Below are 72,089 nucleotides of genomic sequence, written 5' to 3' on the forward strand. Positions count from 1 at the left end.
TTGCCCCATGTTGTATATCAGGTTATTAGGGAACCAAAATAGGAACCAGACCCAAGTACAGTGTTCTATATACTATTGTGAGTGAATGAATGGGTCAATAGTTGTGATGATGATGATCATTATATTAATAATTAGCATGATAGAAGAAAATTATTATTTACTATATGCCAGACATTCTTCTGAAGATGGTTCTTTGTGTTAATTTATCTAATTATAGCAAGAAACTTAAAAGCTAGGTATAATACTTACTTTAGAAACATGGTAGCAATATGACAGCGGTTCCCTGAGGATGCACAGCTATTAAGTGAAAAAAATGAATGACTCTGTGTGTGTGTGTGTGTGTGTGTGTGTGTGTGTGTGTGTGTGTTTGCATGTTTGGGGGAGGTATATCATAAGTTACATAAAGCTAATATAAGAGATTCATTATATCAACAAATTTTAATCATAAGATTAAAAAAATAATTGTGCTTTTATAACATGTACCTGGTGCTACCAGATATTAAAATTTTTGACATAAATGTACCAGACAATTTTTTAAATAAGCCACTTAGAAACATTATGGTAAGTTCATTTACTTAATCAATATAAAGGATATGATACTCTTAAGTTAGCCCCTGTATCACTGAGAATAAAATGTTTTAGTGTACTGCTTCTATTTGAGGATATACTTAGGATAGGGTCAGTTTCAACAAAACTTCATCTAATTTAGATTAATTGTGTTTGTGAAAGTCTACTGAGAATTTGAACTCTGTGTACATTTATAACAATGTACTGTAACAAAATGTGAAAATGGTCTCTTTCTCAAAATATCTTCTTGAACTGTATTTCTTCTTCTTATTGTGATGATGTGATATGATAAAATGCCTAAGTGTTGAGATGAAATGAAGTGAATGATGTAGGCATTGCAATGTAATATTAGGCCACTATTGACCTTTTTTTTCAAATTAATATTTTAATATACTGTTATTCAATATACTGTGCAATACTGGGGCACCTGGGTGGCTCAGTCAAACATCTGACTCTTGATTTCAGCTCAGGTTATGATCTCACAGTTCTTGGGTTCAAGCCCTGCATCAGGCTCTGTGCTGGCAGTGTGGAGCCTGTTTTTGGATTCTCTCTCTCCCTCTGACCCTCCCCTACTCGCTCACGTGTTCTATCTCAAATAAATAAACTTTTTAAAAATGTATATATGTATGTGTACATGTGTGTGTGTGTGTGTGTGTGTGTGTACACTGTGCGGTATTGGTTTCAGAAGTAGAATTCAGTGATTCATCACTTACATACAATACCTAGAGCTCATCACAAGTGACCTTCTGACCACAAATCAGAAGAATTATCTGCTTCCAGCAGTGGTTGACCACAGGTAACTGAAACTGCAGAAAGAAAAACCACAGATAAGGAGGGAGTATTGCGAGATCATTTTAGTGTTCAAACTACAATTGCCACTCTAATTTCACTGGAATGTTCTAGCAGTGCTTAGCAGAATAAAATTTTTTAATGACTCTTGGACAAGCTTAATTTCATTTTTTATAGCTGAAAAAACAGAATAAATTATTTTGAGTATTTTTCCCAGAGGATTTTCCCATAACTTGGATTTTATAACAAGCTAACACAAAATTTCTCCATATTCAGTGTGACAGATACTGAGAATTGCCTGTTGAATTGCCATCTTCCCTTTCTTCTTCACTAAGAGAACTTAAGCAACGTGTCCTACTGAAAAACCATTTCCTAGCTGCCCTTGCAAACAGGAATAGTCAATTACATGTAAAGGAAATGTACTGAATGGGGAACCCCTTTTTGCCTTCCCTCTTATTTCTGCTTCTGCCTTGAACTCAGTTGTGAAGTCTGGATTTCCAGAAACCACTTGGGTTATAAGGAACCCTTGGGTTGAAAATTATGTGCTTACTAAAGAAAACAGAAATCTTGAGGCATCTGGGTAGTTCAGTCCGTTAAGCATCCGACTTCGCCTCAGGTCATGATCTCGTGGTCTGTGAGTTCGAGCCCCGCGTCGAGCTCTGTGCTGACAGCTCAGAGCCTGGAGCCTGCTTCGGATTCTGTGTCTCCCTCTCTCTCTGCCCCTCCACCCGCTTATGCTCTGTCTCTCTCTCTCTCTCTCTCTCTGTCAAAAATAAAATAAAACATTAAAAAAAAGTTAAAAAAAGAAAACAGAAATCTTAAAAGGGGTAGAGCCTCTGATAATAGTGAACCTATCTCATAAAATTTGGACTGTGTCTGTTTTATGTTAGAGTTTTGAAAACTTTGTTTAAGCCAGTGTTATCTTGTGTATCTACCTCTAAGAGCCAAATGAAATTTCTAACACATTCAGTGTTACAAAATCTTGACAACCAAGTCACAAAAATCAAATACAACAATGATGGAAAGCAATGTGAAAATTATATAAATTGTGCACATTTATCATCTTTTACAAGTGATGAAACTGAAGTATGTTTATTAAATTATAAATTTTAAAAATAAAAATAAAATTTAAATCGTTTTACTTCAGAGAGACACAGCACCCGTGTGCATGTGCTTGAGTGGGGAGGGGCAAAGGGCAAGAGAGAGAACTCCAAGCAGGCTCCATGCTCAACCCAGAGCCCGATGCAGGGCTCTACCTCATGACTGTGAGAACATGACCTGAGCCAAAAGCAAGGGTCGGATGCTTAACCAACTGAACTACCCAAGTGCCCCTAAAATAAATTTTTTTTAAAAAATCTAAAATATCTAAATTATCTCAAGAAAAAGCTGAAATGTAAAGAGACCAAAAAATTAAAAAGATGAGAAAAGTTATCAAATAATTCACTCCAAAAAAATGTAGGGCTCAGAAATATTTACAGAGAAGTTTCTTCAGGTTTTCAATAAACAGACTATCCCCATTCTATATGAATGATTCACAAAATATAGAAATAAATGAGATGCCATCAAATTCATTCACTATAAAGCTAGTGTTGTGCTGTGCCAAACCATATATATACATATATATATATATATATGTATATATATATATTTACTGTTTATTTTTGAGAGAGAGAGCACGAGTGGGAGAGGGTCAGAGAGAGAGGGAGGCACAGAATCTGAAACAGGCTCTAGGCTCTGAGCTGTCAGCACAGACCCCGATGCGGGGCTCAAACCCATGAACAGCGAGATCATGACCTGAGGGGAAGTTGGACTCTCAACCGACTGAGCCACCCAGGCTCCTCTAAAAAAATATTTTTTAAAACATATATGAATATATTTTGAATAAACCAATGAATCTATCACTATGCAAGGGCTCAGAGCTTTAGCCACTGAACATAGACTGAGGGTCCAGTGGTCAGGTTGAGCTTACCCATCAAAGGTTATCAAAGCAGGAGAATAAGTGGAATTGACCTTTTCTAAACCAAGGCCGTCTTCAAATTCACTCACTACTGGTACCCCATAGTATGTATCTCTTAGCAAACAAAATGTTTTAATGGCCGGTCAAAGAAGGTATTTTGAAAATAGTAACCCAGACACTATTATAAATTGAGTCTAGTTGTATTAGGGGGAAAAATTCTACCTCAGACAACAAAGAACCTAACAAGGCTTAAGTCTATTAAGACTTTTATTTGCTTTTTGTTGCTGCTGCTATTGTTGTTGTTGTAGTTGTTGTTCTGTTTTTCTCTTTTAGGAAATTCAGAAGGCAAACAGTCCAGAACTGGTACCATGAAGGTAATTCACTTCACTCTGTTTTTGGTATGGATTTTGTCCTTATGGCTACAAACATTCCACCTCTAGGCATCTTGTTACATATTATATGCAGACAGAAGAAAAAAAGACAAAGCCCAAATCTCATGCCACCTGAATTTGTGCAGTTCCTAGGAACTCTATGAAGTGAGTTCTGCCTATCTCAACTTATATTCTATGCCCATGCCCTTACTGCAAGCAGATGGGAAAGTGCGAGCCGGACGTCTTACAGTTTCTATGATTGGAATTTTCTTCTACCAGCCAGGAATTAGGAGTTCGAAGAATGGTTAGGCAGCCATTAATGTATGCCACATTTGCCAATCATTCTATGTTGAACTAATAATGGAAAATCTTTCTTTCAATTTGTGGCCACATTTTTAGATTTTTCCCATCGTTCACTTCTTTTTGTTCATATAACTAGCAGCCTTGTCAAAGGGAAAAGAGAAGTCCTTTTAAATAAACACACTTTCATTCATGAACCTTACTATTCTCATTTTCCTAGGATGGGGAAAAGGTGGGCATGTGAAATGGGGCAACATTAATCTGTGAAGCTGAATGCAGCTTCATTGATGGGTCTTTGCAAGAGATAAGAGAAAAAAAATCCTCCCTACTAAATCCATAAATAGATCTTGTTTGAGTAAATAGTAATGCTTTAAAAAAAATAGAATTTATGGTTATTCTCCAATAACTGCCAATACTGTCTCCTTAGAAAAGTTCTGTTAAAACGGCTTTTAAGCTAGTCACATAGCCCTTCTGACAGCATCTCTGTAAACTGCTCATGAAAAAGAAGGATCCTGGGATCAGACAAGGCAAACAGAACCCTCCTCTGCCCTGTACCTTAGAAAGGGTATTCTTGGCACTGTGTTAGTCTAGAGGAAGCAAATGAAACATTTAAATATCTTTGACATTTAAAAGCTACTAAAAATGAATTAAATTATACTGGTAATAACTTATGTTTATGTAGCACTTTATGTGTTTCAAAATCTTTTTAACTACATAATCTCCCATTTGATAGAGCAGTCATCGATACTTAAAGTTACTTGCCCAAAGGCACACAGAAATTTGGTAAAGATCTCTTATAACAGAACCCCAAGATTCGCATTTACCTTCCTTCTCGCTAAATCTGATCTCACCAGAGGAAACCATTGCCACTAGCAGACAAATCCTGTATTAGCCTTGAGGGCAAGAGACTCCCATGGTAGGGCCTCACTGTCATTTTGCCAGCTAGGCTAGCCTATAACCAGAACTCTGACATTTGCAGGCCCCCTCAACTTCCATAAGACTCCTGCTCCCCGAGATCACAGAAGAGAGGACAGCATCCTCTCTACTGACAGCTGCTGCTTTGCTATAAACTTATCGGCCCTGTAATATCACTTTAAGATTGGCAAATAAAGCCATCACAATATAAGCACATAAATTATAAAGTAATTTTTTCTTCTTTGGGAACCATTACAAATGTGATCCATGTCATATGAAAAATTCTCATTTGTGATTACTAGCAAGTCATTTACTTTCCATGCCACACGCAATCACAGCAGAGTTTTAAAGTATTAGAAGATAAAGACACATAAATCTGTGTTTCTCAAAACTAATGCATTTCTTATACATTACAAGATGGTCCCTTTGTCATGAAGCCATATCTAAGTCTTTAGTTCAGATCTGACTCCAGTGTTTATATCAAAGTGCATCAAGGTCCGCCCCTAAATTACATTTTCTAGAAACAGCATTGTAAGAAATATTTCAAAACTCCCAAATGGTGTAGACCCATAAAAAGAAACCTATTTTTTTTTCATCTGGAACCTTGGAAATAAGCTGAGCCCCATTCTTGATCTATGCCAAAGCATTTGGCCTGGCTCTAACTTAGGTAAATTCAAGATAGCTTTTCTATAAGTTGTGAACATTTAAAAAGAGAGTATTAGTCGCTAAGAAAGGTCAGGAAAAAAATATGAACTACATTTCTCTAAAAGCTTTATTTAAGTAGAAGATATGCTCAATAATTTTTTCTATTTCACTTTTGCTAAGTTTAACTACTCAATATATAGATACAGCCATAGCTCCATTTCTCTGTGACCAGACTACAATATTTCTTTTAGAGCAATTTACTTTCCTTATAAATGGCTAAAAATTTCAATGCTCATACTATTGTAGCTTGAAGCAGACTTATAATTTTAATAATAGAGCAAAATGTTTTTGTAGTTCAACAAGTATCCTAGTGCTTATGTGATTAATAACTTTTTATTTAAGAGATGTGCTCATTAACAACCATAAAAAGCTGATTCCTATCGTATGTTTTGCAATTTAAAATGCATATATATGTGTATATATGTATGTGTATACACACACATCAACTCATCTAATCCTGCAAAATTTGAATTCGTTGGTCTAGATGAGTTTTCTCTTATATGGCCTCTCAGATTAAATGCTCACTTTAGGAAATCATGAATTCCCATGTATTAGTGATGCATAAGTTGTATAGTGAGGTTTGTCAAATGATGAGCATCTTGTATGAACAGAGGTGCTATAGTAATAACAGTAATTACTATTATTAATTGAGTTCTTTTTTAAGTGACAGGGTGCTTTTTACATGTATTGACTCATTTAATTATCTTAAAAATTCTATGGCATAGATATTAGTATCCTCATTTAACTTACAAGGAAGTCTAGGCTCAAAGAGTATGATGATTTCTCCAAGGTCACAGTCATAAAGTGGCAAAGAAATTCAGTCCAAATCCTTTTACACTAAAACCTATGCTCTTTTTCATTTCACCCTACTGCCTCTAATTTTAGAGCATAAACCAGTCCCCATTTAGAAAAACACGCTTTCAAATTAAATGAAATAGGAGAAAAGATGCAATGAACAGCTTGAGAATAAAATCATACATAACTTGAGAATAACCTCATAATTCACAAAACAAGTTTGCATCTGTTATTCTAATGTACCGCCTGTGTTATAATGGCATATTTTCATAATTTATTCATGCTGCTATATTATTTTTCTCAACATAAATCCAATGTATACCTCTTTTACTTAGTGAATGTTTTCTAGTAAATCTGACAGAAAGTTTCCTGCTAGCTGACACTGACTGGTAACAGACAATCAGAAAATCTCACTGCTGCCAACAGGTTAGACTGTTTTGCTCTTTTTTAAGAGCAGTGCCTCATTCCAGCTAGAAAAGACGCATTTCAGAAAACTCTGAAAAAGACACACAGTACTTGACATGTAGCAGGTCCTCAATGAATAGAAAGTAGGTGTGAATGCATGAGTGATTCACATTAGTATTTGACATTTCAGGTAGGTCAGTGGGGAGAGATTTCAGCATTCTGCAAATCACACTGTCCTGGGTTAGGTGCTCTGGACAGAGACTTGGAGACAGATTTCCTTAAAGGAAGTTTATTGGGAACCACTCTTAGAAGCACAGCACCGATGAGAGAGTGAACAAAGCAGGAAGCAGCAGAGGGAGAAGGGCAATGCAGTTGCGACAGAGGCAGCAATCAACCGCCCTGTGGGAGCTCTGGAGCCAGGACGGTCTTTAAAGATGTCCCCACTGAAGCAATGGGTCCAGGCCTTTGGACTCCTCATAAATTAGTCATTGAGCCTAGCTGTGATCAGTCAACAATCAAAGGTCCCAGCAACAGGCAGAATGAACACTTCAGCCACCAAGAAAGAATCTGTACAGTACATCACAGCATCTCCTACATACAGTCGCTTCTTTTATGGGTAGGAGCCAAGTGATCTTTTCACCACATTCCATAAAATAATAATTGCTGGTTTTTAAATCTGCTACGTACTTTGCAACATACATAAATTATTGTTTTATATAATCATCACAACAATACCACGTGGTGTACTCTTCTCAATCTCATTTTATAGATGACGAAAGAGAGATTCAGAAATGTTAGATAACGTGTCTGCAATCCGACAATTAATACACTTTTTCCCTTTAAGGATAACAGGCTGCTATCCTTTTGTGTTTGCCAAGGTGATAGGGTTTTATGGGAAGTCAATTCTTTATTTTAATGAAAGTATGATTGTTAAAATGGGGGAAATTCCAGGTGTATTTTCTTAAATTTCCTGTCTTGTGTTGTAATAACCATCCCTGATGTATTCCTTAAGGGACATGCAGGCTATATGATTCAGGTTAAATTCTTGATATTTTTACTTACAATTAAAAAGAAAAAGATGGGGGCGCCTGGGTGGCGCAGTCGGTTAAGCGTCCGACTTCAGCCAGGTCACGATCTCGCGGTCCGTGAGTTCGAGCCCCGCGTCAGGCTCTGGGCTGATGGCTCGGAGCCTGGAGCCTGTTTCCGTTTCTGTGTCTCCCTCTCTCTCTGCCCCTCCCCCATTCATGCTCTGTCTCTCTCTGTCCCAAAAATAAATAAAAAAAAAAAAAAAAAAAAAAAAAAAAAGAAAAAGATGAGATTTTTCTTTCTAGGGTTAATTCTCTTTTGCATCTTAAATAAATTGCTAAGGAATTGCATATCATTACGTATTTTCTGAAATTTCTTTGTTCCCATTAATTCAGGTCAGAAATGCAATATTTTTCAGATACAGTATTGAAATCAAAACAACAGAAATGTCACCAGCAGGGGTACTTTTGATTTGTTCCAGGAGGAAAGTGTAGATATTAAAAGTTAGTTTATTATAAATTATATAAAAGTAATCAAGAAAAAAAAATATTTTGTATTGGAAGAAAACGTTTTGTGAATAAAAGCAGAAATTAACAGAGCTCTTAAATGTAACTGTTTCAAAGGCATAATCATTTCTCCATCACTGAGAAAATAGCTAGGAAAATATGCTAATTCTAAGACATGTTTTTGAACAAATTGAACAGAAAGTTTTTTGAGATGAACAATTTGAGATGAACATGTTGACCACTTGCATCAGAATCTCCTCCTTCTGTTCCTGGAAAGCATACAAAGTCACATAGAAAATAAAGAAACCACACACACGAATTCCACATTCAATGAAATTAGGAGAAAGAAATATCCACCAAATCCAAAACATACGTTAGTCTCCCAGAAAGATCTGAGAACTGACAAAAGCCATGCGCACGATGCCATGGGGAAGGTCAAAGGCCTGAGCAATAGCAGATTTCTCCAATGGCACCCTCATCCTGAAGGTGAGGCACAATGCTGATGTCCTTTAGATTTTGTAATTAAAAGCTAAAATACTCTGGTGAATGAACCAGAGTTAGCTGGTTATTCTTCTGGTTTATAAGTGAGAGACTGACTCACAAATAATGCCTGTAGGGGTGGGATCAGAAATTTTCCTACTAAGTAGCTATGAAATGCTGCTATAGCATATTGACTTTCCTGTGCTTTGGACTTTCTTTTTTTTTTTTTAATTTTATTTCAATTCAAGTCAGTTAACATATAGCATAATAATGTTTTTAGGAGTAGAATTTAGTGGTTCATCACTTACATATAATACCTAGTGCTCATCCCAACAAGTGCCCTCCTTAATGCCCATCACACATTTAGCCCATCCCCCCACCAATACCCCCCCCAGCGGCCCTCAGTTTGTTCTCTGTATTTAAGAGCCTCTTATGTTTTGTCCCCCTCCCTGTTTTTATATTGTTTTTTCTTCCCTTCCTTTATGTTCATTTGTTTTTTTTTTAATTTTTTAAATTTACATCCAAATTAGTTAGCATATAGTGCAACAATGATTTCAGGAGTGGATTCCTTAGTGCCCCTTACCCCATTTAGCCCATCCCCCCTCTCACACCCCCTCCAGTAACCCTCAGTTTGTTCTCCATATTTATGAGTCTTTTCTGTTTTGTCCCCCTCCCTGTTTTTATATTATTTTTGTTTCCCTTCCCTTGAGTTCACCTGTTTTGTTTCTTAAAGTTCTCATATAGGTGAAGTCATATGATATTTGTCTTTCTCTGACTGAATAATTTCACTTAGCATAATACCCTCTAGTTCCATCCACGTAGTTGCAAATGGCAAGATTTCATTCTTTTTGATTGCCAAGTAATACTGCATTGTATATATATATATACCACATCTTCTTTATCCATTCATCCATCAGTGGATGTTTGGGCTCTTTCCATACTTTGGCTATTGTTGATAGTGCTGCTATAAACATAGGGATGCATGTGTCCCTTCGAAACAGCACACCTGTATCCCTTGGATAAATGCCTAGTAGTGCAATTCTTGGGTCATAGGGTAGTTCTATTTTTAGTTTTTTGAGGAACCTCCATACCGTTTTCCAGGGTGGCTGCACCAACTTGCATTGCCACCAACAATGCAAAAGAGATCCTCTTTCTCTGCATCCTTGCCAACATCTGGTGTTGCCTGAGTTGTTAATGTTAGCCATTGTGACAGGTGTAAGGTGGTATCTCATTGTGGTTTTGATTTGTATTTCCCTGATGATGAGTGATGTTGAAGCATTTTTTCATGTGTCAGTTGGCCATCTGGATGTCTTCTTTGGAGAAGTGTCTCTTCATGTCTTTTGCCCATTTCTTCACTGGATTATTTGTTTTTTGAGTGTTGAGTTTAATAAGTTCTTTATAGACTTTGGGTACTAACCCTTTATCTGATATGTCATCTGCAAATATCTTCTCCCATTCTGTCAGTTGCCTTTTAGTTTTTCTGATTGTTTCCTTCGCTATGCAGAAGCTTTTTATTTTGATGAGGTCCCAGTAGTTCATTTTTGCTTTTGTTTCCCTTGCCTCCAGAGAGGTGCTGAGTAAGAAGTTGCTGCGGCCAAGGTCAAAGAGGTTTTTGCCTGTTTTCTCCTCGAGGATTTTGATGGCTTCCTGTCTTATGTTTAGGTCTTTCATCCATTTTGAGCTTATTTTTGTGTATGGTGTAAGAAAGTTTTCCAGGTTCCTTCTTCTGCATGTCGCTGTCCAGTGTTCCCAGCACCACTTGCTGAAGAGACTGTCTTTATTCCATTGGATATTCTTTCCTGGTTTGTCAAAGATTAGTTGGCCATACATTTGTGGGTCCATTTCTGGGTTCTCTATTCTGTTCCATTGATCTGAGTGTCTGTTCTTGTGCCAGTACCATACTGTCTTGATGATTACAGCTTTGTAAGATAGCTTGAAGTCTGGGATTGTGATGCCTCCTGCTTTGGCTTTCTTTTTCAAGATTGCTTTAGATATTCAGGGTCTTTTCTGGTTTCATAAAAATTTTAGGATTATTTGTTCTAGCTCTCTGAAGAATGCTGGTGTCCAAATCGGCCAGGGGGAGGTCAAACTTTCACTCTTCACAGATGACATGATACTGTATATGGAAAACCCAAAAGATTTCACCAAAAAACTGCTAGAATCGATTCATGAATTCAGCAAAGTTGCAGGATATAAAATCAATGCACAGAAATTGGTTGCATTCCCATACACTAACAATGAAGCAACAGAAGGAGAAATCAAGGAATCGATCCCCTTTACAGTTGCACAACAAAATATAAAATACCTAGGAATAAATCTAACCAAAGAGGTGAAAAATCTATACACTTAAAACTATAGAAAGTTTATGAAAGAAATGGAAGAAGACACAAAAAAATGGAAAAAAAAATTCCATGCTCCTGGATAGGAAGAACAAATATTGTTAAAATGTCGATACTACCCAAAGTAATCTACATATTCAATGCAATCCTTATCAAAGTAACACCAGAATGCTTTGGAGTTTTTATCCTTTCATGTGAACAAATTTGGAATCTGATGTGCCAGTGAGATGGAAATTAAAGATCAGTTGCTTAGATTGGGGATGAGAAAGCCACATGTGCAATGAAAAAACAAATGTATCGGGAATCTAGAGACTGTGACTCTTTTCCTATCTATGCAACTCTTAAATGTTTAAAGAAATTATTTTAATTTCTTGTTTCTTTGCTCTCTTTGTAAATTGTGAAGGAATAAATGATAAAATGCTTTTTATCCTTTTCTTTATATTTTATTTTATTTTATTTTATTGTTATTGCTGCTGTGAAGGATGGGTTACATTGTTTATTCAGCATATTTATTTAGCACCTACTATATGCCATGAACTGTTCTAGTGAATAACCAGACAAAATCCCTATTCTCATGGACCTTACATTTTAGTCAGGGCTAGGGAAGAGAAAATAAACAACATTGTAAACAAATTCTATGGTATACTACAAGGTAAAAAGTATTTAATTTTTGTTCAAGTATAATTAACATATAGTGTTATATTAGTTTCAGGTGTAAAATATAATGATTCAACAATTCTATACATTCTCAGTGCTCATTGAGATAAGTGTATTCTTAACCCCACTCACCTATTTCATCCATTCCCCCACCATCTCCCCTCTGCTATTAGTTTGTTCTCTGTATTTAAGAGTCTAGGTTTCTGTTTGTTTGTCTTTTTTTTTCTGTATTTGTTTGTTTTGTTTCTTAAATTCCACATATGAGTGAAATCACATGACATTTGTCTTTCTCAGAGTGACTTATTTCACTTAGATTTACACCCTCTAAGTTCATCCAAACAGTTGTGAATAGAAAGATCTCACTCTTTTTTATGACTGAGTAATAGTCCATTATAGATGATAGATAGATAGATAGATAGATGATAGACAGAGACAGAGATCCATTCATCTATGAATTGGCACTTGGGTTCCTTCTCTATCTTGGTCATTGTAAATAATGCTGCAGTAAAGATAAAGGTGCATATATCTTTTCAAATTAGTGTTTTCATTTTCTTTGAGTAAATACCCACTATGGAGTTACTGGATCATATAGTAATTATATTTTTAATTTTTTGAGGAATCTCCATACGGTTTTCCACAGTGGCTGCACCAGTTTACATTCCCATCAATAATGTGAAAAAGGGTTCCTTTTTCTCCACATCATCACCAACAAGATGAGAAGTACCAAGGAAAAACTAGAACAGAGTAAGGGAGTATAAGAAGTGCTGAGGGAATTATTCTGTTTGTAAAGGCAATTCAGGATAACCCTCATTATTAGACATAATTAGACAAAAATTAATCATGTTTTTAAAAACAGAACACTTTTACCTTTTGAGATTGTCTAAAATAATTGTTTAAGTTATTCATTAATTTTGAAACAGTGAGAGAGTGTGTGCAAGCTGGGGAGAGGCAGAGAGAGAGGGAGGGAGACAGAGAGAATCCCAAGCAGTCTCTGCACTGAAAGCACAGGGCCCCCTGTGGGGCTCAAACTCATGAACCGTGAAATCATGACCTGAGCCAAAGTGTGTTGCTGAACCGACTAGGCCACCAAGGCGCCCTCTAAAATAATTTTCAAAGCCTACAAATTAACTTTCCTTTTTAAAAAATTGAACTATGTGTTGATTTTAAAAGTTATTTTGCTCTCCAAAGAATCGACCCATCATTTTTACCATCTCTTATTTTACTATACCAATATATTGATTCTGATTTTAGGTACCTTTGATCTTTTTATTTTCTCTCCTCAGATAAGATTTTTTATTCTTCTTCTAGACTCTTGTGCTAAAAGTTTTGTTGCTTTATTTTTATTATTTCTCATTTAACAATACAAGTTTTAAGACTGAATTTTTATCTGGGTAATTTTGGTTATATCTAATAAATTTTGATAAAGAATGTACTAATTATTCTTATTCTCTATTTTGTAATTGCAATTTTAATTTTTTATTATACCCAAGAGTCATTTAGATAGAGTTTCTTTAATTGTGTTTATCTGTTAGTTATTAATTTCTGGTTTATTGTATTATGGTCAGCAAAAGAGGTCCGGATAATTTTCTGTTTTGTTCTTATTGAATTTTTGTTCATTATTTAATACATAGCAAACTTTCATAACTGATACCTGGAAACTTGAAAATAAAACATATTCTAAAGACAAAACTGAAAGAAGTAAAAAGCGACTAAACACTAGGAAATACAGTAAGGGACATTGAGAAAGAATAAAATACAATAGAAAATTTTTAAATGTTTAAAGTACTAGCAATAAAATAATGGAAATATATACAGTCAAAAAAGAGCCAAAATTCACACATGGAATTTGAGTCTCTCCAAGGAAAACAAAATCAGTTGCATGTAAATGAAAGCACTCTAATAAGTTGGAGGCTCATACATACCAAATTAATGAAGACAGTCCTGGATTATGTCTATTTACCCTGTGTCTTCTGTGGTTATTGTTCTCTTCTCTGTCCAAAATGTATTGCTCCAGAAGTTATATTGCTAAATCACTCTATGTATAAAAGGAAAAGATAGGATGACTTCAGACTTCTCTGTAGCAACATTCAGTATCAGAATGTAATTCAGCAATATTTATAAAATATTCAAGTTAAAAGATTTGAGCCTAGAAACTGATATCCAGCCATACTCTACCTCTGTTATAAACACTACAGATAAATAATTTTGAACATGCAAAAACTCTGGTAATACTGTTCTCATGAGCTCTTCTTGAAGAAATTAGTAAATATCTAACTTTAGTTAACTAGAATACAACTATAGAAATTCAGCATAAAGACCAAAAATTGGGGCACCTGGGTGGCTCAGTCGGTTAAGCATCCAACTTCAGCTCAGGTCACGATCTCTCGGTCTGTGAGTTCGAGCCCCGCGTCGGGCTCTGGGCTGATGGCTCAGAGCCTGGAGCCTGCTTCTGACTCTGTGTCTCCCTCTCTCTCTGCCCCTCCCCTGTTCATGCTCTGTATCTCTCTGTCTCAAAAATAAATTTTAAAAAAGTTAAAAAAAATTTTTAAAAAGACCAAAAATGAACATCTAATATATTTAACTGAGTAAGACAAAAATTTTGGGAAAGGGGGAGTTAAAGATACAACATATTTTTTATGATTTCTACATAAAATGTGAATTTTAAAATTCTGAAAGCAGAAGGGAAAAGAATTGGGACATAGGATAAGATTGCTGTTTAATACAGTTTAAGAACTAAAAGGCAAGAAAAATATCATTTAAAATAAATTAAGTAATAAGAGTAGTAGCATATTTAAGAGCAAGAAAGGTAAACACTAAGAATAAGCTATTATACTATTAACTAAAATTGAATGATGGAAGGAAAGAAAGGAAGAGAGAGGGAAAATTAAAAAACTTCCTAACCATATAAGAATTACAAAAACAAACAATGAATGAAACAGCCTATAAAGTAGAAGATCTTTAAGAAAAAAAAAACATAAAAAGAGAAACTATCACATGATGGAATTAAAACCCAATATATATACTATAGGCTTGGGTGTAAATGAGCCTAACTCACTTATTAAAGAAAAACTTCAGATTCAATCCTAATCCAAACACCAAACACCAACTCTAGGATGTTTATAAGAGACACACATAAGATAAAGTGATTCTTTAAGGTTAAGAATAAAAGGATAGGCAACTGTAGACAAACAAAAATTAATATTACTATCTTAATATTAAACTATACGTATTTTAACACAAAAATATTAAATGTGGCAAAAAGAGTAATATAATCTATATGGTCAATATAAATGATGTATATCAATTACTAGAGAATACACCTTCCTTTTCAAATGCTCATAGCATACTGACAATCATTGACAATTGAGAAGGGTATAGACTATGATCACTAAGGTAGGTCTGACTATTATATACAAACTCTGGCCAATGAGACAAAACATTAATCAATATTTTTACAATTTTACATACATGAGATCTAGAATTGAATTTAAAAAGCAGACATGCCAATGGGGCACCTGGTGCCTGAATCTGTTGTGTCCAACTTCGGCTCAGGTCATGATCTCGCAATTTACAAGTTCAAGCCCGTGTCAGGCTCTGGGCTGACAGGTCAGAGCCTAGAGCTTGCTTCAAATTCTTTATCTCCCTCTCTCTCTGCCCTCCCCAACTCATGCTCTGTGTCTTTCTCTCTGCCTCTCTCTCTCTGTCTCAAAAATAAATAAAAATATATTTAAAAAAATATAAAACAGACATGCCAAGATACAGAACCCAATAACTTAAAAACAAAACAATCAAATAGTAACAGATCCAAAGATGATTGAAATATTGGAGTTTTTAGACATGGGCTATAAATAACTATAGTTAATGTATTTGAGTATGGGTGAAAAATGAAGAATTCTACCATAGAATTTTTATCAATATATAAAATCCAATAAATATTGTGGAAATTAAAAATCCTATCACTGAAATTAAGAATTAATTGATGTATTTAAAACTAGATTAGACATGGCATAAATTAGGATGATTATAGTTTTAAGATGGAAAATACTTACGTATAACAAATGGAGAAAGTCTTTGGAGTCCCAGAAGTAAAATTATGAGGCAGAAGCAATAAAGAATGCTAGCCAAGAATTTTCCAAAATTGATGAAAGACAACAAGCCACACTTTTCTAGAATTTTTTTCTTCAAGCAGAAAAAAAAAAAAAAAGGAAGAAGAAGAAGAAGGAAGTAACAAAGATAGAAATAAAAGAAAAAAATAACACAGCTAGCCACAAACTTTGAGAGATGGATTGGTGATATCTGGGAGGAAGCATAAGGGAAATGTCTGAGATACCATTAATATTCTACATCTTGATCCAGATGGTGGTTATACAGGTATTTTCACTGTGTCAAAAAAAATCATAAATTTAAGATTTGTGCATTTTACAGTATGTATACTACACTTCAATTTAAAAGTTTTAAAAAGTCTAAAAAGATGAGTTTCTTTTTCTTGTTTGGCAAGATACTCCCCTCGCTACACCATATCCTGGTTGCCACTGAACCTCATAGAAGGAGGCAGAGTGAATAACACTTTAGAAGAAAAGTGATGTATGTAACATATAGGATCGAAAATTAAATTCTGTCCCTTAAATCCTCTACGAGGAGGATTAATCACGTGATTAATACTAATATGGCAGGGGACAACTGTACTGCCAGGCTTCCTGTGCAAGAGACCCATAAGTTGTCACGAGCACCAGTGGTGGGTTATGGGAGAGGGGAAGGTGGCAGGGAATGTGTTCCAGCAAAGCAAGTAGAGGTCTCACGTTGGAACAAAGTGGCCGCTGTGTGGGATTTACTGTTCAGGGCACGAGCTTCTGCAGGAGATGCCAGTAGTCACTCCCCAAAGTCAGAAGGCATCAGCGGCATCCATCATACCTCAATACTTAGTAGTACAAAAAATACTAGTAAGCACTAGTACTTAGTACAAAATCAGTTACTCTCCAACAGAAATTTTTGAGTATCTAGGGAACAGGCAAAGATCTGAGGCCTCCTCCTGTCCTTTCCCTGTAAGGCCAAATAATTCCCCTAGATTTCCAGATTCCAGGAGGAAGAAGTTGGGTGCAACTATAAAAGACTAAGCATTTACCTAAAGACCTCGTCTGAGACTTTACTTAGGACTGAGCATTTCCTAAGACTTAGCATTTACCTAAGATAGAATAGTCTTAAAAAGCTAAATTAGTGCTAGTAAAGAATTTAACTTCAAATAGACTAAATATTTAGAAAGAGACACTGTATGAACTAGAACATGAAAAAGATCAGATAATCTTAGGAAATAAAGATAAGTACATATTTTTTGCCACATTAAAGCTTAGGTCATCAATTTATGACCCTACTACATCAAAGAAACCACTTAAATAGTATATACTATTTCATACCTTCTAAAATAACAGAAATCTAAAATAATGATAATTCCAAATGCTGGTTAAGTCATGGTAACATCATTGTACTTATATACTGACGACAGAATAATTAGAACATAATTTGGCAATAAAATGCATGAATTACAAGCTGGCTCATGATTTATAAGTAAATCTATGATAATATTCCTAAAGGAATATTTCATGAAAATCCAGTGCAGCATTACTTACAAAGAAAAATAATTGAGTAACTGAAATGGCCAATGATCAGAAAATAATTTAATAAGTTTTGTTATATCAACTCTGTGGAATATTAGACAGCCATTATGATGTAAAATTATTAAAAGCTACACTGGTATATGGAATTACTTAAGAGAAAAATAAAATACACAGAGTATAAAATGATATATTAAGCTTCCAAATATACAAAAATGCTGTATGCATTTGAATATAGTGTAGAATAACAATGGAGAGTGTGAACTTAAAGATGTATTTTTTCCTTTTAAAAAAAAAATATTTTTGCAATTCTATATTTATTTTGCAATTTTAAATTCAAAATAAGAGCCAATCACCTTTATTAAAAATCAGATTCTTACTTATTTCTGGGTTCCTCTAATTTGTTGCCCTCTTTCCAAGAACAACAAAGTAGAAAAGTTATGAGCCACGGAACCCCATTATTTGGGTTTGATTCTGGATTTCTCTACTCACTAGCCATGAGACCCCAGGCAAGTTCTTTAACCTCTCTTTGCCCCAGTTTTTCATCTATAAAGAGGATTATAGTAATATCAACCTAACAGCGTGGTGGAGAGGATTAGATAACTTTTACATTAAAGCACTCTATATTGTATTAAAACACTTTAGAAAAAGTCTCAGTAATTAGTAAGCATTCTGAGAGTTAATTGTTGTTGTTTTCTTATTGTTGTTGTGCTTTGATGTGAACAATACATCATGGTTCCTGAAAAAAGCATGTGGCAAATACTAAATGATTCTTGAATTGGCTTCTCAATCTAATAGAAGAGTCTCAGTACATCTGTCATTTCATTTTGTTTGTTTGAAGCATAGTTAATGTGTATGATCTCTTCTGTTGGTATTGAACGGGTAATTTTAGTAGCAAACAAATTGAGTTATTTAGAATTAGAATGTTCTTTCTTAGTAGCGTCTTAAAAGCAAAACAAATACTGAGTCCATGTAGCTGACTGATGATGTTCAGACAAAATGTTCAAGTATCTGAATTTTCCACTTCTCAACATATGTTTTAGTTGTTGTCAGGATGCAAACAGACTTGGTATGCTTTGCCTTCATTTACATTAGCTACATTTGCCAAACTGTCACAATCAGTGGTCTCTGAGTTTCCCCCAGAGGCATTTAAGACCATAATCAACCATTTCATGCTAAAACATGAGATTTTATAGGCTCTTTCACTCTCCAATCATCCTACAAGTGTACAGAAATAGAATAATATGGAATTTTACCTAAAATAAGCTTTTGTTCCTTTCTTTCTAAGTTCTTCTCTTTTTGTATATATATCTTGACAGTATGGATATATATATATATATATACAGAAAGAGAGAGAGAGGGAGTCTGAGTATATGGATGAGTGAATTGTTTGTGTTGGTTTTTGCCACAGACAGTGGATGAAATGGGACTGCATCAGTGAAGATTCAGTAACACAAACACCCCAATGTCGGTGACTTTAAATAGCAAGGCATATTTCTCATTCATGCTCATAGTCCATCCTCATCTAGCTGAGGCTCTGCCTCATGTAATCCTCAGTCTGGAAAACAGGCTAAGAGCAGCCATTGTCTGGAGTCACCATATCAGGGAGAAAGATGGAGGGACAATTACATATCGGCTCTTAAAACTGTCTTCCAGAAATTATCAATATCACTTCTTACATTTCACTGGTAAGGCAAGTCGTGTGACCACAGCTAGCTTCAAATGGCAAAAAATTGCCGTTCCACAGATTTTGAGGACAATCACAAATATTTGTGTGATAGTACTAAGGACTACTACAAAGACCAATCCAAAATTGGAGCTAGTGTGATTCCTTATAGCTGCTTACATAAGTAACAAAAGATGTGATCTCTTCTGGTATTTACCAAACATTTTAAGCTAATATTCATTCTGTTATTCATAATTAATTCTTATATAATTTTTTCTTTTACATTCTTTCTTATTCAAGAAAAATCACTTTATGAGATGACAAATCTATAGCTCCTTCAGACATCTTTAAAAAAAACTATTTTTGATTCTTCATGGCAAAAGACTTTAGCACCAGATTATGTTTGCATGGTGGTTGGTTTGTTAGTGTGGTGGATTGGTTTAAATACTTTTTTAATGTTTATTTATTTTTGAGAGAGAGAGAGAGAAAGCATGATCAGGGGGAGGGGAAAGAGACAGATGGAGACAGAATTTGAAGCAGGCTCCAGGCTCTGTGCTGTCAGCACAGAACCCAATGTGGGGCTCAAACCCACGAGCCATGAGATATGACCTGAGCCGATGTCGGACGCTTAAGCTAAGCAGGTGCCCCATGTGGTATGTTGGTTTAAAGGTTGATTATATTTGATTTAGGTAATGCTCCAAACTTAGGAAACCATAAAATAATGAAAGATGTTGTAAGAGATTTTTCTCTGGGAAGTCATAGGTATTTACTTAAGAGAGCTAAGTCAAGTCTAAAGGAAAATTTAGAGCTTTTATTCAATTACATGACCATTGGGAATAAAGTAATAAAAACTGTCCATTTGTTTGTTCTGATTTATCTGCATTAGAATTTTTCAGTAAGTGATGACACTGTTGTGTTCAGCATTGAAAACTACTGAAATAGATTTTGCATTCAGGTAGTTTCCTCCGGTAGTCCGATTTTGAGCATTCCCATGTTTGTTTTGTTTCTGAGATGAAAAGAGAGTTTGACTCTACACATAAATAAAGAAAACAGTTATTATCTAACTGAAAAATTATTAATTATTGGTTTATATTATCTCTTGGAGCATTCTAAACGGAGGGAATATTGTTTAAGCACTACCATTTATTTATTTCTACTTTCACCTCACTTTTACAACTTTTTACATGCCTGTAAGAACACTCTTCCCCAAAGATCTCAAATAAGTACTTGAATAAAACTACAATATAAGCATAGCTATAAAGAATGCATTTAATTTCAAGGGCTGCTATAAAGAATTTTACAAATGGCATGACAGGGTCCTTTTATTGTCCCTGATTTCATTACACAGCCTTCGTAACAACCCTCCTGAGAGCAAAGGTAGGATAGTGTCAATCCTTTTTATCAATTCGCTTGGTTACAAAAGAAGAACATTATCCTGACATTATGGGTATTGTTCCAGCTATTTGCAGTGTCCCCATTGTAACTTCCCTTGAAGTATAGTGCTGAACACAGAAGCAGTTTGGGAAGAACCTGCAAGTACTGTCGGCATTAATGGGATAAACTCAAATTTTGCCTAAGTAAGCTGAAAACAAAACACCTTGTTAGAGGGGCACCTGGGTGGTTCAGTCAGTTGAGCATCCAACTTCGCTCAGGTCATGATCTTACAGCTCATGAGCTCGAGGCCCATGTCAGGCCCTGTGCTGACAGCTCAGAGCCTGGAACCTGCTCTGGATTCTGTTTCCCTCTCTCTGCCCCTTCCCCAGCTTACACTCTGTCTCTCTCTGTCTGTCTCTCTCTCAAAAATAAATAAACATTAAAAAAAAATTTTAAAAACAAACAACTCATTAGCTAAAAAAACAAACGTCTTCCAGAATCAGCACCAGAGCCCAAACAAGTTAAGTGGTAAAAGAGAAGTTCCGCTTCTCCTCTTCTGAAATTCGCAATGAAAGCACTTCTGAACCAGCTATTACTCAGATATCTGTCAAGGCTTATATGATTAGGTACTAGAGAATTCCTCCTTTTAAATCAGGATATACCAAATTGGAGTCCACAGATTTTGGAGTTCCACAAACGATCTGTCAAAATTTTTAATTTTGTACTTTCGTGATGGTTATAGCCTAAAGCAAAACGAAACAAAAAGGTTAGGAAAATTGCACAATCAGACAGCACATGCTAGTCTGGGAATGCCAAATGCGATAAAGCAATGGCACTGGTCATCAGTCTGCACTCGTATTTTCAGTGGCAATCGCATCTTAACAAAAAGTGTTCATAACTATATTAAGGAGAGTTTTGAAGAGTCTCACAGATGATATACTAAGGAAAGAAGGAAGATATAAAAGAATATACATTGTATGATTCCATTAATGTAAAGAAAGCTAGATTCAAAATAGTGCCTACATCTGTGGCCAAGGGGTGGATGGTGGACAGTGGTATTGATTGAAAAAGGATATGTGGGAGTCCTTTGGGGAATTATGAATATTTTATATTTTGACTCATGAGGTCATAGTCAAGTGAATATACAAATAAATAATGTGTATGAATTTCATACAACTTGGGATTTGATTCATATACTTTCTTGTATGGATGTCCGTTGCACTTCAATAATACATTTTTAAATATCTATATTATTAGTTTGAAATTGTTTTATTTTGTTATATTGTTTTTGTATCTTTGTAAGTATTTTTGTTTCAAAACTCTATAAGAACTAAAACATAAAAAATCAGGGGGCACCTGGGTGGCTCAGTCAGTTAAGTCACTGACTTTGGCTCAGGTCATGATCTCATGGTTTGTGAGTTTGAGCCCCGCATTGGACTCTCTGCTGTCAGCACAGGGAACATTTTCCCTTGAAGAGGGTTTGTACAAGGACAGGTTTGGGATATACTTCTGCCTTGAGCTATGACATTTGTCACAAAATAATTCTTCTAAAACAAGAGGAAGCTAGAGATACAAGCCTACTGTCTCTGGGACATTGCTCCTGAGCCATAAATGGATCTCATTTGGGTCTAAGAAATGATTCATATTTCTTGCTGTGACCTAACAGGGCCTTCAGGATAGAGCCAGGGTCTTAGAGATTCAAGCATACAACATTTCTCTTCCCACTTTTGTGCCAGAATCAGACCACCTTCCAGTTCTCCATCTCATTCTGTGCTTCTGACTAGCTGGAAAACCGGATAAAGTGTTTCAAGTGATGGGAAGACTAAGGAGTGAGGCCTTGGGATTTAGGTCCAATGGCAGCTGGCTGACAAATGGTTTGACCTTGAGCAAATAATTTGATCTGTCTGAGCTTCAGTTTTCCTTCTTTCTACTTTGGAAAAACTACTCTAAGGGATTTTTGAGGCTTTTATGTAAAAATATGTAAAGCACTCAGTACAGTAACTGGCATAGTAGGTGCTCAAAAAGTAACTGTTACACAGTAATTAAATTAAAGACACTAAAACTGATTATAAAGGCCTAAAGCATAAAATGCATGGCTTTACCAAAGGCATTTTAAGGCTGCTTTTTAAAGTCCTCAGAAGGTCAGTTCCATCTTAACCTAAATTCTAGGCTGTTTCCATGACTGAGACATCAGAAGGCTTCAACGTGGGTGGCTTGTACTGTATTATATTCCTTATAGTTTGGGGGATACTCACTCTAATAAAACTGATCAGTGCACCTGGGTGCACCTGGTTAAGCATCCGACTTCGGCTCAGGTCATGATCTCACAGTTTGTGAGTTTGAGCCCCACGACAGGCTCTGTGCTGACAGCTCAGAGCCTGCAGTCTGCTTCAGATTCTGTGTTTCCCTCTCTCTGGGCACCCTGCTCATGCTCTTTCTCTCTCAAAAATAAACAAACATAAAAAAAGACCTGTTTGCTATGTAAGGCAGACAGCCTACTTAATGTGATTTCCAACTATTTAAATAATAAAACATAAAAATGTATTTTCAAATTTTATTTAAAAAATTGAGCTCCTCTATGTTGATGAGTAGGAAGACCTTACCAATTAATGGTTATCCTGATTTTATAACTTGAATTATGATATTTTGCATGATTTTTATTTCCTTATGTCCATTTTTATTTAGAAGTTAATTATAGCAAACCAGAATTATGCTGGAAGAAGCCAAAGGTGATTGTACAAATCCTAGGGAACAAAAAAAAGCTAATGAATAGTGAATAGGTTCTTTAAGCATCTTAAGTTCCAGATATCTTCACAAATATTTGACAGGACCTGGATCATAGGCCATTGGATATGATACAGAGGAGAGGATTTATTAGTTATCAAAATCCAAAAAGGATATCAGTCATATTTATTAATGTTTTGTGGAAGTCCAACAAGGAGGCATTACTTGCCAAACCTCCTGAAGAACTGAGTGAATTGACCTGTGGGATATATTTCAGAATGATCATTTTGTAGCTAAAACGTTATTTCTCATGAAGTTAAAATAGACCTGATTTTCAAGGTAATAACCAGACAGCATATCCTACTGTTCATTGCTTGACAAAAAATTGGGCAAAGGCAATATGGCCTCCTTTAAGTTATGGCCCATGCAGCACAATGCTAAAATCTGATAAAAGTTTTCAGTGAGTTCTAGGTGTTTTATTTTCAAAGTACCATCTGTCTAGATATGTAGAAAAATATAGATAATTTTTATGTTTTAATTCAGTTTTATTCAGTTTTATTCAAATGTTTGTGAACAAATCTTACTCATCAGAGTAAGTTATTGATATAACTTTGTCAATGCTTTCAATATGTTTAATTTAGTAGCTGTAACTTGCTTCAGACTATTTCTCCAGGGATGTTAAAATTATAGAACTTTAGAATGCATAAATAACCAAATATACCTCCAGAACAGAAATTTACCATAAAAACTCATAAGCACATGTAAATGTTTGACTACATTTCAAACATTTAACACAACCACCTTAAACTTAACCACGGATGGAAGTTCATGAAGTTCAAGTCAAAAATCCTTGTTCTTTATTATTGTTGATTATAATGAATTCCAAGCCAATAAATAATTCAACGATTTCATTGTTTACCTACTATATGTCAGAGCGGGGTCAAGCCCTGGTGATATTATACTACCAAGATCCAGTCCTTGATGTTTAAGAGGTCAAGTATTTTCAATTAACCAAAAAATGAAGTTCATCTGCAAACTTGCACCTCTGATTCATAATCCATAACTCTTAAAAATGGGAAAATTGTAGCTGCAGAACACCAAACATCCAGGCAAGTTGTTTGGTTTTTCTTTCCTTTAATGCCTTTTCAAATGCAGACCCATATAAGAAACTTCCAGTATGTTGCCTTTTGAATCTTTATTTCACCAGTCTTTAATTTGAATGTCTTCCATTGATTTTTAAAGTAGATATATAGATACACAGAAGTTTCTTATTAGTTAACCCAATTTGTAAAGATCAGCACTTTCTCTTCATATATCAATCTTAGCATTTATCTCCACCAATACTCTAAACCCAAATAGACTGCGATTCTTGGCAACAAATATCATGGGCTTTGCAAGTTTGATATCAATTATTTTTACACAATAAATATTGAAGGAATGAATAAGTGAATGAATATAAGAATGAAAAAATGCAGTGTAATTAAAATTTTGTGCATGTAGATCAAAATGGCATTAAAACAACCTAAGTGGAACAACAACAAAAAGAAATACTAAAATTAAGCAAATTTATTATTAAATTTGTGTTGCAATTTAGAGAGAAAAAACCTACTCCTGACAATAAAATAAAGGCAATTATCAATTTGTGAGTTAAAGATGAATAGAAGTGCAGATGTAGTATTCTATTACTGGAGGCGGTTGGCAAGGAATACCAATTCAGAAAGGTTCCTAAGTTGAATAGAAGGAATTTAAAAAAGTCTTGGTGCTTGTCTTCTCATTATTTATTTATTCTTCCTTTATAGGGGAAGATTTATCATAGGAAGAATTTTTTTAATTCATATGGTTTTCTTATGAAATGTTTTCAGAATGACAATTTTATTCATTACTATAATTCATATTTTAGAACCTATTATAAATCTTCTGCAAAATATTCACATATACCTAGCAAACACTATTATTTTTATTTTGCATTTAAAAAGAACTAACATTACACAGAACTCTAGCAATCAAATAATCAGATGTATCTTGGTAGATAGCACACTGAATAGCATTGAATCTAAAGGCTGGATAGCGTAACCTTTGTTTACGATGAATTTTGCCCTGAATTTAGAATTTTACAGAGGATAGAAAAGACAATGTCAAGAATCTAGCCTATGACCCAGCAATTCCACTTCTGGGTATTTATCCAAAGGCAATGAAATAACTATCTTGAAATATTCATTGAAATGTTCATTGCGAAAAAATCACACTGTCTTGGGTTTTGCAAGATGGCGGCTTAGGAGGACGCTGGGCTCACTGCTCGTCCTGCTGATCACTTAGATTCCATCTACACCTGCCTAAATAACCCAGAAAACCGCCAGAGGATTAGCAGAACGGAGTCGCCGGAGCCAAATGCAGACGAGAGGCCCACGGAAGAGGGTAGGAAGGGCGGCGAGGCGGTGCGCGCTCCACGGCCTGGCGGGAGGGAGCCGGGGCGGGGCGGCTCGCCGGCCAAGCAGAGCCCCCGAGTCTGGCTTGCAAAAGCGGAGGGGCCTGACGGACTGTGTTCCCACAACAAGCGAGACTTAGCGTCTGGGAGGTCATAAGTTAACAGCTCTGGTCGGAAAGCGGGAAGGCTGGAGGACAAAGGGAGGGAGAGCTGCTGAGCTCCCGGACAACAGAGCTCAGTTTGGTGGGGAACAAAGGCGCTCGCCAGCGCCATCTCCCCCGCCCATCCCCCAGCCAAAATCCCAAAGAAAACCAGTTCCTGCCAGGGAACTTGCTCGCTCCACGCAAACACCCAACTCTGCGCTTCTGCGGAGCCAAACCTCCGGCAGCGGATCTGACTCCCTCCCGCTGCCACAGGGCCCCTCCTGAAGTGGATCACCTAAGGAGAAGCGATCTAAGCCTGCCCCTCCTGCCCCCGTGCACCTTGCCTACCCACCCCAGCTAATACGCCAGATCCCCAGCATCACAAGCCTGGCAGGGTGCAAGTAGCCCAGACGAGCCACACCACCCCACAGTGAATCCCGCCCCTAGGAGAGGGGAAGAGAAGGCACACACCAGTCTGACTGTGGCCCCAGCGGTGGGCTGGGGGCAGACATCAGGTCTGACTGCGGCCCCGCCCACCAACTCCAGGTATACACCACAGCACAGGGGAAGTGCCCTGCAGGTCCTCACCACGCCAGGGACTATCCAAAATGACCAAGCGGAAGAATTCCCCTCAGAAGAATCTCCAGGAAATAACAACAGCTAATGAGCTGATCAAAAAGGATTTAAATAATATAACAGAAAGTGAATTTAGAATAATAGTCATAAAATTAATCGCTGGGCTTGAAAACAGTATACAGGACAGCAGAGAATCTCTTGCTACAGAGATCAAGGGACTAAGGAACAGTCACGAGGAGCTGAAAAACGCTTTAAACGAAATGCATAACAAAATGGAAACCACCACAGCTCGGCTTGAAGAGGCAGAGGAGAGAATAGGTGAACTAGAAGATAAAGTTATGGAAAAAGAGGAAGCTGAGAAAAAGAGAGAGAAAAAAATCCAGGAGTATGAGGGGAAAATTAGAGAACTAAGTGATACACTAAAAAGAAATAATATACGCATAATTGGTATCCCAGAGGAGGAAGAGAGAGGGAAAGGTGCTGAAGGGGTACTTGAAGAAATCATAGCTGAGAACTTCCCTGAACTGGGGAAGGAAAAAGGCATTGAAATCCAAGAGGCACAGAGAACTCCCTTCAGACGTAACTTGAATCGATCTTCTGCACGACATATCATAGTGAAACTGGCAAAATACAAGGATAAAGAGAAAATTCTGAAAGCAGCAAGGGGTAAACGTGCCCTCACATATAAAGGGAGACCTATAAGACTCGTGACTGATCTCTCTTTTGAAACTTGGCAGGCCAGAAAGAATTGGCAAGAGATTTTCAGGGTGCTAGACAGAAAAAATATGCAGCCAAGAATCCTTTATCCAGCAAGTCTGTCATTTAGAATAGAAGGAGAGATAAAGGTCTTCCCAAACAAACAAAAACTGAAGGAATTTGTCACCACTAAACCAGCCCTACAAGAGATCCTAAGGGGGACCCTGTGAGACAAAGTCCCAGAGACATCACTACAAGCATAAAACATACAGACATCACAATGACTCTAAACCCGTATCTTTCTATAATAACACTGAATGTAAATGGATTAAATGCACCAACCAAAAGACATAGGGTATCAGAATGGATAAAAAAACAAGACCCATCTATTTGCTGTCTACAAGAGACTCATTTTAGACCTGAGGACACCTTTAGATTGAGAGTGAGGGGATGGAGAACTATTTATCATGCGACTGGAAGCCAAAAGAAAGCTGGAGTAGCCATACTTATATCAGACAAACTAGACTTTAAATTAAAGGCTGTAACAAGAGATGAAGAAGGACATTATATAATAGTTACAGGGTCTATCCATCAGGAAGAGCTAACAATTATAAATGTCTATGCACCGAATACCGGAGCCCCCAAATATATAAAACAATTACTCATAAACATAAGCAACCTTATTGATAAGAATGTGGTAATTGCAGGGGACTTTAACACCCCACTTACAGAAATGGATAGATCATCTAGACACACGGTCAATAAAGAAACAAGGGCCCTGAATGAGACATTGGATCAGATGGACTTGACAGATATATTTAGAACTCTGCATCCCAAAGCAACAGAATATACTTTCTTCTCGAGTGCACATGGAACATTCTCCAAGATAGATCATATACTGGGTCACAAAATAGCCCTTCATAAGTTTACAAGAATTGAAATTATACCATGCTTACTTTCAGACCACAATGCTATGAAGCTTGAAATCAACCACAGAAAAAAGTCTGGAAAACCTCCAAAAGCATGGAGGTTAAAGAACACCCTACTAACGAATGAGTGGGTCAACCAGGCAATTAGAGAAGAAATTAAAAAATATATGGAAACAAACGAAAATGAAAATACAACAATCCAAACGCTTTGGGACGCAGCAAAGGCAGTCCTGAGAGGAAAATACATTGCAATCCAGGCCTATCTCAAGAAACAAGAAAAATCCCAAATACAAAATCTAACAGCACACCTAAAGGAACTAGAAGCAGAACAGCAAAGGCAGCCTAAACCCAGCAGAAGAAGAGAAATAATAAAGATCAGAGCAGAAATAAACAATATAGAATCTAAAAAAACTGTAGAGCAGATCAACGAAACCAAGAGTTGGTTTTTTGAAAAAATAAACAAAATTGACAAACCTCTAGCCAGGCTTCTCAAAAAGAAAAGGGAGATGACCCAAATAGATAAAATCATGAATGAAAATGGAATTATTACAACCAATCCCTCAGAGATACAAACAATTATCAGGGAATACTATGAAAAATTATATGCCAACAAATTGGACAACCTGGAAGAAATGGACAAATTCCTGAACACCCACACTCTTCCAAAACTCAATCAGGAGGAAATAGAAAGCTTGAACAGACCCATAACCAGCGAAGAAATTGAATCGGTTATCAAAAATCTCCCAACAAATAAGAGTCCAGGACCAGATGGCTTCCCAGGGGAGTTCTACCAGACGTTTAAAGCAGAGATAATACCTATCCTTCTCAAGCTATTCCAAGAAATAGAAAGGGAAGGAAAACTTCCAGACTCATTCTATGAAGCCAGTATTACTTTGATTCCTAAACCAGACAGAGACCCAGTAAAAAAAGAGAACTACAGGCCAATATCCCTGATGAATATGGATGCAAAAATTCTCAATAAGATACTAGCAAATCGAATTCAACGGCATATAAAAAGAATTATTCACCATGATCAAGTGGGATTCATTCCTGGGATGCAGGGCTGGTTCAACATTCGCAAATCAATCAACGTGATACATCACATTAACAAAAAAAAAGAGAAGAACCATATGATCCTGTCAATCGATGCAGAAAAGGCCTTCGACAAAATCCAGCACCCTTTCTTAATAAAAACCCTTGAGAAAGTCGGGATAGAAGGAACATACTTAAAGATCATAAAAGCCATTTATGAAAAGCCCACAGCTAACATCATCCTCAACGGGGAAAAACTGAGAGCTTTTTCCCTGAGATCAGGAACACGACAAGGATGCCCACTCTCACCGCTGCTGTTTAACATAGTGCTGGAAGTTCTAGCATCAGCAATCAGACAACAAAAGGAAATCAAAGGCATCCAAATTGGCAAAGATGAAGTCAAGCTTTCGCTTTTTGCAGATGACATGATATTATACATGGAAAATCCGATAGACTCCACCAAAAGTCTGCTAGAACTGATACATGAATTCAGCAAAGTTGCAGGATACAAAATCAATGTACAGAAATCAGTTGCATTCTTATACACTAACAATGAAGCAACAGAAAGACAAATAAAGAAACTGATCCCATTCACAATTGCACCAAGAAGCATAAAATACCTAGGAATAAATCTAACCAAAGATGTAAAGGATCTGTATGCTGAAAACTATAGAAAGCTTATGAAGGAAATTGAAGAAGATTTAAAGAAATGGAAAGACATTCCCTGCTCATGGATTGGAAAAATAAATATTGTCAAAATGTCAATACTACCCAAAGCTATCTACACATTCAATGCAATCCCAATCAAAATTGCACCAGCATTCTTCTCGAAACTAGAACAAGCAATCCTAAAATTCATATGGAACCACAAAAGGCCCCGAATAGCCAAAGGAATTTTGAAGAAGAAGACCAAAGCAGGAGGCATCACAATCCCAGACTTTAGCCTCTACTACAAAGCTGTCATCATCAAGACAGCATGGTATTGGCACCAAAACAGACACATAGACCAATGGAATAGAATAGAAACCCCAGAACTAGACCCACAAACGTATGGCCAACTCATCTTTGACAAAGCAGGAAAGAACATCCAATGGAAAAAAGACAGCCTCTTTAACAAATGGTGCTGGGAGAACTGGACAGCAACATGCAGAAGGTTGAAACTAGACCACTTTCTCACACCATTCACAAAAATAAACTCAAAATGGATAAAGGACCTAAGTGTGAGACAGGAAACCATCAAAACCTTAGAGGAGAAAGCAGGAAAAGACCTCTCTGACCTCTTACTCGACACATCCCCAAAGGCAAGGGAATTAAAAGCAAAAGTGAATTACTGGGACCTTATGAAGATCAAAAGCTTCTGCACAGCAAAGGAAACAACCAACAAAACTAAAAGGCAACCAACGGAATGGGAAAAGATATTCGCAAATGACATATCAGACAAAGGGCTAGTATCCAAAATCTATAAAGAGCTCACCAAACTCCACACCCGAAAAACAAATAACCCAGTGAAGAAATGGGTTATTTCCATTTCTATTCATGTTTTTCATTTTAACAATATGATTGTAAAGAAATTTGGTATAACAAACATGAATAGACACTTCTCTAAAGAAGACATCCGGATGGCCAACAGGCACATGAAAAGATGTTCAGCGTCGCTCCTCATCAGGGAAATACAAATCAAAACCACACTCAGGTATCACCTCACGCCAGTCAGAGTGGCCAAAATGAACAAATCAGGAGACTATAGATGCTGGAGAGGATGTGGAGAAACGGGAACCCTCTTGCACTGTTGGTGGGAATGCAAATTGGTGCAGCCGCTCTGGAAAGCAGTGTGGAGGTTCCTCAGAAAATTAAAAATAGACCTACCCTATGACCCAGCAATAGCACTGCTAGGAATTTACCCAAGGGATACAGGAGTACTGATGCATAGGGCCACTTGTACCCCAATGTTCATAGCAGCACTCTCAACAATAGCCAAATTATGGAAAGAGCCTAAATGTCCATCAACTGATGAATGGATAAAGAAATTGTGGTTTATATACACAATGGAATATTACGTGGCAATGAGAAAAAATGAAATATGGCCTTTTGTAGCAACGTGGATGGAACTGGAGAGTGTGATGCTAAGTGAAATAAGCCATACAGAGAAAGACAGATACCATATGGTTTCACTCTTATGTGGATCCTGAGAAACTTAACAGGAACCCATGGGGGAGGGGAAGGAAAAAAAAAAAAAAAAGAGGTTAGAATGGGAGAGAGCCAAAACATAAGAGACTGTTAAAAACTGAGAACAAACTGAGGGTTGATGGGGGGTGGGAGGGAGGAGAGGGTGGGTGATGGGTATTGAGGAGGGCACCTTTTGGGATGAGCACTGGGTGTTGTATGGAAACCAATTTGTCAATAAATTTCATAAAAAAAAAAAAAGAAATGTTCATTGCAACATTATTTGTGGTAGCCAAGTCATGGAAGCAACTTAAATATTCATTAACAGATTAATGGATAAAGAAAATATAGGTATGGGTAAATATAACTACAGAATATTATTCAGCCATTAAAAAGAAGAAACAACATGGATGGACCTTTAGGGCATCATGCTAAGTGAAATAAAACAGAGAAAGGCAAATACTGTATGATCTCCCTTATCTGTGGAAGCTTAAAAAAAAAAAAAACAAGCAAACCACGAGATAAATATATGGATTGGTGGTTGCCAGAAGTGGGGTGGAGGGGACAAAATGGGTGAAGATGATCAAAAAGTAGAAATTTCCAGTAATACAATAAATAAGTCCTAGGATGCAATATACAGCATGGAACATATGGATATCAGTAATGGATTGTACATTTGCAAGTTGATAAGAGACTGGATCTTAAAAGTTTTCACCTAAAAAAAAAATTTTGGTAACTCTGTCATGGTTGATAAGACCTAAACTTACCATGGTTATCATTTTGCAATACATCCATATATCAAATCAAGAGGTTGTACACCTAAAGCTAATACAATGTTATATGTCAATTATGTTTCAATAAAAATAAAAGAATCTAGTCTAAAACAAACAAACAATCAAACAAACAAACAGGAACCAGAATATGAGAAGTTTGAGTAAGATTTAGGGCAAGTATTATGAACTTGTCATCTCCCTTTGAGTTACATTTTGTTTTTACGTATGAAATAAAATTGTTATACCAAATTTCTTTACAATCATATTGTGAAAATTAAGTTAAGAAATAGTAACATATATGGCATTTAGATTTCTTGATAGGGTAAGTGGAAATATATGAGACAAAGGAGATTTTCATTAGAAGTCTGATATTTCTGCTTTGATTAATTCTTTTATTCAGCATGTATTTATTGACATCAGTCATGGTGTTAGATCACCAAATTATAATCTCCACAACAACCTAATGAAGTAGGTATTATCCTTTAAAATATACACTAAACTGTTTGGAATATGGTAGACACACAATGCATATTTACCAAATGAATGTACAAATGGAAAAATGTCTTCATAAAGAATACTAGGGTAACTGACCCCAAAACACTCACGACTTAATCCAGTTTGTTCTAGCTCCAGAATCTGTATCACTAATCAAGCGAGAGTCAAGAGAAGTAAATGGATATATAGGTAAGGGGAGCCTGGGTGGCTCAATCGGTTAAAAGTCCCACTTTTGCTCAGATTATGATCTCTGGGTTCATGAGTCCAAGCCCTGCTTTGGACTCTGTGCTGTCAGCGCAGCATCCATTTCAGATCCTTTGTCTCCTTCCCTCTCTGCCCCTCACGCATTCATTCTCTCCTCTCTCTCTCTCTCTCTCTCTCAAAACTAAACAAACACTTAAAAAATTTTTAAATAGATATACAGGTGCATATATTCATCACAGGAACTCCAATTTCCACACTCCCATCACAATCTCTAATACTGCTGAGAATTCTTCTCAGAGGCTCAGCCTCTCAGTCATCAGTAAAAGGAAAACCAATGCCAAATATCAGTTTCATCTTTTGATTCCCTTTTCTTGAAATCTTAACTTCTCTAATCCTTACTGCCTTGGTAGCTCTCCAGAGTTCAAACTGATATTTTACGTTTTATTCAGGTTTCTAGTTGTCCTCAAGTTACTTCATGATTACCTGAGTCAAAAATCAGGGCTGGGATTTTAACAGTAAAAAAGATTAGAATACTAAACACAAATCTTTAAAGTTATATAACAAATGTCCTGGTTGGTCTTTTCCCCATTAGTAAAAGTATTAAATCTAAAAACTCTGGTATAAATCCTTTGATTGATATATCACCAGTTACGATCTCCAGAGTTCCTACATGAGATATACTCAGGTATTTATAAAACATATGGTTTCTGAGCCCCGTTCCAAATGTACTGAATTAGAATAGTAGGGATGGAATAAGGAATTGTTATTTTTTATTTTTATTTATTTTAATTTCTTTTTATTTTAGAGAGAGAAAGAGTGCACAGGAGAGGTGGAGAGGGGCTGAAGGAGAGAGAGAATCTTAAGCAGGCTCCACACTCAGTGCAGAGCCTGACACAGAGCTTGATCCCACGACCTTGGGATCATGACCTGAGCCGAAATCAACAGTCAGATGCTCAACCAACTGAGCCACCCACGCACCCTGGGAATTTTTATTTTTAATTAACTTTCTAAAATATTCTTATTTTCATTGAAATTTAAGATTTACTATTGATCCTGTTGTGTGCAAAGAGATAACTTGACTACATAGGCATTTCCTTATCATTTGATGGATAAAAACCACAGGATTTTAAAATATATTTTCATAATATGAATTTCTTATAATCCGATATGTGCAACAGTATAATAGAGTTAAATAAAAACTCAAGCTTGTCAACTTTGTTTTAGACAGCTATTCTGAAAAACACACTTTCATTTTTATGTTCAAATAAAGATTTTAATCCTTAAAAAAATAAGGAAACCTATGCATTTATGATATTCCGAGTTTGCATAGTCTCATATTGTTATCATAATGATTATCGTCATTGTTTTCACTAAAGAGGAAGAGGAATTAAAACAAAATTTTAGAGATTGGAATTATTAATAAAAGTTTCAGAAAACAGGGACACCTGGGAGGCTCAGTCAGTTAGGCGTCAGACTCTTGATTTCAGCTCAGGTCATAATCTCACGTTTGGGGAGATTGAGCCCCTTGTTTGTCTCTGCGCTGATAGTGTAAAAGCCTGCTTGGGATTCTCTCTCCCTCTCTCTCTGACCCTCCCCACTAGTGCTCTCTCTCTCTCTTTCAAAATCAATAAATAAACATTAAAACCAGTCTCGGAAAATAAAGCCCGTGAGGCATATTGTGTGGTTTTAGACACTCCCATTGCCAAACTGCCATTTATTTTTTTCCTCAAAGTAAAAAGCTGCTGGGCTTAAACATTTTAGTGACAGATTTTAATTATAACTTTGGCTTCTAGACATTTTCTTTTTTTTTTAAGTTTATAAGTTTATTTATTTTCAGAGAGGGAGAGCAGGAGCAGGGAAGGGGTAGAGAGAGAAAGAGAGAGAGAGTGAGAGAATCCCAAGCAAGCTCTATGCTGTCACTACAGAGCCCAATTTGGGGCTTGATCCCATGAACTGTGAGATCATGACCTGAGCCAAAACCAAAGCCAGACACATAACCGACTGAGCCATCCAGGCACCTCAGCTTCCAGATATTTTCTTTTTTTTTTTAATAACTTTTTTCTTTTTTTAAAGTAGGCTCCGCACACAGCACAGAGCCCAAGGTAGGGCTTGAACTCACAACCCTGGGATCAAGACCTGAACTGAGATTAAGGGTCCTACACTCCACCGAATGAGCCACCCACATGCCCTCCCAACCAGTTATTTTCTAAATAGAAAATTTCAGAAGACATTTTACACCTCTTCAGGACTTCATAGCTACAGATTTATTAATAGTTCTTCAAGATGTAGAAAAGGCTGCTTTATCATTTATGCCTTTAGTAAATAGGTTTTGTTTTGAGGGAAGAGAGTTTGGTTGTTTGTTGTTTGCTTATTTTTTGTGAAGGCCAGACTAGTTCCAGCCACCAAGGACATTGAGAGCCACAATAAATTTAAATCGAAAATCAGAAGGATTTAAGTGTGAAATACAAACTTAATTCAGACAAGTGATATTAGCCTTGTAGGTAAAATACTGGAGCATCCAATCATGAAATAAGCTATGATAAAGTTTTAAAAATTAATTTAGAATGAAACTAGAACCTTGTAGCAAAGTATGCCATAAAACAGACGAATTATATTACCTGTAGAGTGTTCTCACTTACAAAGCCTGGAATGGTCTATCATCTCAACTTCTATGAGTATATTATTCATTTGCAGCAGTATTATAAGGTAGTGATGTATCCAAACTTTAGAGTTAAAGCCCAAGAGCAGCCGCTAACCAACTGAGATCTTGAGAAAGTTACTCTTTTAACTTCATATTCTTTATTTGTAAAATGGGAATAATAAAAGATCTAACTCACAGACACCACTGAGTGACTTAAGGAAGATAATATAAAATATTTGACATAATGCCTGGCACATAGAAAATGCTCCAAAAATGTTAAGTTCACATTTTTCCTTGTTTGTCTTATTTTCTTGAGTTTTTAATGGCATATTATACATTTTTTGAGTAATTCCATAAATAGTTAAAGTAGAAAAAATTGTCAATAGCTTAAAATCTCTTTTTAACAATTCATTATGGTTTTTGGGCATTTCTCTTTATTTTTATTCTTCCCATAAAATATCTACTCTCACTCTCTGATGCTCTCCACCCAATATATCTTCCACCCAAATTTACCTCCTTTTCTAAGCATAGAAAAATGTTCTTTTTTTCAGTGTCTTTCCAATGTGTCATTCCCTCATCAACTTCATCATAAAATATTGAAAGGTGATAAAGTTAACATATGTGACATTTGTACAAGTACATGTTCAAAACGCTTCCTTAGATAAAATGTCACCCTTAACTAGCTTCTTAACTGCCACCCAAATATCTCTCTCTCACCTTATTTTATCCCTGAATCTTCACTCTCTTGATGCTGTGTCTCCTTCCTCTCTGCCTATCAAAGCCCTCCTTATCTTTCTTTCTTTTTAAAAAACATTTATTTATTTATTTTGAAAGAGAGAGAGCATCCACACGCAAGGGCAAGCGGGGGAAGGGCAGAGAGAGAGAGAGAAAGAATCCCAAGAAGCTTCCCATGCTGTCAGCACAGAGCCTGACATGGGGCAGGATCTCACAAATCAAGAGTCGGATGCTTACCTGACTGAGCCATCCAGGCGCTCCAGCCCTCTCTTTATTTCAATACGCATTTCCAAACCTACTATCATGAACTTTTCCCTGACCATCCTCTTCAAAAGCTCCTATTTAGTCTTTGGATTGTTATCTGAACTTTTCAAATATGCATCTTGTCTTTAAATTGTTACCTAATTGTCATCAAACAATTTATTTGCTTACATCTTATTTTTCTTGGTACGGTTTACTGAATATAGGAAAATTGACTTTTTGCTAAAATATCTAAATATCAGTATCTCTTCAGTGTTAAGTGTTCAGTGTAGTAGGAGGGCATTAGTTTGAATCCTAATTTTTGGGCTTTCTATTTTATTTCAGACAAGTGAAAATACTCTGTATAAAATTAACAAGCTTATTTTGTAGTGTGTATGGAAATGCAAAGGACCAAGAATAATAAAAAAAACTACTGAAAAAAAAGTAATTGAAAAAATTTATATGACCAAACAGCAAGACTTATAAAGGAACTGTAGTTAAGACAGAATTCCATAGAACATGAATAGAAAAATAGAATAATGTAATAGAATAGCACATCCAGAAATAGATCTACATGCTTGTGAAAAACTAATTTATGAAAAAAATTGTCACTGCATCAACAGCAAAGAGAAGTTAGTCCTTTCAGTAGAAAGGCAATGAAACAATTACACATCCAAATGTTACAAATATCTGTATCTTCATTCTACCTCGTACCATTTGCAATAATTAATTTCATGCAGATTATAATCTAAATGTGAAAGATAAAACAATAAAACCTTGTATTTTTCAGTCAATATGTTTCAGAGATGCTGCAACAATACTTCCCAACCTCCATGCTCTCTTACAATCAAAGGAGGATAAATTGTATTGGGTATTACTATCTAAAATACTCATCATTCAAACATCTGGTTAGAGGGTGCAGAAAGGGCTCGCAAAGGAATTGACAGTTTGAGATTTGCTTTTGTATGTAAGATGTTGACAGGTGGAGAATAACATGTGAAAAATACATTGATGGGAACCTGCAAGGTATATTTGGGAATAGTCCACAGGCCTGCTTAGTTGTAGCAGAGTACAGCTAGATTAAATACAACGATTCAGAAAATGGATTAGAATAAAAGGAAACTGGAATTGCTTATTCATAATCCATATGAGGGTATTAAGTTCCTGCAAAATAATTTAGCAATGGAAATGGAAGGTTAGAGCCAAATTTAAGAGACATTATAAAAAGAAAATTACAGAAATTGGCAGCCAATTAGATATAGGCATGAATAGCAAACAGTCTAAGATGATGCCATGGTTTTAAATTTCAATGATTAGTGAAATAATGTGGTCATTAACAAAAATGGAAAATCCCACAATTTTGAAAGTTAAAGAAAATTTAAACATCAGTTGTTTGAGGACTTACTCTCCATCTGTGTATTATTATATGGTCCTACAAGAGGTTAAGATGAAGAGACTAGAGATAGAGTATTCAAATTTTAATCCTGGTTCTACTATTTAATAGCTGTGTCACCTTGGGCAAATTACATAAACTCTCTGTTTCAACACCCTCATTTATGAAATGAATAAAAATAACATGCCTTACTTCAAAAGACTATAAAGTTCACGGTCTGGCACACCTGCATAAGTCCTCACTAAGTGTTAGCTAGTATATTTATTACTATTTCAATGAACATTTACAATACATTGATAGATATTTGAGATACACATTCTGTAGACATGCATTGTAAAGGACTGCACTGCTGTTCCCCAAGGTAAATGTCCCACCTTTCATAAGAGACTGCCCTCACATTGAAGAAATATGGCAACTTACTATCAGGAAATTGTGGCCCACACAGATATATCAGCCAAAATGTTTAAAATGGCATGTGGAGGGGCGCCTGGGTGGCGCAGTCGGTTAAGCGTCCGACTTCAGCCAGGTCACGATCTCGCAGTCCGTGAGTTCGAGCCCCGCGTCGGGCTCTGGGCTGATGGCTCAGAGCCTGGAGCCTGTTTCTGATTCTGTGTCTCCCTCTCTCTCTGCCCCTCGCCCGTTCATGCTCTGTCTCTCTCTGTCCCAAAAATAAATAAACGTTGAAAAAAATAAAATAAAATGGCATGTGGAGAAGCAGGGATTGAATAGAAGTGTAATTAAATAGAAGAAATTTCAAGAGTAGAAGAAAGCAGTTTAAGAGGTATAGAGAAAAGACTTTCATCTCAATCAACCCATGTATTGGTCCTTCAAATCCTTTTGCTGAAAGTTGCTTCCAATTAAATATGCAGATCTGTGATTTTTTGGATTTGCATCAGAAGATTAACTTTTCCATTATGAACACTTACATCTTTTTTACACTTCTTGTTGATGGTCTATTTTATACTATACACTGAAGTGCTTTTCTGTCAATTGATCGTCCTCTAAGAATATCATCCATATTTTTTGTAGTTAAATATTATGTCAGTATGCTACTGACGGAGGAATGGTGCTGTTCCATACCATCAAGAATTTTGTATTATTGAGAAAGAATTCATTGATTTTTGTTGTTGTTGTTCATAATCAATTTCTTGTTGAATGGTCACATTTTCAAAGGCTATGGAATTGAAAATCCTTCCCTTTCCTGCTAAATGTACTATGCATCTCAAAGAAGATCATAGCTGCATGCTTTGTACTGATCTGTCAGACTATGAAGATACGGACACAATGAACACAATAACTCAGGATTAACTTTGCACCAACAGAATTCTGTCACTCAGCTGAAAACTTCATCAGTTTCTACTGAATTGTATGTATATTTCTCCTTAGGAGTCCAAATAAACACTTCTCCTTGTTGACCAATATGAACATCTGAAAAATTATGTGAGTGATGCATTTAATCTCTTTTAAGGACAAACAAAAGCCTTCAAATACACAAATATGATTATAATTTTATACATATGAAAATATAAATAAAAGCGTCATGCTCAGTACAAGCATCCAGCTAGACGCCACATTAACAACTTGTGATTTCGGGAGTGAGTACCAATGGATAGTTAGATTTCGGGAAAGATAATAAACACCATATTCTCAACTCATTAGGCACGTAAAAAGCAGTTTAGTCAAAGTCACTTGTCATCTCTTTCTGCAACTCGATTTTGAGCTAAGCAAATAAAAAAAGGTTGAAATCTGAGCTGTTTGTTTTTCTGTGAACTTGAACCATATAGGCAGTCAAAATGGATAACTGAGTGAAATAATTTAATTTTTCCCCACTATGGCCACACCTATTACCCTGAGCCCTCACTCCCTCCCGCAAACTATTCTGATTTATAATTATTCCCTCAATAATGCATGCATTTTTGCAAGCCGAATATGTACAAACACCCTTATTATCAGAAAGTCTAATAAGAAATAAATATCTTGGCAAGGAATTATGCACCTCTTTAGGCACATATTATGTTAAAGACAGAACAGAATTAGAGAAATATTTTATCGAAATAATTCTTTCACTTTGATTTGTTTGTTTCAGAGACCATAAATCCTTCATTAGACTAGACAGATATATCTAAATCATATACAAGTAAATTCAAATTACATTATGAAAACTTATCTACAACTCTGTATAAATTAAATAAATGAAAAAGTTAAAAACTGCTAAAACCATAAGTTGACTCTCTGTTACCTCTAAAGTGAACACTTTATTTGAAGGTCATACAGTTACCTTGTAAACCATAGGTGATTTCACTGGCTTGAAAGCTAAGAGGTCCTGTGTATGTGTACTATCTTGCTAGGCATGATAATGTTTTAGCCAATTTCCACTGAATTGTCATCTACTCTAGCAGGGATGATTCTTTTTCTGTAGGAAAGAGAGTATCCATTTATACTGTGCTTTTTAGTTCGAAAAGAGGGGAAGAGGTCAATAACCCGCCGTGTGTTATTGTGCCTGGGTACATGGGTGGTGTAACAGAGCTGCCAACACACATTACTGCAGGAATGTAATGTATGTTCCTTCATTCTCAAGCCTTGTATTAGAGGTATAAATGCATGTAGGCTCAGAAGAAGAAAAAATTCATCAAGATTTTATAAATTCAATCACTGCATGATGGAATGTCTTATCTTATTGGAATATAGTATCTACAAACATTTGTTTAATATTCATCTATTTGTAAGAAGATGAACTGTATAGACATTAAATACACGTAAGCAATGATGAACTTTTGTACATATAAAAAATATTTTTAAGTAATACATAACACATAATGCTATTCCAGGCATTTAATATGTGAAATTCACATATCTGTCTGTCAGGAACTCTGTAAATTAGATTAAATAATTTCATTTGCCCTGATTATTTCTATACAAGTTTTTTTATTAAAACTAAGGCTTGCTCTTGACTTTTAATGACCCTTACACTGGTTAATTAAGGATCTATTTGGAGTACATGTAAATATAATATATTTCTCCTTAATATTAATGGTGACTTGGACAATCCGATGGAATTTAAGACTCTGGTTGGAAAGCCCTCAAATGTATCCACGAGTGTAGGGTGCTATTAAATGTAATATTCTGCTCTCCCAAGACAGAAAGCAAGAAATATAAGAAATTTGCAGAACACTTCATACATCTTTCTTTCCTTATTGCCTTGCAGTATCATATTCTAGGCACACTGGTGACACTTCCTGAAGCTCATATTCCTCCAGATGAAAAAAGATTGCTAAGTGACAAATGATGATGAGCCACCCCCACCACCACCAACCTACAATATTGGATTTTCCAAAGATTCCTTCACACACATGAGCTCATGATGATCAAGAGAAATGAATCATTAGTAAAACTAAGTAATATGTCCAAAACGTCAAACCCAGACCTGCTTACTGGAAATCTGGAACTTTTGACCCCTTATGTAATTGAGAAAGTTGCACTGGGGCCTCTATTGGCCACACTATAGTCATTTTGGAATTTGATTTAAAGTTCTTGGTTTAAAATTGATTCTTATATCACCAAATCTTAGCTGTTTATCCCTTCTAGCAAAGTATTAAGGCTGTCCACTTTTTATATAAATGATTTTATAGATTTTAGCTTCCCCAAAAAAGGTTTTATTGCCACTAAGTGTTTTTCTGTCCTGAAATCATTTAATTTGTTATGGAAACTTCCTCTACAAAATAAGAGTCATGACAGTAAACAGCCTGTGCTCCCATAGATTGGTGCTTTATATACTAAAACTGTAATTTTCTTAGTCCATTATTTAACAAGATTTATTTTCTTTTTTATTTCTTATTTTAAAATCTTTATAATATAAAGTACCAGGAATCCAATAAATAATCTGACAAATGGCAAAGAGCATTTCTGGTGTAAGTCTTAGAGTTTACTCAGATTGAGACTCATTTTAAGGAAACTGATAAAAATAAATGATGACTCAGATATATGACAGAATCTTGCATTATCAACTAAGATTCTTATGCTCAGGAACTACGAAGTCAGGAATTTGATATTTTAAAACTTAGTGAAATGAAAAAGGAGAGCAAGGGAGCTCTCTGGGGTCTCTTTTAAAGGACATTAATCCCAATCATAAGGGTTCCATCCTTGTGACCTAATCACTTCCCAAAGCTCCCAATTCGAAATCACATTGGAGGCTAGGTTTCAATATATGTATCAGGGGGAGGGATGGCACATGTTTAGTCTATAACATTCTGTCCCTAGTCCCCTTCCAAATTCATGCCCTTCTCATATGCAAAATGCATTCATTCCACCCCAATAGTCCTTTAAGTCTTAACTCCTTTTAGCATCAACTTTGAAGGCTAAAGTCTCATCTAAATATCATCTTAATCAGATAAGAGTGAGACTCAAGGTATGATTCATTCTAAGGCAAAGTCTTCTCCCACTGTGAACTTGTGCAACCAACATATCAAGTGCTTCCAAACTACAATGCATAGGGTAAACAGGCATATAATAGACACTCCCATTCCAAAAGGGAGGAACAGGAAAGAAGAAAGGGCTAACAGGTTCCAAATAAGTCCAAATAAGTCCAAATAACTCCATGAGATCGTAAGGCTTAAGAGTAATGCTCTTTGGCCTGATGCTTTGCTTTCCAGACCCACTGGGGTGTGGCCCCAACTCTGAAGCTCATCAGAGCTGGAATCTTGAGCAGGGTGCTCTATTGTTTTGGAGTCTAGGGTGTAGCCTCACCCATACAGCTTATACAGTCTGCACACTAGAAGCTGTGGTGTCTTTGCCTTCTAGAGGAGTGACCACCACAGCCTGTACCACACACGGCCACTGAAGCCACTGGAGCCACACCTAAGCTGGCCAAGGAGTAAGGGAGCAGAGCCTGTGATGGGAACAGCACTAAAACTTGTCCCTAGATCTCACAGGCACCAGCTTCTTTGAAACCACTCCCAGCCTATGATGGGAGGTACACCATGATGATTTCTGAATTGTCTCCAGAGTTATTTTTCCACTGTCGTGAACTGTCAATCCTGGCTTCTGTTAAGATAGCTAGCTAAACTCCGTATTAAATAGTTGTTTGGGCACACCCTTAGTGTTCTCTTTCAATCATGCTTTCTCATTTTTTAAAATGGATAGGCTACGAATATTCCAATTATTTAACTTCTTTTTCCTTTTTAATTAACAATTTAACCTTTATATCAGTTACATCTTCTCAAATTTTACTCTAAGCAGTCAGGAGGAACGAGCCTACTCCTTCAACACTTTGCTTAGGAATAGATTCAGCTAAATACCCAATTCCATCCCTGAAAAACTTTACTTTCCACAAAACACTAAGACATGAACTCAATTCAGCCAAGGTCTTTGCCACTTTATAGCAGGATCATCTTTCCTCCAGTTTCCAAAATGTTCTTCATTTCCATCTAAGACCTTATCAGATGGCCATCAGTGTCCGTATTTACCAATATTCTGTTGAGGATTACTTAGGCATTCTCTGCAAAGACTGAGGCTTTCTCAATTCAGTTCTCTTTTTCAGAACTTTCTCTTTTCATCTCTCCTCCTTTCTTCCCAAAATCTTATCAGAATCACCCAGAATGGTCCATTCACAGCAATATAAGCTTTGCCAGAAAGAACTTCAAAACTAGCCTCTACCCATTATCTATTTCCAAAGCTACTAATGAATTTATAGGTATTTGTTATAGCAGTACCTCACTGCAGGGTTTTAGCTCAAACCCATTCACAGTGGGGCCGGTGGATCCCCAGATCTATCCTGTGGTCATTTACCCAGTTCCAGAGTGCATAACTGACATAGACATACTTGGCAGCTGGCAGACTCCCCACAATGGGCTATAATGTGGGAGAGGCCAACAAGAAGCCAGTAATGCCTTAGGAATTTTAACATTAGGAAAATAGCAATACAGCATTCTGAGAGGTCTGGCAGAGATCAGTGCCGTCATGAAAGCCTTGAAATATGCAAGGGTGGTGATTCCATCACATCCCCATTCAGCTCTCATATTTGTCCTGTGCAGAAGACAGATGGATGATGGAGAAAGACAATTGATTATTGTAATCTCGGCCAGGTGGTGATTCCAGTTGCCACTACTGTACCAGATGTGATTTTATTCCTTGAGCAAATTAATACATCCCATGGTACCTGGTATGCAGCTATTGATCTGCAAGTATCTTTTTCTCTATACTTGTCCATCAGGTCCACCAAAATCAATTTGCTTTCAGCTGGCAAGGCCAGCAATGCATCTTTACTTCTTTACCTCAGGGGTATATCAACTCTCCAATCCTATGTCATAATTTAATTTAAAGGGATCTTGATCATTTTTCCTTCCAGAGGATAACACGCTGGTGCATTACATTGATGACATTATGCTGATTAAACCTAGTGAACAAGAGGTAGCAATGACTCTAGACTTATTGGTAAGACAACTGTGTGTCAGAAGGTGGGAAATAAATATGATTACATTCAGGGGTCTTCTCTCTCAGTGAAATTTCTAGGGGTCTAGTTGTGTGGGAATGTTGGGATATCCATTCTTTTTTTTTTTTTTCAACGTTTATTTATTTTTGGGACAGAGAGAGACAGAGCATGAACGGGGGAGGGGCAGAGAGAGAGAGGGAGACACAGAATTGGAAACAGGCTCCAAGCTCTGAGCCATCAGCCCAGAGCCCGATGCGGGGCTCGAACTCAAGGACCGCAAGATCGTGATCTGGCTGAAGTCGGACGCTTAACCGACTGCGCCACCCAGGCGCCCCAGGGATATCCATTCTAAGGTAAAGGACAAGTTGTTATATTTGGCTACCTACAGCCAAGAAAGAGACACAAAACCAAATTGACCTCTTTGGATTTTGGAGACAATATAATCTTCATTTGGGGCTGTTACTCTGGCCCACTCACTGAGGGACCTGAAAAACTGCTAGTTTTGAATAGAGCCCAGAGCAAGAGATCTGCAGCAGATCCAGCTACTGTGCAAGCTGCTCTGTTACTTGGGCCATTATGATTCAGCAGACCCAATGGTGCCTGAAGTGTCAATGACATATGGGGTGCACTCTAGAGTCTTTGACAAGCTCTTACAGGTGGATCAAAACACAAGCCCTTAGGATTTTTGAGTAAGGTTCTGTCATCATCTACAGATAACTAATCTCCCTCTGAGAAATAGCTTTTGGTCTGCTACTGGGCCCCACTAGAGACAGAACACTTGACCATAAGCCATCAAGTTACCATGTGACCTAAGCTGCCCATCATAAAATGGGTGTTATCTGACTCACCAGGCCATAAAGTTGCTGAGCACTCCATTATCAAAAAAAAGTGGAATATACATGATTGGGCCTAAATAGGCCCTGGGAAAGTGGCTTGCCCAAATGCATGAGGTCTCTGACTTTGGTTGTAAACACAATAATCCAAAAAGATCTGTTGCTAAGTTTATATTATATTTGTCTCAAGCTACAGGATTATTCACAAAGACTACTGATGAGATCGTGGCTATTTCTCACTTGTCCATAAGCAAAGGGCTCACATTTATCAAGGTCATAGGATAATGTCACCAGTGGAGAGTAGATGGCCACAGCACAGTGTCAGAGGTGAGTGCACATGCACAAGGGTTATGATAAACATCATTCATAATTAGTCTTTTTGTCATATGGCAAAAGAATACAAGCTGTACAGGAAAGTTGATACATAGAAAAATTTTCCTTACATCTCGGTTAGCTGGACAAATTTGCCTTACCTTTATGGTGGGAAATAAGGAAAAGTGATGAACAAAATAAGTGTCTCCAGATACAGGGGATGTCCCTGTTAAATAGCACTAAGTGAGCAAATGTCTACATTTATCATGCAATCCCAAAAGGGTAAGGGGTTGAGGAGTGATTATTATTTTTTTAATTTAAGGCAAGCAGTGATAGGAAAGACCATCTCAGAGAGTGTGTCTAAATTAAATCAAATATTCACTGGCTCTGCTCAACCAACACATATCCCTTCCTGCTTAATATCGTGCACTGTAGTGAACTACTCATGAAATAAAGAATTTAAAAACAAATTTAAAAACAAAACAGTATGGCTGTGTCTATCAGTGTACATCAAACATCAGTGTAATCCTCTGTATTGTGGAATCCCCCATCCAATTAGATTTGGGTGATTTGACCATGGGTTGCTAACCAAATGTGAACAGAAGTGTCTATGTCACTTCCAGGTCAAAGAAGCTAAGAGCCAATATGCGTCCAGCAGAATACCTTGCCCTGGTTATCGGTCTCAAGGTAACAGAACATCATGCACCAGTATGAATCCCAGAGGAGCACTCCAACTACATTGAGCATAGCAAAGATCATCACTGTGCCAACCTCCAAAAATAAAAGTTCAAACATTTCTTTCTTATTACATATTGGTTTCAGAGTCACCATGGAAAACACAATACAGTCAAGCACTAGAAAGACACTTGACTAACATAGAGAAGAGGCAGAGAAGGATCAGCTTCAATAGGGGGCATTGAAACCCATGGCCAGCAAGTGTCTCCCAGCAACTGATGTAGGACACACACCTCTCTTGTGCCTCAATGGAAGGACCTTGTCCCCTCCCCACAGAACACGGATATAGCAGTGAGGCTGCCCAAGTGTCATATGAAGCACATGCTTAAGCAGAATGAAATAACACTCACTGAATGTAAAACAGGGAAAGATATTCCCACACAAGATGATAAATCACCACAGGCTATGTGGGCTCTTTATCTCACGGTCAAAAAGTGTTCAAGGCTCAAGACCCATTCTTATGTAGCCACCTGGGACTGCCTGACTCACATCAGAACTTGTGTGGGGAAAATACACATTTTTATTCTGTTAATTTTCTGAGATGCCAAGATCAATTTGTTAATGCAACACAGTCTGGTCTATGCTGACTAACCCAGTGGGTAAATAGTTTTATAACCTGCCCAAGGGAAAAGACCTCACAACCCTGAACGTAAAGACAGAGCTATGAAGAGAGAAGAGTTTGACTGCTTAAAATCTATTACTGCTGTATGTCAAAGTACTAAAACAAAATTAAAAGATGAAAAAAACTGAGAAGAATATTTCCAATATATGTAACAAAAAGCATTACTCTCTTTAATACATGAAGGATTCTCAAAAGCCAATAAAGTTACTAATAGGACAAGAAGCAATGAAAATTAGTAGATATATCATTTAGAAATTGCACCTCACTGCTAATAACAGAGGCCAAAATTAAGCAAATTAGAATTTATATTTTATGTAAAAGAAATCTAGAGACAAGAGGTCAAGTGCTATTAAGTCAGATCTAGGATATTATCATGGATCCAATCTCCTTCTTTCCTTCTGTTCTGCATCCTTGGCATGTGGCTTCCATTCTCAAGGTTGATGTTAATCCATTTCAGTTACTGAAGCTCAAATCATCTTGCCTATTTTCCAAGTAACTGCAGCAAGGATTTTCTGAGTGTCATATGACAAAATTTACATTTACATCTCATTGGCCACCTCTATCTTTAGGACACATTGAGAAATGTGAGTACTGTGTTAGTAATGAAAAGAAGAATGAACATTGTATAGACACAATTGCCCTTTATCCAACCAACAATCATACTCTCTCTCTCACTTCTCTACAAGAACATACACTTTTTCCTTCTCTACTGAAACAACCTAAAAGCCATGTCAGGTTATAGCATCCATCCCAATGTCCAGAGCCTCTGGTCAAAGTGCAGTCCCCTCCATTGGGTTCTGAGGAGGCACCTCATGGTCTGATAACCTGTAGACTAAAAGGCATGTTATCTACACCCAGCACTCAGTCATTGGTTACAATGAAAGAGGATACCCTGGGGGGTGCCTGAGTGGCTCAGTTGGTTGAACTTCTGACTCTTAATTTCAGCTCAGGTCATGATCCCAGGGTCATGGTATCTAGCCCCATGTTGCACTCTGCACTGAGTGCGGAGCCTGCTTAAGATTCTCTCCATCTCTATTTCTCTCTCTGCCCCTCTCCTTTGCACTCTCTCTCTCTCTCAAATAAAATTTTAAAAAAGAGAATAATATGAAGGAAAAAAATAACATCCCACCCCCCAGACAGAAAAAAAATGAGAGGGGAAACACAGTAATACCTGGTCCTGCTGGGCCAGAGTAAGGAAAGGCCCCAGTCCTGGAATGGAGTGAGTGCTTGGTGAGCCAGTTGGGAAACTCCTGATTCATTCTTCTGAGAGGGTCTCCTTGGTCCACTGTTCTCTGTGGCCCCTGGCTCAGCCCTCAAAAGTGGGCACCTGGAGCACTTCTTTCCCAGTAGCTACACAGCTCTAGCACATACTGGTGCCCATTCCAGGGGCCATGGGTTGTTATAGAAAGTAAGGCATTGGCCAGTGCAGGCCAAATTTGTGTGTGTGTGTGTGTGTGTGTGTGTGTGTGGCGGGGCAGGGGGGTGGGGGAGGTTGGGCAAGACAGTTCTCTCAAAAACATATTAGCCTTCTGATCTCTTCATCTACAGTTGTGAGTATCAACAGGCAAAAGCTTCATCTGGACATAGATTTTAATCTGAGGCTCTGTCTTTTACTTTTCAGACTGTGCTTTGCTTCAGTGGAAGACATCGTCATTGCTGCTTAATTTTAAAGGAGGTTTTGATGGGTCCTTGTGACAATTCAGACTGCAAAGAAAGCAGAAGAAAAGATAGATGAACAATTTGATAACATGGTAGAAATGGTTGCAGCCAGGTATTGGGTTCATGAAGGTTTATTATACTATTGTTTCTACAATTGTGTATAGTTGGCATTTTCCAAAATAAAAGTTAAAAAAAAAAAAAAACTAAAATAAAGAACAGAGAATATTCAGTCTTTCCCCCTGGGGGTGGGAGGAGAATGGATGGATTAAGACTCCCAAGGCTTATATAAGACCAACTGAATAAGAATCTTTGGGTAGGCATTTTTAATAAGTGTTCCAGGGGAGTCGTAAGCACCCTAAAATTTTGAAAAGCACTACATAAAAATTTAAGGGAAACTATCTACTATTTATCTTCCTTATTTAACAACCTGTCACACATATTTATTAAAATTTAGAGTCTTCATAATTATCATGTTAAAGAGCTGTAAAACATTTCACTGTTTATACACCATAAATTGCAAGACCCTTTTGGAAGGGAAGCCACAGGTGAGGCACAGGTGGGATTAGTTAGATTAATCTAAAAAGAACATTTCAGCATAGCGATTGGAAGCACGGCAGAATTTGGATATATTTGTCTATAGGGAAAAGGAAAAATGGAGAGCACAGTTCTAAAGCAGAAGGCAACACATACACAATCCAACAGGCACAAATAAGCACACAAATCCCGCGGCAGCATGTTGGGAGCTTCGAGTAAAGAAGTGAGGCAAGAGTGGAAGGGTGAGATGATGACCTGTCTTGAAAACCTAATCAAGGTGTTAACAAGAGATAAGTCTTTGAGCAGAGAAATGATGAGACACGATTTGTTTAGAAAGGCAGAGGTGGGCATGTGATGTGAACAGATACTAGAAGCAAAGACATCTATTAAGAGGCATTTCCAACAACGAGAAAGGATAAAGTTCATGAAAGACTGCCAGCATCGAAGAAGGAAGGAGACAAAGGCAGACGTGATACCGGTTGTTCTGAGCCAGTATCTTGTTTATTCATCCTTTGCAGTCGGTTAGTGTTTGATTGGGCAGTGTCGCCTTCGATCTCTCAGTGCTCTGTGCCCTTCTGAAGAAAGAACTGAAGATAATAGACACAGTGTCAGAAAAATGATCAGAATTAATTAAAATCAGAAGAGTGAGAAAAGGGTGATCCTAAAACCAAAATGCCAAATGTCAAACCACCATGGACATTTCTCTTCTTAATCTGAAATTCAATCCCAAGTGATTTTTTTTTTGCTTTTTCATAGATTTTGAATCAAATAAAGTTAAAATTTAATTTCTTTCAAAATGGAAACAGAAACAATAAGAAAGAAATTTATTGAAATACCAAAATGGGTCAGATCGTAAAACAAGTTGATTTGCCCCATTTCAACTTTAAATAAAGAAACAATGTTTTAAATATTCTATTTGTCAAAAGCCTAATTCATTCTATGAGGTTAATAGAAAATTCTGTGATGGACCACACCTTTATTCTTGATTTAATTTGTTTTAGTTTTGCAAACAAATTTCTTCATGCTCCCAATAAGCATTAAAATTATATTACTTTCATTTCTATAAAACTATGCATGGGAACAAATTATTTCAATTTTGCCGTGAGCCTCTTGTTTATCTTACATGAGGCGAAAGTTACGTAATTCTAAAATTAGTAGTCCTTACCGAAAACATCAACCCAGTTAGGTATAAAGATTTATAATTTTTTGAAGAAACAACTATTAAAGCTGATGGAAGAAAGAAATAGCAGAAACACTTGTTTGGAAGGTCGACCTTTCTTAAGATATCACTATTACACTCCAAAAAGAAAAGTATCAATTCTCATTATCTCTATTTTTTTCTTTTTCCAATGAAATTTGAAAATAACCACTTCAAATTAGCTGTATCCAAGCAACCATCTCTTTCCTACTCTCGTAACTGTGGACATTACCAAATACAACTACATTTTTAATTAACAGTGCTATTGAAACACGGTATTAACAATATGGTTAACAAAACCATGTTTTGAATTTCTTCATAACCATTTATTTAGGCATGCCAATTTTTATACTCTCAGTAAAATACACAGTACAATACATTTCTATTAAATAGTAAGACTTCCTTTCCAAAATGTGCGTCTTCAGAAAAAAAAGTAATTTAAAATTATAAAAACCATTATTTGAAGCAATTTGTTTTTAAATGATCAGCTTTTACTTCACGGACTGTATCAATATGATACTAAATCCATGACATTTACTCAAATCATTATTTTTTTCAGCAGAATCGGCCAAATTGAACTATTGTTTTGGTATTGCCTGGAAAGAATATATGCACACAAAAGTTTGAAAAGCACTGTATAACAATGCTTTTAACTTAATAGGAAAAAATGAGAAGTAATAAACCAGACAAACTTAGTTTATATAAGCTATATGAACATGTGCTGTATTATTTTGCTAGGGCTGACATAACAAAGTGCCACAAACTAGGTGGCTTCAACAACAGAAATGTATTGTCTCACAGTTCTGGAGGTTGGAAGTCCAAGATCAAGATATACCAGGAGGGTTGATTCCTTCTAGGGTCTGTGAGAGAGAATCTGTCCTATGCCTCCCTCCCAAGCTTCCGGTGGTTTTCTGGCCATCTTCGGTATTCCTTGGCTTGTAGATGCATCACCCTGATCTCTGCCTTCATGTTCACATAGCATTGTCCCTGTGTACATGTCTATCTGTCCAAATCTCCTTTTATATATGGCACAATTCATATTGGATTAGTACCTATTCTAATGACCTCATTTTAACTTGATTACTTCTATAAAGACCTTATTTCTAATAAGGTCACATTCTGGGCTAATAGGGGCTAGGATTTCAACATATTATTTTTAGGGGACATGATTAAAATCACAATATATGCAAATTTATATAAAATATTAAGTGTGTGCACACTATGGTAGCATATAAAGTGAATCTCATAGAATAATCTCTCAAGAACATATTTTCTGCAGCCCCAGTTCTGAGAGGGGTACAGGAGAAAGAACCATCACCAAGGACTCTGGATTCAGCTCCACCACTTACTGATTATGTGATTATGACAAAATCACAACCTCCCTGAACCTTAGTTTTTTTATCTCTAAAAATAAAGGGATTTACATGGATGATTTCTATGGTGTTTTAAATTATATATATATTTAGATATAATATGTATTTGTAGGATTTTTTTCAATTAAAAGTTAATACCTCAATGTGGTTAGAAAAAACAAATCAAACGTTATGAACGGAATTGTCATGAAATATGTTTTCCTCCCATTCAAAACTCTTAGCACCTCATAGTCAACTATCATGAACAGATTCTATGGATCATTTCAAAAACATTCTGTGTATATAGAGGTACATACAAATGTACATTCCCTTTTCACACAATATGGCGTAGTGGTTTTTTTTTCTCTCTTTTTTTTTATACATATATGAAGTTTATTGTCAAATTGGTTTCCATACAACACCCAGTGCTCATCCCAAAAGGTGCCCTCCTCAATACCCATCACCCACCCTCCCCTCCCTCCCACCCCCCATCAACCCTCAGTTTGTTCTCAGTTTTTAACAGTCTCTTATGCTTTGGCTCTCTCCCACTCTAACCTCTTTTTTTTTTTCCTTCCCCTCCCCCATGGGTTCCTGTTAAGTTTCTCAGGATCCACATAAGAGTGAAACCATATGGTATCTGTCTTTCTCTGGTGTAGTGTTTTTTAGCCCCATGAATTGTTCTGAACCTTACTCTTTTGTCATTGATCTTTTTTTTTTTTTTTTTTTTTTTTTTGTGGCAGCAGCACTTATCCTTTGTTTCTTAACTATCTTTAGACAAAAACATCCTTTGAGTATTCTAGAATAAATGGGCAAGGTAAGGTAAACTTTAAGGAGAGTAAGCTTCTAAGATTTCTTTAAAAACCTGAAATATTATCATTATCTTAGATGGGCACTATTATTAATCAGAAGTGATCAAAATATAATTTTATCCCAAATATATGATACTTTTTATTTTAAATTGTTTAATGTTTATTTATTTTCGAGACAGAGGGAAGGAGACACAGAGCATGAGCAGGAGAGGGGCAGAGAGGGAAGGTGACACAGAATACAAAGCAGGCTTTAGTCTCCAAGCTGTCAGCACAGAGCCCCATGTGGGACTGGCTGTAGGCCACAAACTGCGAGATCATGACCTGAGCCAAAGTCAGATGCTTAACCGACTGAGCCACCCAGGGGCCTCTTATAATACTTTTAATACAAGTAGTTTGAAAAAGCTATGATAATGGAGGAGAAAGGACTTTTCAGTGCTATTATATAGGCCAAAACTAATTGTCTCGTCATCATAAAGGCAAAGATGTCTAAGCCAATAGACACTGAAGCAAGAGGCAGAGTCAAGCATGAAGTTTAGAGGGACATGGAACTGAAAAATCTTGAGAATGAAGATTTAGCCTCCTAAGCTAATATGATAAGCTTAGAAGATTCAGGCTGAAGTGAATCAGTAAGCAATATAAGCTGATTTAGTGATTAGGGGAGTCAGATCCCCATAAGACTTATTGTTCAAAAGGATGTTTCAGGTCTTCAAACTCATCTATATCAATTTTTCCTCTAGTGTATTCACTCTGCCAATGGCACAAAACCATGAGCTCTGGGACAGGGCACCTACTGTGTAAACATCTGATAAATAGATGTTGACCAAATGAATTAACAAAAGAAAAATGCTGATATCTAGACACTTGACAGCAACGTTAACAAAGATGAACACTGTCCTCACTGTTAATGTTTAATACAATCTCATGAACTTGATTTTCATGTGCCTCCTGGGAGAAATAGACTTAATATGTTGTTAATTCAGATGAATGGCTGCTTAAAGAAGGCTATTAGGCCCATAATCAAGAATTTTCTGTGCCGTTTGAAGCTAGGAAACAGAGACTATAACTTGGGATTTTCCACCAAATATTCCTACTTTGAACAGTTAAGATATATCTACTTATAATAGCATAGAATTTGGGGACAATCTAATAACAAAAAAGCAGTAGTTGATAACCCCTGTTTTTAGGGTTAGTGTTAGACCATATGTGCAGCAAATACTAACTTTAAGTGATTAGCCAATCATTTTGTAACCTGGTTTTTAAAGCTAGTTTCTAAATATACTAATATCAAAAGTGTTATAATTAGTTTCATGAAAAAAAATTATCAGACCGATATGTTGCTGCATTGAACTTAAATGTCAGAAACAAATTTAAAACTGGGTTTTTTTTTTAATTTTTTTTTCAACGTTTATTTATTTTTGGGACAGAGAGAGACAGAGCGTGAACGGGGGAGGGGCAGAGAGAGAGGGAGACACAGAATCGGAAACAGGCTCCAGGCTCTGAGCCATCAGCCCAGAGCCTGACGTGGGGTTCCAACTCACAGACCGCAAGATCGTGACCTGGCTGAAGTCGGACGCTTAACCGACTGCGCCACCCAGGCGCCCCTAAAACTGGGTTTTTAAGGTTGCTAGCATGGAAAGATTCAACCACTTAATTGCATGTTTTTGCAAAAAAAAAAAAAAAAAAAATGGATTGTTTTGTTTAATTGCTCTTGAGTAAACGTTAGTTAAAATTATTTTAAGAAATACCCACTAAAGGGGCACCTGGGTGGCTCAGTGAGTTGAATGTCAGTCTTCTGCTCAGGTCATCATCTAGTGGTTCCTGAATTTGAGCCCCGTGTCGGGCTGTATGCTGACAGCTCAGAGCCTGGAGCCTACTTCAGATTCTGTGTCTCCCTCTCTCACTGCCCCTCCCCTACTCATGCTCTGTCTCTCTCTCTCTCTCTCTCTCTCTCTCTCTCTCAAAAATAAGTAAACATTCGAAAAAAATTAAGAAATACCCACTAAACATAAACAAGGTAGTCCATGAGAGTGCCATGCAGTAAGGCATCCACTTGCATATGTGTTACTTACAAAGATCCCTAAAATGCTACAGTTCCCAAAAAAGAAATCTCTGTTTAGCCATTCTGCTGCTCTGAGCTTGCCCTGTTGCTGTGGGTTTCCACCATCCTTTCTCCTAAATTCTTGAATTCTTAGTTCCTCTCAGGGGTAAGACAAAGCAAAGCCTATGGCGCGAAAATGACAATGTAAAAAGGAAATAGGCCGACTGACTTCTAGCTTGACAAGTGACACTCCCAACTATGACTGGAGCTCCACTTCAGCTCAGAGTCTCAGAAATGTTCAAGAGTTCTCATCCCTCTCTTGTAAAAAGAGCTGTGATTTTCCTCTGGGCATATCTTTGACTTTCTCCATGGACAAATTAATAGAAGATGAGATAATCTCTAAACCCCTGGGTATTATTTTATTGTTATAACACTAAATGCCCATAGAAATTTCCAAATGGATGAATTCTTGCTTTAGGGTTAGATAAAACCACTAGCAGTGTTCTGTCCCTTACCAATCCAGGGGACATAGAGACTCTTGTTCCAAATTAATAAGTGGAGAAAGGGGCGCCTGGGTGGCTCAGTCGCTTAAGCGTCCAACTTCGGCTCAGGTCAGGAACTCGCGGTTCGTGAGTTGGAGCCCTGCATCGGGCTCTGTGCAGACAGCTCAGAGCCTGGAGCTTGCTTTGGATTCTATGTCTCCCTCTGTCTCCGCCCATCCCCCACTCATGCTCTGTCTCTCTGTCTCAGAAATAAATAAACATTAAAAAAAAATGGGGAAAAAAGACTGAAAATCAGGTGTTCTGTTGGAATAAGGAGAAAGTGGAATGTAAAGACAACTTGAATGCCTTTTTTATTTTAAATAAACAATATTTCTACTTCCATATGTATATCACACAAGTTCTCATATTTTTTTTCCATTTTAAAGGCAGAATCTACACTTTCAAATAATAATACAGTTTTATTAAAGGACCACAATTATTTCCTGAGATTTAAAGAATATCAAAATTTATAAATAAATCCAATTCTGATATTAAAAATCCTAATTATTCCCTGAGATTTAAAGAATATCAATCTGAAAAGTTTTTTTTAGATAGCTCTCTTTACTTTATTTATTAATTTTTAAAAGACACCATATGTTTCCCTGATGTCTTGTATTTTGATCCTTCAGATTACTCTGAAAAATAATAAAGTATAATAATCAATAATTGTGATTTATTCATTCATAAAGCTAACCAACTTTTACTACATTTGCATTATGTGTAAAATGCTGTGGAAATGCTATTAAAAACACAAAGAAGAGAAAAAAAAAACAGCTTCCTATTCAAAAATTATTTTCACTTTCAAATGGAGGCAATGCCTAGTAAAAAAAGTACTAACACTAAGATGGGAAAAGATAAAAAAAATATACAGAAGAAATTTTTTTAAACGGCAAACCAGAATTAGAAAATCAAAGGACATAATAGAGGGAGATGTTTGTAAGCAGGGTAATAACTTTGCAGCTATCAAGTAAAAGAACAGATGGCTGGTAACTAGTCAAATGAGTATATTTTAATAAGAGATTTGGTATGCTATGTGGAGAATTGTGGACTGAAGGAATCTGTAAATTAGGACAATCCCAAGTATCCACTTACGTTCTATATAAAGCATATTGACTCTCATTTTAAAACAAAAGCCTTTAAAAAATGGAACATTTGTGGACACACAAACTCTGAGCACACTGACTTAAATGACTCACATACATCAGTAATCAGCAAATTGGCAGATTAAGTCCATGTTTGTTACTTTTGAAGTCAAGGACCAACACTGAGTTTCTCCCATCCCTAAAAGGCACATTGTCAGGACTTAGTAGCTGATTTACTGACTGATTGATTCCTAATATCAAGAAAGTAAACTTGTTATGAGTAAGGATGTTTTCTTAATTTCTTGTTTGGTTCACTGATAAATCTCTAGTGCCTTGATGAGTACTTGACACATAGTAACATTCAATAAATATTAGCCAAATAAACGTTCCAACTGATCTGTTAACTTTACTCTCCAGATAAGGAACTTTTTGGACAACAGTAAGATATTTGGATAGTATTAAGAATTTAGAAATAAACACAAAATACAAATTTAGATTCATCTAATACAAATTAGTTTTAACATATTCACATTCCCAAAGAAAGACTAACCATAAATTTTTATGATTTTTTCAGATTGCCTTCCCATCGCTAGTCACTCATCAACATAACCCTAATTGATAGAAATAATATAAAATACATGTATTCATTTAACATTTACTGAGTATATGCTTTGTAGGTCTGCTTTTCAATCAGAGAGGCAGGACTAGTTGAAGATAAATAGGGAGAAAGGGATTTATTACAAAGAATTGATGTGTACAATTGTAGATGCTGGCTAAGTAAACCTGAAGTCCACAGGGCAGGCAATCAGGAACAAAAGCTCACAAATGAACTGGAAACCCACCAGCACTAACTGAATTCATGGAAGATTGATGTCCCATTTTATTTTTTTTTTTAATTTTTTTTTTCAATATTTATTTTTGGGACAGAGAGAGACAGAGCGTGAACGGGGGAGGGGCAGAGAGAGAGGGAGACACAGAATCGGAAACAGGCTCCAGGCTCTGAGTCATCAGCCCAGAGCCTGACGCGGGGCTCGAACTCCCGGACCGCGAGATCGTGACCTGGCTGAAGTCGGTCGCTTAACCGACTGCGCCACCCAGGCGCCCCTGATGTCCCATTTTAAAGGTTTTCACACTAATTAGGTCAGGTCCACCCAGTAATCTGCCTTGTGATTAACCTAAAATCAACTGGTTAGGAACTATAATAATACCTGCAAAATCCCTTCACAACAACACCTACATTAGTGTTTGATTGAATTACCAAAAGAAGGTGTTTTTTGCTGCAAAATGGCTGTTGCCTCCCTCTGTCCTCTAACTCTTACTAAAGAATATCTCTTGTAGTTCACTGACCTGGAAACATACTAGCAAAGAATTATGGGGAATGTAGTTTAGGCTAGCTAAGGTGATACATCACAAAGCAATTCAAATGGGTAGACTTTGGAAACATAATAATGACTATGACATGGACCCTGCCTTCAAGAGGTTTACAGTTATTAAAAAAAGATTGGCATGCATTCATGCAGTCGTTAGTCTTACAAGTGCTCTATAGTAATATACATACATTAAAAATACTGTAGTAGAAAAGAGTAGGAAGCAATAAATTCTATTTTCTTATTACTTTAACAGACAAAATTCAAATTCATTTACATCATAAATCATCTCCTGGCCTGTTCTCTACTTTCAGGATCTTCTCTTACTAGTTTTGCCTATCCACCCTGATTTTCTGTCCTTGGATGAGCCAGATTCTTGTGTGCTACCATATGCTAAACTATGCTTTCTCTACTATGCTCAATGGATGCTTCTCCTCCTTCTCTATTATCCCTAGACTGCCTATCACCTACTCATTCTTCAAGAACTATCACATGTATCTCTATTCCAGGGCAAAATCAAAATTTTGGTTATATATACATCAAAAGTAAGAACATTTATACATTTCTAATAATCTGAGAACTTTTTGCTTTTTTGACCTAAGTCAAAAAGAAATGTAATTTTTCATTGTAATTAAACCATAACTGATGCATATTTCAAGGAAACATTTGGACAACTGCAAATAATGGGTTTAGCATAATATAAACAATACCTTGGGGAAGACTTCGAGGGAGACAAGAATGAGCTATCAAGGTAAAAAGAGAGAGAGAGAGAGAGAGAGAGAGAGAGAGAAAGAATTAGTACATTTGTCCAAGCAGAGTAAGAGAAAGATTCTTATAACCAGAGAATCCTATAGCTTGAAGGTCCATCAAATCATTATTATCAAATTTTCTTTTTATTTATATAGAAACCCAAATCAGAGTGAAGAATCAGTTCACTTCACTTTTAGAATAAGCATGCTAAGAAGTTGCTTCAGCCGAGGTCACAGAAGTTGTTGTCTGTGTTTTCCTCTAGGATTTTGATGGTTTCCTGTCTCACATTCAGGCATTTCATCCACTTTTAACTTATTTTTGTGTATGATGTGGGAAAGAAGTCCAGTTTCATTCTTCTGTGTGTTGCCATCTAATTTTCCCAACACCATTTGTTGAAAAGACAGTCTTTTTTCCATTGCATATTATTTGGATATTCTTTCCTGCTTTGTTGAAGATTAGTTGACCATATAGTTATGGGTCCATTTCTGGGTATTCTATTCTGTTCCATTGATCTATGTGCCTGTTTTTTGTGCCAGTACCATACAGTTTTGATGACTACAGCTTTGTCATATAGCTTAAAATCCCAAATTGTGATGCCTCCACTTTTGTTTTTCTTTTTCAGGATTGCTTTGGCTATTCGGGGTCTTTTGTGGTTTCATGCAAATTTTAGGATTGTTAGTTCTAGCTCTGTGAAACATGCTGACGGTATTTTGATAGGGATTCCATTAAATGTGTAGATTGCTCTGGGTAGTACAGACATTTTAACAATGTTTGCTCTTCCAATCCATGAGCCTAGAATGCTTTCTATTTCTTTGTGTCTTCTTCAGTTTTTTTTTTCATAAGTGTTCTATAATTTTCAGAATTCAGATCTTCTACCTCTTTAGTTAGGTTCATTCCTATGTATCTTATGGTTTTTGGTGCAGTTGCAAATGGGGCTGATTCCTTGATTTTTTTTTCTGCTGCTTCGTTATTGGTGTACAGAAATGCAAGTTTTTTGCACATCGATTTTATATCCTGATGCTTTGCTGGATTCATGTATTAGCTCTAGCAATTTTGGGGCAGAGTCTTTCAGGTTTTCTGTGCAGAGTATCATGTCATCTGCAAATAGTTTGCCCTCTTCCTTGCCAATTTGTATGCCCCTTTTCCACTTTTGTTGTCTGATTGCTGAGTCTTAGACTTCCAGCACTATGTTAAATAGAGGTATATTCTGTCTATGCCTACTTCTTACAAGTCACGTTCCCAAAGGCAAAGGAAACAAAAGCAAACACAAACTATTGGGATTTCATTGAGATAAAAACCTTCCTCACAGCAAAGGAAACAATCAACAAAACTAAAAGTCAGCCTACAGAATGGGAGAAGATATTTGCAAATGACATATCTCATAAAGGGTTAGTATCCAAAATCTATAAATAACTTATCAAACTCAATACCCAAAAAACAAATAATCCAGTTAAGAAATGGGCAGAATACATTAATAGATACTTTACCAAAGAAGACATCCAGATAGCTAGTAGACACATGAAAAGATGCTCAACATCACTCATCATCAGGGAAATACAAATCAAAACCACAATGAGATACCACCTCACACCTGTCAGAATGGCTAAAATTAACAACGCAAGAAACAACAGGTGTTGGTGAGTAGGCAGAGAAAGGAGAATCCTTTTGCACTGCTGGTGGAATGCAAACTGGTGCAGCCACTCTGGAGAAGAGTATGGAGGTTCCTCAAAAAAATAAAAATATAACTATGCAACAATCCATCAATTGCACTATTAGGTATTTATCCAAAGGATACAAAAATACAGATTCAAAGGTGTACATACACCCCAATGTTTATATCAGCATTATCAACAATAGCCAAACTATGGGGAGAGCCCAAATGACTATCAACTAATGAATGGATAAAGAAAAGAAGGTATATTTATATAACTGAATATTACTCAGCCATCAAATAGAATGAAATCTTGCCATTTGCAACGACATGGATGGACCTAGAATGTTTATGCTAAGCGAAATAAGTCAGTCAGAGAAAGACAAATACCATATAATTTCACTCATATGTGGAATTTAAGAAACAAAACAGATGAATATATATGGATGGGGTGGGAGAGAAGAGAGGGGAACAACCCACAAGAAAGTCTTAACAATGGAGAGCAAACTGAAAGGTCGATGGAGGGAGGCAGGTGAGAGATGGGCTGGATGGGTGAAGGGTATTAAGGAGGACACTTGTGATGAGAACTGGGTGTCATATGTAAATGATGAATCACTAAATTCTACTCCTGAAACCAATATTGCACTCTATGTTAACTAACTAAAATTTAAATTAAAAAAAGAAGAAGCATACTGAGGTATGCCAAACATTTCTCTCTTAATATACCTTTGCTCTATAAGTCTTGATTGAAGGTATGCCTAGTACAGGGATATTTTATCATTCTTTGATGATATTAAAAAATTAAGCCCGTTAGTTTTTATGTAGGTTCTCCTTTCCTAAACAAGAAGTGTAATTCTAAAACTTGGGGGAAGATTCAAATGATTGTGCATCCTCAAAAAATAACAGAAACTCAAATTTAATTTCTTCAAAATAGGATTTTTAATAAAATTGATATAAAATTCTGGTTAAGTTGAGAAAACAAGATATCTATTCCAAAGGAATATATTTCAAAGATATCTATTCCATTAAAAAACTACTATAACAGTAACAAATCTTGGATTCTCTATAACTGAAAGGATTAAACATATGTTTATGTTCAGCAGCAACAGAATGAAATTCACTTTTAACTAAAATAGTACTAAGTTTGCAGAATTTCAACATAGTATTCCAATTTATACACTGATTTTTCTCATGCCAATTATAATGTTTCTGTTACATCACCTAACTCGTGATTGCCAAAAACAATAAAATATTCTAGTAAGTCTGTTTTAAGCACTGCATTTAGTCTTTCAGTTAAAAATCTAGAAGTTGGAAGGTCCTGTGATATTCAGCTGTTTAATGACATTGTGATTCTGGTTCCACATGTCTGAGATTCTCTTGGCCTTCTTATGGTTGAGTTCCTAGCATCAAGTTCTAAGACATTAATGAAAACAAGAAGGAAGAGACCAAGAGGAAGACAGGGTTTTCACTCAAGTAACTTTTAATTAAGAGAGAAAAATCTTTTCAGAAGCCCCTTGTGGCTAATGTAAAAATGACCACAATTTTTTGCAGCTCCTCCTACTGAGTCTATTTCTTCAAACTTCAAATCTGTGTTAGCTGTGACTTGCTTGATCAATAGAGTGCACATAAGTAATGTTGCAAGAGTTTCAATGCCGGGACCCAAAGAACTTTGCAAATTTCTATTCTTGTTTTATGTATATATATATATGTATATATACATAGACGTATATGTATATATACATAGACGTATATATACATGTATATATACATAGACGTATATATACGTATATATACATATGTATATGTATATATACATAGGCGTATATATACATATACATATGTATATATACGTATATATACATATACATATGTATATATACATATACATATGTATATGTATATATACGTATATATACGTATATATACATATACGTACACACATATATATATACATATATATACACACATATGTATATGTGTGTGTGTGTGTATATATATATATATATAAATAAAATCATTGCCATGTGAAAAAGACTCCCTCAGTCTGGCTGATGACAGACATGGAACCTAGTCAATTATTCCTTTTGCCCTGGCTAACATATTGCCAAACACTAGGCATGTGATTATGGCCATCCTATATCTTACAACTTCCTGCCCACCTGCTTGATGAACACAGACTCATGAGCAAGTCCAGAACAGATCAGTTGAGCCTCCCTGAGCCAGAAAAACCATCCAGCCAAACCACAGAATTGTAAGGTAAATAAATCACTGATATTTTTAAACTACTAGTTTTAAGGGAGGCAAACCATAAGAGACTCTTAAATACAGAGAACAAACTGAGGGTTGATGGCAGGAGGGTGAGGAGTGGAAAATGGGTGATGGGCATTGAGGAGGGTACTTGCTCGAATGAACACTGGGTGTTGTATGTAAGTGATGAATCACAGTAATCTACCCCAAAACCATGAGCACACTGTATACACTGTATGTTAGCCAACTTGACAATAAATTATATTAAAATGAATAAATAAATAAATAATAAACTACTAGGTTTAGGGGAGAATTGTTATGCAGCAAAAGTTATCTAATACCTTTTTTATGACCTTTTCTTTAAATCTCTTTCATTAGAAATCAAGTTGTATTTCCATATCTAGACCAAGTTTTATTACAATGATTGACATAGAAATCCTTAGACACTGTATACACTGCCACTTAAATAAAAAGAGGCTTCTATTAACAAGGAAATAAAAATATTGGCTTTCAACAAAGCAAACAACATTATCAGCTACTGACATATTGTAGTCTTTAGAGCAAATGAGAGGGGAAAACCATTTAAGGAATCACGAACTTGTCTTGACATAATCCCATATATGAGCCTACTATAGAATAAACAGCTTCAACATATGTTACAGCTTTAAACCCAAAAATAGTAATTTCTCTTAGTCTCTAAAAGCAATTACTATTTTCTATTTCTTGATAATCAAAATTTAATTTAGATTTAATTTCTTTCAAGAGCTAAAATAATGGCCATAGTACCCAATGTGATCTATACAGTCAATGCAATTCTTACCAAAACCCCAAAGATATTTTTTTACAGAATTCAAAAAAATAATCCTAAACTTCATATGGAACCACACAAGTGCCTGAATAGCAAAAGCAATTCTGAGAAAGAAGAACAAAGCTGGAGGCATCACACTTCTTAATTTAAAAATATATTGCAAAGCTATAGTAATGAAAACAATATGGTACTGGCATAAAAACAGACATGCAAACCAATGGAACAAAATAAAGAGCCCAGAAATAAAGCCATGCATTTTTGGTCAATTGATCTTCAACAAACATGCCAAGAATACACAATAAGGAAAGGGCAGTCTCTTTAATAAATGGTGTTGGGAAAACTAGATAAAATTGGACCTCTCTCTTACAGTATACACAAAAATCAACTCAAAATGGATCAAAGACTTAAACATGAGACCTGAAACCATAAAACTCCTGGAAGACAACATAGGCAGTAAGCTCCTTGTCTGGTCTTGGCAATGATTTTTTTTTTCCTTTGGGGAGGTTGAAGGGAGCAGGGAATATGACAACAAAACCCAGGTCAACAAAAGCAAAAATAAACAAGTGGGACTAACTCAAACTAAAAAGTTCTGCACAGCAAAGGAAAACATTAACAAAATGAAAAAACAACCTGCAGAATGCAATAAAATATTTGCAGACCTATACATCTGATAGAGGGTTAATATCCAAAATATATAGGGAATTCCTACAACTCAATAACAACAAAAAAAAAACAAATAAACAAATAAATAGATTTTTTAAATCGGCAAAGAACCTAAATAAACATTTATCCAAAAACAAAGACATATAGATGACCAACATGTATGTGAAAAGATGCTCAATATAACCAATTATTCAGGGAAATGGAAACTTAAACCAAAATGAGATGTCATCTCACATCAATTAGAATGGCTATTATCTATTATCAAAAAAAAAAAAAAAGGTAAATATTGATGAAGATGTGAAGAAAAGGAAACTCTTGAACACTGTTGGTGGGAATGTAAATTGATTCAGCCACTATGGAAAATGGTATGGAGGTTCCACAAAAATTAAAAATGGGGCGCCTGGGTGGCTCAGTCAGTTAAGCATCTGAGTCTTGATTTTAGCTCAGGTCATGATCTCATGGTTCGTGAGATCAAGCCCTTCATTGGGTTCTGTGCCGATAGCACGGAGCCTGCTTGGGATTCTCTCTCTCTCCCCCTGTCTCTGCCTCTCCCCCACTCATTCTCTCTCTCTCTCTCTCTCTCTCTCTTTCTCTCTTTCTCTCAATATAGATAAATAAACTTTAAAAAAATTAAAAATAAAGTTACCTAAATGATCCAGCCATCCCACTTCAGAGTATATATCCAAAGGAATTGCATTCAGGATCTGCATTCCCATGGTCATTGCAGCAATTCACTATAGTCAAGACAGGAAGCAAACTAAATGTCGACTGACAGATTACTGGATTTTAAAAAAATGTAGTATATACATACAATGGAATATTACATAACTTTAAAAATTAAGCAAATCTTGCTATTTGCATCAACATGGATGAACCTCGAGGACACTCTGCTAAGTGAAATAAGCCAGGCACAAAAGGACAGATACAATATGACACAAGTCATATGAGGAAACTGAAATAGTTGTAGTAGCAGGGAGTAGAATGGCACTTTCCATGGTGTGAGGGGAGGGGGAAATGATGAAGTATTAGTCAAAGGGTACAAGTTTCAATTATGCAAAATGAATGAGTCTTATGGAACTACTGTACTACATAATACCTGTAGATAACAATATTGTGTACTTAAATATTTGTCAAAAAAGTATATATTATATGAAAAAGAGAGGGGGAAGCCAGAAGATGGCGGCGTAGGAGGACGCTGGGCTCACCGCGCGTCCTGCTGATCACTTTGATTCCACCTACACCTGTCTAAATAACCCAGGAAACCGCCAGAGGATTAGCAGAACAGAGTCTCCAGAGCCAAGCCCAGACGAGAGGCCCACGGAAGAGGGTAGGAAGGGCAGCAAGGCGGTGCGTGCTCCACGGACTGGCAGGAGGGAGCCGGGGCGGAGGGGCGGCTGGCCGGCCAAGCAGACCCCCGAGTCTGGCTGGCAAAAGCGGAGGGGCCTGACGGACAGTGTTCCGACAGCAAGCGCGACTTAGCGTCTGGGAGGTCATAAGTTAACAGCTCTGCTCCAAAGCAGGAAGGCTGGAGGACAAAGGGAGGGAGAGCTGCTGAGCCCCCGGATGACAGAGCTCAGCTTGGCGGGGAACAAAGGCGCTCGCCAGCGCCATCTCCCTCGCCCATCCCCCAGCCAAAATCCCAAAGGGAACCAGTTCCTGCCAGGGAACTTGCTCTGTGCAAACACCCAACTCTGTGCTTCTGTGCTTTCAGACCACAATGCTATGAAGCTTGAAATCAACCACAGGAAAAAGTCTGGAAAACCTCCAAAAGCATGGAGGTTAAAGAACACCCTACTAACGAATGAGTGGGTCAACCAGGCAATTAGAGAAGAAATTAAAAAATATATGGAAACAAATGAAAATGAAAATACAACAATCCAAATGCTTTGGGATGCAGCGAAGGCAGTCCTGAGAGGAAAATACATTCCAATCCAGGCCTATCTCAAGAAACAAGAAAAATCCCAAATACAAAATCTAACAGCACACCTAAAGGAACTAGAAGCAGAACAGCAAAGGCAGCCTAAACCCAGCAGAAGAAGAGAAATCATAAAGATCAGAGCAGAAATAAACAATATAGAATCTAAAAAAAACTGTAGAGCAGATCAACGAAACCAAGAGTTGGTTTTTTGAAAAAATAAACAAAATTGACAAACCTCTAGCCAGGCTTCTCAAAAAGAAAAGGGAGATGACCCAAATAGATAAAATCATGAATGAAAATGGGATTATTACAACCAATCCCTCAGAGATACAAACAGTTATCAGGGAATACTATGAAAAATTATATGCCAACAAATTGGACAACCTGGAAGAAATGGACAAATTCCTAAACACCCACACTCTTCCAAAACTCAATCAGGAGGAAATAGAAAGCTTGAACAGACCCATAACCAGCGAAGAAATTGAATTGGTTATCAAAAATCTCCCAACAAATAAGTCCAGGACCAGATGGCTTCCCAGGGGAGTTCTACCAGACGTTTAAAGCAGAGATAATACCTATCCTTCTCAAGCTATTCCAAGAAATAGAAAGGGAAGGAAAACTTCCAGACTCATTCTATGAAGCCAGTATTACTTTGATTGCTAAACCAGACAGAGACCCAGTAAAAAAAGAGAACTACAGGCCAATATCCCTGATGAATATGGATGCAAAAATTCTCAATAAGATACTAGCAAATCGAATTCAACGGCATATAAAAAGAATTATTCACCATGATCAAGTGGGATTCATTCCTGGGATGCAGGGCTGGTTCAACATTCGCAAATCAATCAACGTGATACATCACATTAACAAAAAAAGAGAGAAGAACCATATGATCCTGTCAATCGATGCAGAAAAGGCCTTCGACAAAATCCAGCACCCTTTCTTAATAAAAACCCTTGAGAAAGTCGGGATAGAAGGAACATACTTAAAGATCATAAAAGCCATTTATGAAAAGCCCACAGCTAACATCATCCTCAACGGGGAAAAACTGAAAGCTTTTTCCCTGAGATCAGGAACACGACAAGGATGCCCACTCTCACCGCTGCTGTTTAACATAGTGCTGGAAGTTCTAGCATCAGCAATCAGACAACAAAAGGAAATCAAAGGCATCCAAATTGGCAAAGATGAAGTCAAGCTTTCGCTTTTTGCAGATGACATGATATTATACATGGAAAATCCGATAGACTCCACCAAAAGTCTGCTAGAACTGATACAGGAATTCAGCAAAGTTGCAGGATACAAAATCAATGTACAGAAATCAGTTGCATTCTTATGCACTAACAATGAAGCAACAGAAAGACAAATAAAGAAATTGATCCCATTCACAATTGCACCAAGAAGCATAAAATACCTAGGAATAAATCTAACCAAAGATGTAAAAGATCTGTATGCTGAAAACTATAGAAAGCTTACGAAGGAAATTGAAGAAGATTTAAAGAAATGGAAAGACATTCCCTGCTCATGGATTGGAAGAATAAATATTGTCAAAATGTCAATACTACCCAAAGCTATCTACACATTCAATGCAATCCCAATCAAAATTGCACGAGCATTCTTCTCGAAACTAGAACAAGCCATCCTAAAATTCATATGGAACCACAAAAGGCCCCGAATAGCCAAAGTAATTCTGAAGAAGAAGACCAAAGCAGGAGGCATCACAATCCCAGACTTTAGCCTCTACTACAAAGCTGTCATCATCAAGACAGCATGGTATTGGCACCAAAACAGACACATAGACCAATGGAATAGAATAGAAACCCCAGAACTAGACCCACAAACGTATGGCCAACTCATCTTTGACAAAGCAGGAAAGAACATCCAATGGAAAAAAGACAGTCTCTTTAACAAATGGTGCTGGGAGAACTGGACAGCAACATGCAGAAGGTTGAAACTAGACCACTTTCTCACACCATTCACAAAAATAAACTCAAAATGGATAAAGGACCTGAATGTGAGACAGGAAACCATCAAAACCCTAGAGGAGAAAGCAGGAAGAGACCTCTCTGACCTCAGCCGTAGCAATCTCTTACTTGACACATCCCCAAAGGCAAGGGAAATAAAAGCAAAAATGAATTACTGGGACCTTATGAAGATAAAAAGCTTCTGCACAGCAAAGGAAACAACCAACAAAACTAAAAGGCAACCAACGGAATGGGAAAAGATATTTGCAAATGACATATCAGACTAAGGGCTAGTATCCAAAATCTATAAAGAGCTCACCAAACTCCACACCCGAAAAACAAATAACCCAGTGAAGAAATGGGCAGAAAACATGAATAGACACTTCTCTAAAGAAGACATCCAGATGGCCAACAGGCACATGAAAAGATGTTCAACGTTGCTCCTTATCAGGGAAATACAAATCAAAACCACACTCAGATATCACCTCATGCCAGTCAGAGTGGCCAAAATGAACAAATCAGGAGACTATAGATGCTGGAGAGGATGTGGAGAAACTGGAACCCTCTTGCACTGTTGGTGGGTATGCAAATTGGCGCAGCCGCTCTGGAAAGCAGTGTGGAGGTCCCTCAGAAAATTAAAAATAGACCTACCCTATGACCCAGCAATAGCACTGCTAGGAATTTACCCAAGGGATACAGGAGTACTGATGCATAGGGGCACTTGTACCCCAATGTTTATAGCAGCACTCTCAACAATAGCCAAATTGTGGAAAGAGCCTAAATGTCCATCAACTGATGAATGGATAAAGAAATTGTGGTTTATATACACAATGGAGTACTACGTGGCAATGAGAAAGAATGAAATATGGCCTTTTGTAGCAATGTGGATGGAACTGGAGAGTGTGATGCTAAGTGAAATAAGCCATACAGAGAAAGACAGATACCATATGGTTTCACTCTTATGTGGATCCTGAGAAACTTATCAGGAACCCATGGGGGAGGGGAAGGAAAAAAAAAAAAAAAGAGGTTAGAGTGGGAGAGAGCCAAAGCATAGGAGACTGTTAAAAACTGAGAACAAACTGAGGGTTGATGGGGGGTGGGAAGGAGGGGAGGGTGGGTGATGGGTATTGAGGAGGGCACCTTTTGGGATGAGCACTGGGTGTTGTATGGAAACCAATTTGACAATAAATTTCATATATTGAAAAAATAAAAAAAATAAAAAAGTATATATTATATAAAGTATTCTTATCACATACACTAATAATTATAAATAAATAAAGAAGCTGGAAGGAAACTTTTAGAGGTGATAGGTATATTTATGGCATAGATTACGGTGATGTTTCACAAATAACACCTCCAAATTTAGCAAGTTGTATACATTAAATATGCACAGCTTTTTATATGTCAATCATACCTCAATAAAGTAGTTCCTTTTTTAAAAAAGAAATTGGTAGAAAGTACATTTTTAAAGTAAGGGCATAGTAAAAATGTAGGAGGTAAAGATTTCACAACTGCAGTTTGAAGAAATAAAAGAAATAACTTCCACTTTACTGCATTAAAAATGACATGAAACCACTACTGCATTGTGAGAACAAGAAAATGTACTGTCATATGCACTTTTTTACTATCTGAAAATTCCCGAACTGTGTATATGTGGTTTTAGAAAAGACTGGGGCACCTGGGTGGCGCAGTTGGTTAAGCGTCCGACTTCAGCCAGATCACGATCTTGCGGTCCGTGAGTTCGAGCCCCGCGTCAGGCTCTGGGCTGATGGCTCAGAGCCTGGAGACTGCTTCCGATTCTGTGTCTCCCTCTCTCTCTGCCCCTCGCCCGTTCATGCTCTGTCTCTCTCTGTCCCAAAAATAAATAAACGTTGAAAAAAAAATTAAAAAAAAAAAGAAAGAAAAGACAAAAAGTGGTGTACTTGTTACCATTAGAAGGACTGGATGATATAAATTGCACTGAATGTTAGTTTTACAGTATAGCTAGCTGTAAGTTGATTATCCAAATCAAATACATCATGGCCTTCCTAGATGGACAGAAGTTTTCATTAAGGCTCATATATTAAGAAATGTTTGGAGTTGAGTCTAGGAATAAAACTCATTCTATTATAATTGGTTGCACCTGAAATGCTCTTCAATTAGGTAGTCTAGATTAGTCAAGGGCTAATGTCCAGGGTACTGGAGTATTCAAAGTAATAAATGGCCCCTGCATTTGATTAAATGCAAAATGAGGCTGATGTGTTTAATCAACCACAAATGCCTCTTTACAGAAAATGAGTACACTTTAACACATGGGCCATTATAATTTCTCTGTAGCAAGGGAAAACTTTCAGTGTGTTTATCCAGCAGATAATGAAAACACCATCATACTGTAAGGGAGACTATTCTGCTTTTTGATGCTCACAGCAGGATTTACGCAAGGCTACCAAATTGATCATTTTACTGATTGAACAAAATAACCAATTGTCTTTCCTATAAAATTACAGACAATTTTACTCTTAGGTTTGTGAAGCTCAGTGAAACAACTGTGAAACAACAGTCCGTAAGTAGTGAAACATTATCTAACTCAATAAAGATAATGGAATCAAGCAAATGATTTGAAGTGGTTAAACCTTGAAAAAGTAGAAGAACCACATGTAGAGTGATGAGTTGTCCTCTCCTTTTCCAAGAGGGAAAGATAAATATTGCCACAGGCTAGAGCATTCTACTTTTCCACCCCTTCCTGCCACTCATTACAAAGCTGAGACTGCTCAGAGAGAAGGTGCCCTCTTCATTCTGGATCATCTCTGTTTGACTCAGGACACCTGCTAATGAAATCACCGTGACACTGTTCAGCTTCATGCTTGCCCACTGCCTCTGGACATATAGATTAGAAAATTTTCTTTCTCCAATATAATTTTTCTCTCTGCAAATTCTTCATTCCTTTAGGGAACATAGAAAAATTCAGAACATTCATATGGATAGCTCATGTTCTTAAGACCTACAGAATTCTCCATCCTCTTTTCAGTGGTATAGAAGTCCAAATTCTCTGCGCAAAACCCTTATTTGAGATTGTCCTACAATGGGGAAATGACTCCAGCCCTCTGAAAAAAAAGGGGTTAATTCTTAGACACTGGCCAAAATGGCATATTTGTTACATCCACTTTTACGTTAAATAATCTATTTTCACCTAAGAAGACATTTTTTATTTATACAGTGTGTTTCCTGAAGCTGCGGTGACAAAGTACCAGAAACTGAATAGCTTAAAGTAGCATAAATTTATTTTCACGGTTTGGAAGGCCAGAATTCTGAAGTCAAGATGTCACCAGAGAAGCACTCCCTCTGGAAACTCAAGGGAGAAATTCTTTGCCTCTTCTAGTTATGATTGTCTGCATTATTTGACTTGTAGCCACATCACTATAAACTCTTAATCTCTGACTCTGTGGTCATATTGACATCTCTTCTGCCTGTCAAATCTCCCTCTGCCTCACTATTACAAAGACACTTATTATTAGATTTAGTGTCCAACCAGATAATTCAGGATAAATGTCTCTCAAGACACTTACATGAATTGAATCTTTTGTCTTATAAGGTAATATTCACTTTTACTGTATCAAGTCATATTCACATGTTCCAAAGATTAGAATGTGGGCATATCTTTTGAGAAGGCCACCGTTCAGACCACTTTATACAGAGATATATGTTCATTCAAACATCAACAATTTCTTCCAAATGGAACTATTCAGCTATCACTTCCAAACCCCCCCTTCATTAACCCTTTTTCTTTTGAATACTTCTTTTTTAAATTTTTTTAATATATTTTTTTGAATCTCTGGATTTTTGATGCTCTACTAATGTGGTTTTATTAGCTCCATGAGACATTTCAACATATGGAGGAAAAGTCAGTGATGAAAATAAAAACATAATTGTCACAGATTTCATCCTTTGATCTCTATTGCCCTATGTGCTTTATCAAGCTACTCCAAGAACTAATTCATCCATGAGGTTCAAATTTTCAGATTATTCAATCTATAGCTCCAGTCCTGACCTTTCTTCTTTATTTTTCACTGAATGTTTTTACTTTCACATCCCCCATCCTTTTAAACTCAACCTGTTTAAAATATAACATGTGTTTGCTCCAAGATCAGTTCTCCCTCAAGTTTTCCTATTTTGTCAGAGGTTATTTTTCTCCACAGTAAACTGCCTGTAATTCTAGAAAGAAATTCTGAACCCTCTCTCTTTGCCTTTTGTTTATAACAATGTAATGTTAATTCATCCTCTTTTTTTTTTTCAGATTCTTGTCTCTTTTCTAACCCCAGAATTTACCACTTGAGAGAAAGTAGCTAATACAGCTAACCTGTGATCTAATTACATCATTTTTCTGGGGGAAATGACCCAGTGAGTTGGGATTAAACAAACAAACAAACAAACCCACAGTCCCCCGTCTGATCTCCTTAACAACTGGACCTCTGAGTAAGTACACCGATGATATTTGCTAGAAAAAAGAAGTTTATCTCTGAAATACCACTGGCAAGATGTACCTGGCAAAGGATTATCTATAGTAAATAAAACATTGTATCTATGAGGCACTGCTCCCTGGAAAATGTCAGGTGGGCTACACAACTCTCCAGAGTGTGAGATGGAAATGTTTTATAATTGAATGCTCCTTCTGTGTAAAGCTATCACGTGGACCTCACAAAGACCTCTATTCTAGAACTGAAAGGACTTGAAAAGCTGCCCTTGACATTCCAGATCTCTTCCTATTTCCTTTGAGCCTTTTGATTACTTGCATTCCCGAGATTTACTCAAGTTTGATATGAGTAAGAACTCTGATTCATGGGAGTCTGACTCTGTGTGTTAAGTCATCACCTATCTATTACTTGGATAAACCAATACTGCTTCCTAACCTCTCCAAACTCTTATAAAGACTGCCATAGATAAATTTTTCTCAGATGCCATTTTTAATCACATC

The 72,089-nt window shown here is 36.7% G+C and overlaps 1 pseudogene; it reads left to right on the plus strand.

The window, feature by feature from the left end:
• Window positions 1–16,478: 16,478 nt before the first annotated feature.
• Window positions 16,479–44,970, plus strand: LOC122490470 (annotated as a pseudogene).
• Window positions 44,971–72,089: the final 27,119 nt, after the last annotated feature.

This window comes from Prionailurus bengalensis, chromosome B2 (genome assembly GCF_016509475.1).
Source record: "Prionailurus bengalensis isolate Pbe53 chromosome B2, Fcat_Pben_1.1_paternal_pri, whole genome shotgun sequence".
Classification (NCBI taxonomy): Eukaryota; Metazoa; Chordata; class Mammalia; order Carnivora; family Felidae; genus Prionailurus; species Prionailurus bengalensis.